This window comes from Dipodomys merriami, unplaced genomic scaffold, assembly GCF_024711535.1.
Source record: "Dipodomys merriami isolate MVZ:Mamm:240054 unplaced genomic scaffold, mDipMer1.0.p SCAF_511, whole genome shotgun sequence".
NCBI lineage: Eukaryota > Metazoa > Chordata > Mammalia > Rodentia > Heteromyidae > Dipodomys > Dipodomys merriami.
Genome location: NW_027206082.1, coordinates 559,479 through 631,567, shown reverse-complemented (window position 1 = coordinate 631,567; position 72,089 = coordinate 559,479). Strand labels below are relative to the sequence as shown.

Below are 72,089 nucleotides of genomic sequence, written 5' to 3'. Positions count from 1 at the left end.
GGCTTTCATTAGTTTCATGAAGGATAACACCTGGTATCCTTTTTAAGGGTCTCTCATTCCAAATCCATAAGATTATTCAAATTATGGTACAATAATATACAGCCTGATTAACTGCACACAGAGAAAGGCAAAAGTGTCATGTCTCAGTTTGTTTAACTCCTGATCCAGGGAGTTGTAGCGCTCATACTTCCTTCATTCACTCTTTTTTTTTTTTTTTTTGCCGGTCATGGGGCCTGAACTCTGGGTCTGGGCGCTGTCCCTCAGCTCTTCAGCTCAAGGCTAGTGCTCTACCACTGGAGCCACAGCGCCACTTCCGGCTTTTTCTGTTTATGTAGTGCTGAGGAATCGCGAACCCAGGGCCTCATGCTTGCAAGGCATGCACTCTACCACTGAGCTACCTTCTCAGCCCCCTTCATTCACTCTTTAACCACCATGTAGAACATAAGCCAAGCCACTGGCATGCCAGGCATGAAGTGGGGGTGCTTACTGGGCTACTGTGCAGCTTGACAGTCTGGTGTTTATACATATGGAAGTCCATGCCTGGGCCCTAACTGTCCATTCATTCCTCCTTTTCATTATAGTTAGGATGTTTTTTGAAGTGTTGATATATACTCTGGTATATTCACACATGCAGTGGACTTTCTGGGGTCTCTGACATAAAAAGGGGCTGTTTGACTACAATATTGTCCTTTCATTCTTTCATTTTAGTTAGGAAGCTGTACTTCCTGCAAATTGATACTCATTCTGGCCATGCCTAAAATGGGCATTCTAAGGAATGCCATATAAAAAAGGATTTGGAAGTCAGAGGTGTGAAAAACTGTGCAGCACCAGTATGCTGGCTGAGCTGTGTCTACTTGCCTGACATTGGATTTGGCAATCTGTCCTTCAGTCAGACACAGGCATGTGTTTTCCTTCACAGGCATGACAACATCTGTCCTCATTCCCTCTGGATCCCATAAATATTCGTGTGGCAAAAAGAGCCAACGCTGTTATGGAGCTTCACATGCTACAGCTTTTCCTCACCATTTTCACTTAATCCTGAGGCCCAGAGTCTTCTGGGGTAAAGGAAACAAAAAGGCAATGGGTGTCCTTCCTAGAGCCTCTGTGAAGTGAGCAACATATCCAGCCTTATATCACAACACTTCTTCAGGTTAAGAGAAGACAGAGGCTGTTTATACATAGGCTCACCTCCTCCCAGGCAGAATAGGGTAGGTACAGGTGGCTGCAGGTCCATCTGTTCCTCTCTTGCTGTCTGGCTGGTAGGCTGAGATCCCTTCATCTCTGTCTGTACATAAGTAAGTGGCTGACCTAGAATCAGGAAGCACACTTTCTGGAACCCTGGAGCCATCTCCATTCTCCAGCCTCACTCCAAACTCATCCATGCCTACCTTCATGGGAAGATCTGAGAAGACAATGATAAAGTTGGTTCTAGAAATGAATTAAAAAACTGCATTTGATGGGGAGCTGGACTGGAGATGACCTCTTGTGGCCACACTAATGTTAGTCCTTTGCTTGAGAACATTCAGGTGGTTTAAACACCACAGAGGTTTTTACCAGGATCTTCTGGGATCCTAGTGTGGTTGCTCAGACATGAGGCCAGGTGGGAAGGAGGGATGCAGGTGCTTCCTGAACAGAACAGAATGGGACAGGAAGTCTAACTACAAACCCCTTCCACATAAGGAGAAACTCAGCTCCCAAGTCTGTTCTGGGAAAAGAGGCTTGTGAAGTGGCACTGTGGCTCCAGATGGTACAGAGTTAGACTTCAGCCAAAGAGCTCAGGAACAGCATCTAGGTCCTGGGTTCAAGCCCCACGACCAGAAAAAGAAAAAAGAAAGAAAACTGCGACCTGAGGCTTGTGTGCTTTCTGAGCACCATGGAAGGTTCTCGGTGACCTTAAACATGTTTTATCTTCTCAACAGTGTCCCAACTCCAGGGCAGACTGACCCAGGGGAAAGGCAGTCAGGAGAAGAGAGAACCTATTAGCTGATAGGATTTGAATATTTATGACTTTTAGTTTCCAGTGTAGTTTGTAGTAGTTTTGCACCCCCTCCTTATCATCCAACCCAATAATATCCATCTTGAATAATGAGGACTTCCTTTATGAGATGTAACTTTGATCTAATCTGAGTTCTCATGTGGATGACACTTTTATGAATGCCAAGGCTGCACCTTGGTGAGATACACTTATCTGACTTCCTTGGCATAAGGCTCTTCCAATTTCCCCATCTCCAGCACACAGTAATTCCAATAGGAAGACTAATGGATATTTAACATGTACTTAAAGCAGGAACTATTACATCTTTTCTTCAAGTGCTTAGCATTAGCTGTTTCAAAATGGAAGCCATTATAAAAAATTATCACAACCAAATTGTGTGAAGCAGATGCTTAATTAAGACCTTCATGAACTATTATGAGATTCAACCAGGAGAATTCCATGTTGGCTTGAATTAGTATTACCATATTACAAGCTAGAATGACTTTGAATGAATTTGACATTGTATTTCAAATGCACTAATTAAATAAAGGAAAAAGTTAGAATATTTTCTCCTACCTGCAACAAACCTATTTATTCAGTTACTCTAACACAGAGTTAAAAAAAAAAAAGTATCTATCTTATCAAGACTTATAAGGAGGTGGGCGCCAGTGGCTCACACCAGCAATCCTAGCTACTCAGGAGGCTAAGATCTGAGGAACGCAGGTCAAAGCCAGCAGAGACTCTTATCTCCAAGTAACCACCAGAAACCTGGAAGTGGCGTTGTGGCTCAAGTGGTAGAGCGTTTGCCTTGAGCTGAGGAGCTGAGGAGCTGAGGGACAGCGCCCCGACCCAGAGTTCAAGCCCCACAACTGACAAAAAAAAAAAAAACTTACAAGGAAAGCCCTAAAAACCTTCAGATTTCAATATAAAATTTGCCTAAATCAACATTTAAGGAAATATGATGTAAATAGTTTTTGGATGTTGTTTTTTCATTCTGAGGTAGGAATACAGTGAGGGAGGGATGTGTGGTACCCTGTCAAGAACACACAGACTGGTAGCATAGCATAGCATGTCTGGGTCTGATGGAGGTCCCAGGGTACTGGATAGAAGAGGCAGTTTAAACCCTAGTTTTCACTTAGGACAAAACTCATCAGAAAAGAAAACATGGCCCCCAAGTTTCTCTTTTTCTCTATGACCACTCAGAGACTTAAGACAGCAGATGCTTAGAGAAAACATCAGGTAGGAAAAGTAGGTTTTTAGTGCTACTAATAGCAGTAAAGGCAACATATTAACTCAGCAGATCACCTCATAAGAGCTCACTGTCAGCACTGACTAGACTATATTCCCCCAAAGCTATGAAGCTGAGCCTGGTTCCAAACACTGCTTTGCTGGGAGGACACCCCTATAGAATAGTAAAAGCCTTTCTTTTCCCAGAATCTGAGATGATTGCAGATCACCTAAATCAACAGTTATGAAAGACATTTATGGAGCCATCTTGACTAGATCCCCTTGGTATAGAGACCCTTCATCACTGCATGGGGAACTATGACTAATCTGTGACCAGAATCAAGCAACTCTCATCCTTTCAAAGAGAAACTGATGGTCAAAGGTCACCTGCCTTGGTGATGATTTAGCTCAAGGCCTCAGACACAGTAGTCCAAGTTGGACACAACATAACGCTGGCTCCACAGAGTGAGAGTCCTCTAAGATATGTGTACATATGACATGGCCACAAAAGCCGTATGGCACTGCTTCTTCCATGTTCTTTGCTTAAAGAGTATCTTCTTAGATGGAAAGAGAACTCACTTCTCTGTGGAAGATGGTCAAACAAATTGTGACCATTTTCCTTAAGCTACTGTAATACCTGGAGGATTAAAGGAGAATAAAATTATGAAAATAGAATAACAAGCGTAGGGCTGAGAAGGTAGAGTGCTTGTTTGCATGCACGAGGCCCTGGGTTTGATTCCTCAGCACCACATAAGCAGAAAAAGCCAGAAGTGGCACTGTGGCTCAAGTGGTAGAGCCCTAGCCTTGAGCTGAAGAGCTGAGGGACAGTGCCTAGGCCCAGTTCAGGCCCCATGACCAGCCAAAAAAAAAAGTGTCAAGATTGAAAGGAAGAAAATTTTGTTATTGATGGTTGGTAAGAACCTATGCATAAAGTTTTCCCTCAATCAAATGGCTGTATTTTAGAACTAATAGAAAAATCAGCAAGCCTATCAGATTTAATATGAGCCAATAAAAACCATGATTATTCATTCCCATACTCTAGCAATAATCTTATATAATAAAATTTTATTAATAAACTTATTATTTAGGCTAGGTGCCAGTGGCTCACACCTGTAATTCTAGTCACTCAAAAGGCTGAGATCTGAGGATAACAATTGGAAGCCAGCCCAAGCAGTAAAGTCAGAGAGACTCTTACTTACAATTAACCACCCTCTAAAGCCAGAAGTAGAGCTATTGCTAAAGTGGTAGAGTGGCAGCCTTGAGCCAAAAAACTTAGAAACAATGCTCAGTCCCTGACTTTAAGCCCCAGGACTGGCATGCACATGTACAAACACAGACACAAAATTAAAAATAATATATAATTAACAATGCCAACACTAAAATATCACCTCATGTTCTATACAATTATATACTAAAGTACAATCTGTTCAAAGTTACAAAATACTCTGTATTACATTCACATAGAACCCCCTGTCCATGAGAGATAGGATGTACTTTTAGCACTGAATCCCAGTACTTGTAATTGTGAATACTCAATAAATGTGTTAAAGACTTACAAATGAAGATTCAAGAACAAGCCTGAGAATGAACACAACAGATATTTTTGAAAAAACATCTTAAATACTACTGGAAGACAAAAAAGAAGACTGGGGACACACATACTTAAATGGGATCATTTGACATTATAACATGGCAGTTCTGCTGTTTGTACAGTGTCATGGCATGAGAAGTAAAGGTACAAGGTTAGGGGTAGCTGTGTCCATGGGTTAGAGCTAGTGCTTCACAATTTTGTCCATTTCTGTCCAAAAGCTGAAGTGGCTCCCCACAGGGAGAACGACGTCACAGCCTCTGGTCATGGGGACAGCGGTGGGAGGGTGGAGAAGGGCCTGGCCTGGAAGTTGAAGTGTGCACTTCCTGTAAGAACTTCACTGGCTATGGCCAAGTATAAATTAAAAATCATCACACTGATTACTAAGAGGAGAAAGGAGGCTGGATGTTGGGAGAAAGCATTAGAACTTTTGCACAGGTATCATCAAAATATCTGAGAAAAAAACTTTAAAAGGAGGAAAAATTTATTTTATTCAGAGGGTTCCACCCATGGATGCCTGTCCTATGTGCTATGGCTGTACATCATGGCAAGAGGAATCCATGGCAGAAACCTGTTCAGCTCATCTCATGGTGGACCAAGGGGAGAGAGAGAAGAGGAGAGGAGACAGAAACCAGACAAAGTCCCAAGAACCCATCCCCACTGAGCTACTTCGTCTAGTCAGGCCCTCCCTCCTAAACTTCCTACAACCTCCCCAAGTGGCACCATCAGCTGGGGACCAAACTTACAACACATAAGCATGTGGTGGGCATTTTATATTTAAATCATAATAAGTTGATTTCTGCTACAGAGAAAAATGTGGTTAGTCCAAACTGAAATGTAAGTGGTTAGAACCACAGAAGATGACAAGCAGCAACATGTATGAAGTGGGCTGTACTAAGACTATATAGCTAAGTGCAAACAGACACATTCAAACACACATCAAACCATGTAGTGGTCAGGTGCTCGAGGGCCAAGGTCCATAGGGCGTAGGGTCACACAGGGGCCTGCTGAGACATGTGACTGTTCTTATCACAAACCAAGAAACAGCCACAGTTCCCTGTAGCTAAGGTTAGAAAAGAAAAGCAGTACAGAAAAAAGCAGAGAAAACACCTGGATCCAAAGGCTTTTAATCAGGTTCAAACATGCAGTTAGGACATTATCTGATAGATTTCCTTTTTCTGTTCTATGCAGAATTTGTGTCGTGTGATTGGGATCCACAATTGCCAGTATGGTACTGCACCATCAAAATTTATTGTAAACACAGGACTGCAAGAGATCATGCTTTTGTTGCCTTTTAAAAACATTAGACAAAAGAAGCTCCTGCGCAAGTGACAAAGAACCATTATTTTATATTTTGGTGAATGGGAAAAGCTGCAGTTCAAAAATGAAATGAAAAGGGTAATTTAGCAATCGCATAATGATAATAATAATAATAATAATAAAGTAACCAAAATTATAAAATAGCAGAAGCTAATTCTCTGAGGGGCAAAATAGGAAATAGTTCTGTCCTTCTACACATACATAAAGAGCATTTGTTGTCTACAATCGCTCTACTGTTTTTGTAATGAGTTCCAAGGAATGTGTTCAGGTGCATACTGGTAGAAATATTCAGAGCTCTGCAAGATGATTTACTCAATTATTCAAAGATCCTGTTTAATGCAGTGTGTGTGTGTGTGTGTGTGTGTGTGTGTGTGTGAGAATTTTGCCCACACTAAACTGTGTGCCTGAGTTGTTACTCACATGAGTTTAGACACCAGAACTAAAAACCCCAATCATCTTTCTTCCTCTTTACTTAGAGATTGTACTTTAGTTTGTGATCGTGGAATTCTTTCTACAATAGCTAAATATTCACCTTAAATATCAGATGTAATACATGGTCTCTGATTTTTACCCTGAGTAGGGCTAATAGTAGCTGGTGGAAATTTTAATAATTCAAATGGTTATGTTCATTGTGTATCAAATATCTGCTCAAGAAATAACTTGTCTCTTATTAGTACTCCCCTTACAGCTAGAGGATTTCCAAATGGGTCCTGGTGTAAGTGGAGGTGCTTAGAGCCACTAGGCCTATGGCACCCACCTCTTTGTAAGGTCAAGATGTTTTTCTTGGCCCCTGGGAACTAGAAAAATATTCCTCCCTGGGTCCTCATCACAAGAAAAAGAGTCAGATAATTACCCTTCATTTCTGGAACAAGGGAGAAAAGACTGAGATGGAAGTACCCTCACCCTGAGCTAGGCCTTCACAGTTGCAGCCATAGGGCCCAGCATCCTGTGGGTGCCAAGAAATAGAGAGGACGTTTATCAAATGTGGTTAATGGCAGAGCAGTGAGGCAGGACAGAGTCTGGATTTAAAATAATACCAATATGCTAGGCTTGGTCAGGAAGACATTTCTGTATACTCTTGGGACCTAGGAACTGCTTCAGGAAGCAGGGCCACTCACAGTAACCATGCAGCTGAGCCATCAGGTATCAGGGCTGTGAAACTTGACTGATCTAGACTGCAGAAGGAATAGCTTGCTCTTTTGTGAGCACGCTGTATGCCTGGCATAGTTACAAAGAGCAGATGCACTTGGACATCATTTTCAGAGGAAGGCATCATTACAAACTAAAGTGAGTGAACTGTGTCTGGTCAAGTTAGGCATAAAGTCTGTTCAAACCTCCCTACAGTATCAACAGTTTCCTGAGGTACATATCTGACAGGTCCTTCTTTGTTTCCCTTCCTTTCTCACTCCTCCTGCTCCCTCCCCTCTCTTCTTCTTCTTCCCCTCATTTCTCCTTCCCCTTCCCTTATAATTCCTAGTAAGTATAGTCCATAGTCACATCAGGACCCATTTAGAACTTTACTACCTTTAAGAGGAGTACAGAATAAGAGACAAGTTCTTGGTTGAGCAGATAGTTTGATATACAATGAACATAAAACCATTTTTAATTATTAAAATTTCCACCAGCTACTATAAGCCCTGCTCAGGGTAAACAAAACCGATCTGCTTTTACTTGTGCAAAGATGAAGCCAAGGTTTACAACAGAATAAAAAGAAAGATGTCCTGGGTAGCCAAATGGCTCGTCCTATCTCCAAGGAAAGCATGCTATTTCAGACCAGGTGGAATTAATCTGAGTAAGTGGAACACTGCTAGAAGCTGGGTCTGAACTCTGTTAGAAACCAGATGACAAATATGTATTTTAATGTTTTCGTTTCTTTCATGCATGTGTTTCTAACGCATTTATAAGATTATTTCTTTGTTACTTTGTATGTCCCTCCCCCACAGTGTAACCCCCGCTTTCACTATATTTGATGTCAGTATAACATGTGGAGGAGATGGGGACAAACAAGTCGTTTAAGGATTCAGATGGACCTGTTGCAACAATGAGAAGTACAAAATGTCATGTCAAAACCAGCTTTACAATGTCGGTGTGGGGGGGGAGGGGGGTATGATTGGGTGGGGGGGAGGGGGGAGGCTAGGAAGGGAGGTGAAGGGTAAACAAAGGGGGAGGCTGCAATGCTTGGTAAGAAATGTATGCATTATCCTGCCCATGTAATTGTAACCCCTCTGTACAGTATGTTCTCAAATAAAAAAAAAAAAAAAGAAACCAGATGACAACATACCTACACACATATTATTTTCCACAGGTATCATGACTGCAAGTGGCCTCAAGCACTGGGAGGCCTGGTAAAAGTCAGATAAATAGTGTATAGTAGGTCATATGGTCCAGTGACGATCATATGGCAGGCACAAAACTAGAAGTCTAGAGTAAAATGCTGTCTAGGTAGGCGCTCAGCCAGGGGCTGTGAAGGAGGCAATTTAGAAGATTAATAACAACACCACTTAGTGGCCTCAGCTGGACAATAGATACAGGCCCAACAAGTAGCTCAGCTGGAGGCCTCCAAGGGGACTGCAGGCCTTAGAGAGGGTAGAGAAGGAAGGAAAGTGAGAAAGGCAAATAACATCACTCAGAGTAGAGGCTTGAGGGAAAGGGCCAAGGAAGAGGTGGAATGGAAATGAAGAGAAGGGTGTGTTCTGGCAATAAAAGGAGAGGATACCTCAAGAGCAGTCTGTGCTACCAACTGGTAAAATACTTGGAGGTAGGTGAGGGGGGTCCTGGAAGGAAGGGACCCTGAAGGTGACAGAGCTCTAGAGGTGAGCCCCTAGGCTTGAGGAGATAGGAGATGAGAGGACTGTGGATAAAGGGATCTTGGGAGTGAAGACAGCTCTGGGGGTGAGGGCAAAGAAACAAAGCCTTACAGGATATCTTCTGAGCTTAACTAGGGGCTCACTCAGGAAATGTGAAAATCCTACAGGTCTGCCAGGGTTTTCATGACCAGGATCTTTACTACCCACCTGGAAAATGTAAACATGTCTTGACTTTCAAGGAAATAGGTCAAGAATCACACATTTTCTATTTATTTTATACCTCATATCAGTCTAATTTTCATCTTTCCTGCATTTTTTCTCTCCATTGATGAAAATATTACAAAGAAACAAAGTTGTAAACACCATAAATCAGAAACATGGTAGCCTTGGGCCTGGGCATAGCCAAAGATGCTTTCATTCTTGCTCTCTCACCACTTTAAATTGTGCAAACATAGCTCTAAGAATGCAGGACTGAGTGGAAGGTAGATATGCTTAGAAAATACTGGTATATTTTTTCTTTGAGGCACAATGATCATCGTTAACAATCTAATAAAAATTCCTCAAATTGTTTAAGAGCTTCCTACTCTTTGACTTGATTGATAAGGGTTACAGTGAATAAATTACATTGGACTGTATGCATATTTTGCAACATTGTAGAAGATAAATTGATTTAAGTATTACTGATTTCAATTACAGTGGGATAAGCAGATTACCATGTTTATGCCCAAATATTAGAAAAGATTTATTTTCTTTGTTTTTTGGAAGATGCATTTTTCTTTTTGGAATTAGAATAATATACAAAAGTAATGGAGCCTTGATTGTCCTGCCTGTCCCCTGCTTTCTGCTTTTCTCTATATTTTTAGGGCCAAGAGAATGGAGATAAAAGTGTCACAAAATAAAATCCAACTCTTCTCCCCATAAGACAAATGACAGTCCATAGGGATTCTGTGAATTCAAGTAAAAGGTCCATGAATTAGAACCCTACTCTATCAACAGTGCATTAACTGCTTGGGTAAGAAAAGACAGAAAATTTTCATAATAAATAGATACAAACAGGAAAATGGAGGTAGGGGGAGGAGAACAAGATGGCAGAGTAGAGGCTTTCTTCCTCAATTCTTTAAATGAGACTAGTCTGATAAAGGAGAAGCTATACTTGGAAATGACATTGCCCCATTTGTAGGAAATGGAAAGATTTGGAAAAAAATTGTATTAAGTGAAGTAAGCCAGGCCCAAAGAAACAAAGGTCCCATGGTTTCCCTTATTTGCAATAACCAGTGTATATCTGAGTCAAGCAGTAAAAGGTCAGATAAGTTGATGTTAGGGAAATGAACCCCAAGATAAGTATTCAAATGTTTTTTATTCTTTCATGCAATTGTTTCTAACATATTTACAAGATGATTTCTTTGTTGCTTTGTATGTCCCTCCCCCACGGTATAACCCCTGCTTTCACTGTATTTGATGTTCTATAATTTGTGGAGGGGACAGGAAAAAACAAATCATTTAAATAAATAGGAAAAGCATAATTGAAGTGGAGTACTGAGAAGCACAAGAAAGGAACAAGACAACTGTGAGACAGAAAGGTGACAGAAAACTAGCAAAATTTGGAGCTCCATCTGTGTATCTCTCAGTGCGGGGAGGAGGCTACAGGTAAGACAGGCAACCTCTGTAACAGGCAGCACACTTCACTGTGGGGAGCTCCCACGAAACCCTGCAAGCATCAGACCCTGGTCTGGGGATATGGCGAGTCAGTGACTTCCCCAGTGTAATACAGCAACCAAGGAGGCGACCTTTCACTACACATATCTCCAAGGGCCAGGCAGGAGCCATCTTGTGGGAGAGCCTCTTGTTTGAGACTGAACTACCAGTCATCAGATTTCATCAGCAGCCCCATGTCTATGGCCAACCAGGATCTGAAACATAGCTGGGGGCTTGGAAACAAGAAAAAAAAAATTCAGTGATGAGTGAGATCTGTAGCACATTGCCAGTTTCCTGACAGCTGACAGCCTTCTAAGACATAGGGGGAGTCACTGCCCTCCTCAATGACAAGTTCATGGTCCTAAACCAACTATTCTTCCATCCAGATTTACAGAAGACTTAGCCTCTGCTTGTAGGGAGATAATTTACATGGATTTCTGGAAGTAAGTTCAATCCTCCACAGATGGCAGCCTCATTCATCAACTTCATTCCCTGTGGATGTTTCAGAAAACATGTTAGGCACCCCAGGTAAACAGCCCAGAATACAGACAGTTCAGCTTACTCGGACTGGTTGTAGCCAGACAAGCTTTGGGACTGAACCATAACCAGGGGCCTTGGAGGCTGGAAAATAGTTACGGCTTTTAAGGACTTCTAAATCACTAGCCACCAATCTTGCCAGTAGAGGTGGCTCAGAAGCCAAAGACTGTAATATCTACCTACCTACCTAATCATACTACAAAACTAAAAAAAAATTTCTGCACAGCCAAAGAAACAATTACTACATAGAGACAACCTGTGGAATATGAGAAAATCTTTATCAACAGATAAAGTATTAATATTCAGAATATACAAGGAGCTCAAAAAAATTAAATAGCAAAATAAAATCCAATTAATAAACAGGCAAACAATTCTCAGAAGAAATACAAATGGCTAATAAATATATTAAGAAATGTTCAACATCCTTAGCCATAAGGGAAATGTAAATCAAAACTACACTAAAATACCATCTCATTGTAGCATTCATCAAGAAAGCCAACAAAACAAATGCTGTCAAAGGTGTGATATGCTGTTGGAGAGAATGTAGATTAGTGTACTACTATGGAAATTAGTATGGAGATTCCTCAAAAATTTAAAAATAGACATACCTTATAACTCTGCTATAGCATACTGAATATATCTGAAGGAGAGCAAACAAACATACAAGAAAAATACTTGCATACATATATTTATTAAGCACTGCTCATAATAGCCAAATAGTGGAAGCAGCTGAGGTACTCAAGATGAATGGATACTGATATATAAAACATAGCCAAAAAATAAAAATAAAATCATGCCATTTGCGGAAAAATAGATGGAACTGGAGAAGATCTTCTTGAAGAAGATAAGCCAAGCTCAAAAAGCCAAATAGTTTATATCTTTGCTCCTATGTTGAAACTAAACCTAAAGATATGCATGGACATGTATACATACACACATACGCAGTATTCACTGAAGAGGGTCAGTCCTTTTAACCATGGTATTGAGAAACTGGACATCCACAAGCAAAACTACTTTTAGCTCAAACAACAGAATTAAAACCATAAAACTCTTAGACTGAAACACAAGATAAAATCTTTATGACAACAGTTTGGCAGTAGTTTCTGAGAAACCTGAAGCACAAGCAAAATAGGACAAAAACTGAGTTGATAAGAATTAAAAATTTCAAGCTGGGCGCCAGTGGTTTATGCCTGTAATCCTAGCTACTCAGGAGGCTGAGATCTGAGGATCATGGTTCAAAGCCAGCCCAGGCAGAAAAGTCCATTATACTCTGATTTCCAATAAAAACAACTAGAAAACTAGAAGTGCCACCATTGTGGCTCAAGAGGGAGAAAGCTTACCTTGAGCTGAAAAGCACAGGGATAGCGCCCAGGCCCAGAGTTCAAGCCCCACGATTGACAAAAAAAAAAAAAAAATCAGTACATCATCAAGGGATAGTACCAAGAGAATGAAAAAGCAAGCCTCAGAATTGGGAGGGAATATTTTCAGATCACATATCTGATAATCTAATTCTGATATATTCAGAGTATATATAAGGCCAATGTTCTCTAAGAATACAGTACCAACACTGATTAATACTTTAAAAATTTGACTACTTCCATGACCAAAAGAAAGATAAAACAGGGAAAACTGGATATTGACATTATTCTCAATGTAGAGAAGAAAAAAATGAATTTAGCTATTTTCAAACTATGTAAACTAGACTTTTTAATGCCAATAAGGTGTGTGTGTGTGTGTGTGTGTGTGTGTGTGTGTGTGTGTGTGTGTGTGTGTGTGTGTGTGTGTGTGTGTGTGTGTGTGTGTGTGTGTGTGTGTGTGTGTGTGTGTGTGTGTGTGTGTGTGTGTGTGTGTGTGTGTGTGTGTGTGTGTTCCTGGGGCTTGAACTCAGGGCCTGGGTGCTGTCACTGAGCTTTTTTTTTGTTTAAAGTTAGTGCTCTACCTCTTGAATCAAAAGTCCACTTCCAGCATTTCGTTTTGTTTAATTGGACATAAGAATCTCATGGATTTTCCTGCTAACACTGGCTTTGGACAGCTAACCTCAGATCTCAGCCTCCTGAACATCTAGGATTACAGGCATAAACCACGTGCCTGGTTTCTATTAAGGCATTCTTAAACATTTTTTTTAGCCACAAGGTGATTTACAATGTTATAAAAAATATAGAACAACTTCAAGTTAGTTGAACAGAATGTCAATTTCAGATTTTTACAAGAATAAAAAAAAATCATTTTCTGTTGTAATTCAAGACAAATACAATTGAAAGTAAGTGAAAAGTTTTAAATTCTACCCCAAATTCTCATTTAAATATTCAAAAGACATTTTATCCATTATATACAAACACAGGAATAAACAATGTATTTAATTCTCCAAGATTTAAGCTTCAAAACATGTTGGGAACTTAATTTTTTTTGTACATAGAATAAGTGTCAGTCCAATTCATATCTTTCTCTTACATCTTCATGTTAAATATAGATCTTCTTAAAGAGATATACTAATTTTATTCACTCTTTTTCTCAGGAAAGACTTGTGTGATCCAGTAATTAAAGAAAGCTGAAATCACTTTAGTATGTTCTGGAGTGTAAAAACAAAAACAAAGCAAACAAAAGATAAAATAAAACAATGGTTACAAAGATAAATCATAGATGGTTATTTTATAGATACGATCCTCTGGGTCTACAGTAAGTCTTGCAATAATCTAATGAAATGAACCCTTGGCCTAAAAGTGGTATGATAGTGATGTAATTACAGCCTCCTCATCACATATGATGTCACAAATAGGACAAGAAGGTGGATACATTCTGACTCTCTGTGTTCCCCATGTGGATCCTTAAGTCCTACTGGGTTCATATCTCACACAATCCCCACATTATTTATAAATCTGACCTGAAAAACAAGCACATGCAAATTGGCTTAAAAGGCTTAAAAGGTAGAATCCTAAGCAATGTGATCTATAAGCCACACAGCAGCCAGCTCTCATGAGGCCAACGCCGTGCCCGGATAGCCAGAGCAAATGACCAAGGAGAAGGATATGTCCCCCAAATCACCTGTCAATTCCCATGGCTTCCTGAGGAAGTGTAGCTGTAAGCCAAGAGTCTCCTCAAATGTCTGGCTTTAGAACATCTGGAGACTTCCAGATCTAGTTTAGGATGGATCTACTGTTTCTAAAGTTCTCAGCCATAGGGTGCACAAACTGACCTGCAGGGCCCTATTCCCAGATCTGGGCAGACCCAGCACTGTTCCTAGAGTTGATCCACTACTGCTGATACTGATGCTTCACTTCCAGACTGGATCAGATCCAGAGGGGGCAAGGTGTGCCAAGGGGGCAGGGTGTGCCCTCCTGCCAACTCTACAGAAGCCCTTGGATACCCTCCTGAAGCTGACACTTTCCTGCAAGACCCAGGTGCTCCTAGAAACTGCCTTTCCTCACAGGGTAATGACAGTAACTTCTACAGAGGCCTATCAGAGAGCTAGACACAGAAATTCCTACAGCACTCCTCAGTGTCTGAGTGTGAGTGGGTCTGGTGGATGGCAGCCCTGACTAAGTAGCACAGGTTTGTGTCACGATGTGACATCCAAGTGTGAGGTCCACATATTTCAAAGCACCAGCTTGATCCTAACACTGTGAAAGCAGTGAATGTGTGCAAGGGGTCTACACCTACTCAAGTGAAATGTCTTAAGATTTAGAGGAATTACTGAGCCAGTAGGAAAGAACAAACAAGGAAGACAACACTATACCTTCCTTAAACCAAATATGATTAGACAGATATTATATTTGAAAATAAAGCTTCATTATTAATAATTTTGTTCATAAAATAGCTTGATACTTAAAAACTTTAAGAACATACTCCACCGTATGTTCAAGGGAATCAATTTTACAAGACGTGTTTGTATCTCTCTCAATTCCTTACACTAAATGTGCTTGTTGATAAACCTTGTCTAGCCACCTTAGTGCAAAGCTAGCAACTTTCCCAATGCAGATCCTGCTGGCAGCACTGCCCATGCCTTTATACATGGCCGAGCACAACAAGAAGACTTTTGAGTATGGAAAAAAAACCTCATATACTAAAAAAAAACAAATCTCATCTTCCAAATTCTTAAGTCTCATGTCAATTTAACTTAATTGGCTTTGTGCAGTTTGCAATACAACGACCATGAAATCTAAATTTGTCAAATACTGGAGCCTCACAAACATCTAAAAATATAGAACGCCTGGCTGTGAGACAGCTGACCCATTCTCACAGGCATGCAAAGCCAGGTTCCTTCCTGGTGCTGACTGCTGCTCTGGAGGTACATGCCTTCCTGGCCTTCCTTCCCTTCCATGGGCTCTCCACCCCACTGCCTCCTCTAGCCTCTTTTCCCAACTTCCCTCACAGCTGACCCTCTCTCTTCCCTCTGTTCATAGTTTCTTCTAATTCCCTCATTACCCCACATTATCGAAGCCTCTATCCCTGGGCTCTCAGCTGTCTATGTAGCCACTTGCCCTTATAGTCTTCCATTTCCTACCTGCCCAAGCTGGGGATATGAAAGGCCTTTATGTCCAGCCTAATGCTTCTGGTAGTCTTTCTTCCTCTGATTGGCTACTTGTCTTTTTCATGGGCTCAAGCCAAAACACCAGTTTGTTCCTTAGATTTCAAACCCAATCAGCCAGAAAATCCCACTACATAGACTGCCTAGAACTTAGCCACACTTGTCTTTCGGGTTACCAGACTCTGGTCCATACTGTGGTCACTTGTACTGGGGCCCTTTACATATGATTTCAACCCCCTGATCTCCATTCTACAGCTTTACTCCAAACGAAGCATCCCAGGGACCCTTCTGAGGATGGTCAAACCTGCTCTCTAAAGAAGCCAACACATCATTGTGTTGTGCTGCCTCCTCAGCTGTGTCCTCTCCTCCTGTACACCTACCTCCTTGTTGCTCCACATCTGCTTTTTTGTTGTTGTTTTTTTCTCCAACCTATAAGCCATTTCTGTCAGGACACCTGCCATCTGCTCCAAATTCTCCTCCAACGCCATTCCTCTGAATACCTACTCTCTGCTCTATGTTCTCCTCTACAACTATACCTCTTAGATGTGCTTTTTACCATCTCACCTGGCTAATTTTCTCCCACACTAGGACACACACTACCAAGGGCAAGAACTTCATATCTTTCTTCATCAAGGAGGACAGGACCCAAGCAGATCCTGGAGTAGGTAGATATGAGACACACCTTCCCTCCACAAGGAAGGAAATATACATTCACAAGTGGTGGGTCCTCTAGGCTACCCCAATCATAATGACCGTTCCTACTTACTATCAAATTCACTTGCTTTCTACAGAAGTGCCACAATGTGACTTTCTTCTTTCTTGGCTTGCTTATCTGGTTGTTTTTGTGAAGGGTGGTACTGGGTTAAACTGGAGCCTCATACTTTTTTGGTAGGCACTCCACCGATAGAGCCACACCTCCAACCTTTTATATGCTTTAGTTTTTTGGGGAATAGGGGCTCATAGTTATTCCCTGGTGGTCTTGGATTATGATCCTGGATTATGTAGTTGAAACACTAAAGTTGAAAATGTACATCATCCTGCCTTAGAACCCCTCACAGCCCTTTGAGTTTCCTCTTGTCACTAGCTCAACTAAAACTTGCTCAGGTCCTTTCCTTGTGTTCCACTTTGTGTCTGCAGGATTTATATCCTCCCTGGCCCATGATTAGGGCTTAGCATAGCTGACCCTGCAAATTACAGTCTGTATAGAATGGGTATCCAATAAAGATTGGGAAAGTGTGCAAAAGAATGATCACTATAAAAATCCAATGCTCTGTCCTTACAGTGATATTTCAATGAGGTATCAAAAGATCTCTGAAGGGCAGAAATACTTTTCCTTGTGTTAATCCAGCAAAGGAAAGGAAAAGGAAAAAATAAATTTTTGGACTCATTTTTTTTTTTTAATTCTGGTCCTGAGCTTGAATTTAGGGTCTGGGTCCTATTCCTGAACCTGTTTTTTGCTCAAGGCTAGTACTTTACCACTGAGTGACAGCTCCACTTCCGGTCTTTTAGGGATTAACTGGAAATAATAGTCTCATGGACTTTCCTGCCCGGGATGGCTCTGAACTGTGATCCTCAGATCTTAGCCTCCTGAGTAGCTAGGACTACAGGCATGAGTACCAGTGCCCAGCAGGTACTTGTACTTTAATTTTGAAAAGCTAAGAGTTGATAGTCTATAGGCCTAGAAAACTACATGATGTGTAGTTTGCTTATGTCAGTAGTATTTTTTTTTTATATCAAGCAGATGTGTAAAGACCCTATTTCTCTGTGGGACTCTATACTCTTTTAGGCCATGTATGCATTGTTTTCTAATCCATTGGTGTTTGGAAGGATTTTCAAAGTACTGTACTTACCAGAGGGCATCATGCAATGTTCTGGGAACATCTCTAGTGCCCTTTTCAGTCTTTCAGTGTCTTGCAGAAGAAGCAGTGTTTTCATATGGTCCAGAATGAATATATCTGAGGGAGGCATGCTATGAGACTCAAGGCAGTGTAGCAGTTCTTTGATGGTTTCCATGCACACAGCTGAATCTGAGTCTTTGGAGATACCTAAAAAAAGTCAGCATCACATGGAGGTTTAGTTTCACTTTTGTAAGCCAAAGGTAAGTTTTTGTCTCTTAAAGAGGCTTCAAACATACAACTTAGATTGAGATGTCTGGGATATAAAAAGCACTAGGAGGGCTGGGAAGGTGGCTCAGTGGTAGAGCGCTTGCCTTGCATGCTCGAGGCCCTGGGTTTGATTCCTCAGCACCACATAAGCAAAAATAGAAAAAAGCCAGAAGTGGCGCTCTGGCTCAAGTGGTAGAGCACTAGCCTTGAGCTGAAGAGCTGAGGGACAGCGCCCAGGCCCAGAGTTCAGGCCCCACGACCAGGACCCCCCCTCCCCCCCCAAAAAAAGCACTAGGAGAGAAAATGACAGTAGAACTCTAAAAAGTAAACCTAGGATGGGGTGCCATTGTTTGAGCAACATGGAAACCTGGCCACTGTTTACATATCTGATATTTGAACACCTAAGTGTGACATAGGATTTGAAGTAAGGACAGCAGCAGAAAAACCAGACAATGAAACCAAATTCTTCATACAGGCTGTGTATCCTTGTAAACAGAGTAGGGTGGCTGGATACTAAGGACAAATCAAGGAATACCATACAAAAGCATGATTCTGGGTTTTCTTGGGTATACTGAAGTTTACCATTAGTTGAGGAGTTGTCTTCTCAAGACCAGCAACTCAACCACAGGCTGCTTTTTAAGATTTGTTTTCTGTATCTCTGGTTTTCAGCAGCTTGACTGTAATGTGCTTGGGAATGATGTTATCTGTATTAATCCTGTTTGGGTCCACGGAAGTTGAAATTACGATTGTGTGCCATTTATCAGAGGAAATAAAATGTAATCAGGGTAGTACAGTGGTAGAGGCCGTAGGCCCTTATCACTTCAGAAGCCTATCTCCTAAGATAAAGCTCAAGCTCTGTTCCCTCCTCTGTCTTAGATTCCAAACAAAAGAGTATGAGACTCTTTCTCTGGGTCCATATTGGCTAGGCTCTTTTATTTATTTTTCACTCTTTAAAAAGGTTTTTAGAATACTCTCCTGGTCTTGGAGGACTGAAGTTGAAGTCAAGATGTTGGCAGGACCATTCGCATTCTGAAGCCTCTATAGGTGGCCCCTTCTTCAACTTTCATCTTCTCATTCTTTTTCTTTTACCCTTCATCTGGGAACTTTACTTTGATCTGTCTTCCTAGTTGCAAGCTCTCTTCTATACTGAATGTAATCTGATCTTTAGATTCATCTTTTGAGCTCTAAGTTTCAGTTATATTTCTCAGGTCTAAATGTGATTATTATAATAGATTGTCATTGTTTTCATCTTTTTTTGAACATCTTAAATGTAGTTAGTATAAAAATCCCTGTCTAGCAGCAGCATTGTCTTCTGCTTCTATTGCTCTCTTTGTAGGATTTCTTGTTATATGTTCCTGTCTCTTGGAGTGCATGAGCAGTATTTATTAAATGTGTACCAAAACCCTCCAAAAGTCTTGGATGATGCTACTTTGCTCCAAAGAGGGCTGGCCCTCTGCCTTGCCAGCAGAACTGGGGAAGTTGACTTGACTTTCATGGGCAAAGTCTAATGCAGGGTGGGCTGCATGACTGACTGGCAAAGGGTATGCTCTACCTTAGCTTGTTTTCAAGGCACTTAAGATGGACCCCTGCCTGCTCAGCTCCTAAGACTGCCCAAGGCTTCAATGTCATAAGAGACCTTTTACTTGACTACTGTTCTTCCAACTTGAGTTTCAGATTCTGGCCACCTTTCTATTAGCACCTGGACTCTACTGGGACAAATACATTGCAGATCTGTTTGCCTCCTTTAGTTCATCCTCAGATATTCATGTAAGGCTCTACTTAGTAAACACCTGGAAGAAACAAGTGGCCACAGAATGTTGACTGCCCTGCCTAAGGGATTCTAGAATTCTGTCTTAAAGATAGTCTCCTCATTAGCTCTTTTTTTTTTTTTTGGTGACAGTCCTGGGACTTGAACTCTGGGCCTGGCCACTGTCCCTGAGCTTCTTTTGCTCAAGGTGAGCCACAATGCCAGTTCTAGCCTTTTCTATTTATGTGGTACTGAGGAATCGAACCCAGGGCTTCATGCATGCAAGGTACACACTCTACCACTAAGCCACATTCCCAGCCCAGTAGGTCTTACATTTATTTTATTTATTCTACAGTCTTTTATCATATACAGATTGGAAAATCTACTAAAGTTTCTTGAATCCTACTACTACTCTGCAGAGTATCAGCTATATCTCCCATCTGTGGCATTTGATTATTGCCATTATGTTTCAATGTGTCAATGAGACATGCTAATAAACATGCTAATGAGGAAAAGGTGATTGCGTGTCACTTGTAACCATCTTGTTGGTTAAACTGACAGATTAATGGTATCTTTGTATCAGTGTTAAAATCAGTTTAAATCATTTGCATTCTCCAATATCATGGAGCCAATGCTTCTCAGTTATATCAATAAGGATGTAAATAGGAAGGTGTCTGGCTGACATCTGAATCTACCCCTCTACTCTGGATCTCCAGTGGTATCCTCTCAATGGGAATGCATCCTGCTTGCTGGGAGTAACTTGTGCTGTGATCATGTGATCATGCTGGCTCCTGATGGGTACTTGCTTTTTTCTAGTTATCAGGTCAGTTGCTAAAAAGCAAATGATGGAAGGATAAAGCTACTTTTATTTTAATATTCTGTATCAATACAAAGTTACCAAAAAGCCTGCTTTATTGTAAATTTAAATCAGTAAGTTATAAGTGGGAGAGCAAAGTAAATGTCTCACAAAAACAGCACTGTGGTTCTTTTATATTTCTAGTAGATTAAAAACATGTAGAGTGTCAAATTTCTAGCAGAATTTATCTTTATTTAGACATATAACTCAGAACACTAGTACACTCCCTCCAAAGTCTGACTTTAGGGAAATAAGGAACATGAGCCCAAACTATGCAACAGGAGAGCACTGTCCACTGATTCCTCTCAAAGGTCAAAGATACACCACGCACAAGGAGCCATGCACCAGTCCAGCTCGGTAACAGTAGAATTTACACAGTTTGATTTTTTGCCTTGAAATGATTTACTTGAAATATTTTAAACATTTATATATTTTACTGTATTTGGAGATTTTCCATACATTAACAAAGCACCATTATTCAAAGGGCAAACTTACCATCATAAAAATATATTTCTTGTGTTGACTTCAGAAAGTTTAGGACACTGTCTGCCTTGCTGGTGATGTCAGCATATTCTTGGGAGAGGTCTGTGGCTGTACCCTCCTCGCTGAGGTCCTCCTCACCCTCCTCAAGGGGGTCTTGAGAGCCTTCTCCTACAGCACCTCTCAGTTCTTCCTGATCACTGCTGCTCTCCTCGGGCTGGTACAAGAAACTGACACCAGAAGCCTTCTTTACCAAGCCAGCTTCTTTCTTCCTCCTCATTTGCTGTTTCTTTTTCAGCTTCCGTTTTTTATTTCTGCTCATTGTGGGCCCATCTGTGTGCTGTGGCTGTATTTTTTCTTGTAAAAGACTCTGCTGTTTTTTAAATTCTGATTGATCTTCTAATTCTGCTTGTTCTAAAGGAACTTCATTAGGATTTTTAAGTTTTTTCTTTGGCTTATGCTTTCTAATTCTTCTTCTTTTTGGTTGATCAAGAGGATCCAGATCAGCTTTAAAAAAATTCAAATACAACAATTTGTAGTACAATAGGACTGTAACAGCACAAGCTAACTAAATTTTCCATCAGAATCACTTTGTTGATTATTCACTTTACCTTAAGCAAACATATGATCAAAGACTCTAGAACTAACTATCATTATGGTTGTACATTTGCTTATCCTTCTTCGCTCCATTCATGTATTCTTCCTCTCACTGCTCTGCCCCCATCAACAGGTTTCAGCTTCCTGGTATTCATTTTGTTAAATGGTTTATTACTTGTTCAAAGGAGTTGCACTGTTACTCCTCCTCTAAGTATACTATTCTTTAATCAATCTATTTCTGTGTATATGCAAATAACCCTGTATATACATTTATGTGTGTTTGTATTTTAGATCTAACTTTTACAAATGAGAGAAAACATGTGCCATGTCTATGAGCATGACTAATTTCATTTAATGTAATTTTTCTAGGTCCATCCATTTCCCTGCAAATGACAACATTATTATTCTTTCTGATGAGTAAAATTCCATTGTTCATATGTACCACATTTTTTTGATCCACTCATCTCTTTAGGGCATCTGGGCTGTTTTTCTATCATAGCTAGTATGTTTTTGAAGGAGAGTTTGCAGCTTTCTCTGGATACACTTAGTGACTGTATCTATAAAACCTACTGTTCCTTGAACTTGGCACAAATCCAAAACTCCTCCTCATAAAATCGTGATATAAGATTATAGTGTAGCCTATAATTAGTAGGGTTTTTTTTTTTTAATGAGTTTCCCCAGTCACTGGTGGATTTCTTTTTTTTTTCTTTTTTTCCATCGTGGGGCTTGAACTCTGGGCTTGGGGGTGCTGTCCCTGCACCATTCAGCTCAAGGCTAGCGCTCTACCGCTTGAACCACAGCACCACTTTCTCACTGGTGGATTTTTTTTGTCAGTTGTGGGGCTTGAACTCTGGGCCTGGGCGCTGTCCATTAGTTCTGAAGAACTAGCGCTCTACCACTTGAGCGCCACTTCTGTTTTTTTTTTTCTTTTTGCTTATGTGGTGCTGAGGACTCGAACCCAGGGCCTCAGGCATGCAAGGCAAGCGCTCTACCACTGAGCCACCTTCCCAGCCCTCACTGGTGGATTTCTGAATACAGTATAGTTCTATTTCATTTCAAGTGTGAATAGCAAGGATTTGCTGAGTGTGGATAACAAATCAATGATGATTCCCAATATCTGAGTAGCTGATTGTGAAGTAATCTGTAAAATATTAATATTAAAAATGGCCTATGTTTATGAAACTTTATTTTTTAAGTTGTTTTGAAAAATTATACTCATTGGTGTCTTTAAAGTACATATGTATGTGCTTCACTTCATTAATTTTTTTGTTTTTTTTTTTTTTGCCAGTCCTGGGGCTTGAATTCGGAGCCTGGGCACTGTCCCTGAGCTTCTTTTGCTCAAGACTAGCACTCTATCACTTGAACCACAGCACCACCTCGGCCTTTTCTGTTTATGTGGTACTGAGGAATGGAACCCAGGGATTCATGCATGCTGGGCAAGCACTGTACCACTAGGCCACCTTCCCAGCCCCATCACTTCATTAATTTGCAGGAAAGAATCCATAGGTATTTTATCATCCCAGATGGGATGCTAGTCTAACAGGTCATAGGGAGGGTGGGGACCTTACCACCTATTCAATAAAGCAAAAGCAGAATTCCTCATCTTCTTTCCAGGCTCCTTGTGGGTACCTCCCCCTGTAGGTAGCCTCCACTAAGCCATCCATCTAATGGCCAACTTAATTCTCAGGAGTTTATTTCTCTTTCTCTCTCTTTTTTTTTGGGTGAGTCCTGGGACTTGAACTCAAGAGCTAGTTTTCTACTACTGAGTCATAGCTCTATTTCTGGCTTTCTTTTTCTTATGGTTAATTGGAGATAAGAGTCTCATGGACTTGCCTGGATGAGCTGGATTTGAACTGCAATTCTCAGATCTCAGCCTCCTAGATAGCTAGGATTACAGGCCTGAGCCTTTAGCAGTCCCCAACCCCCTCTCTGTTGCTGGTCCTGGAGCTCAAACTCTGGGCCTAGGCACAGTCCCTGAACTTTTTGCTCAAGGCTAGCACTCTTACTACTTGCACCACAACACCACTTCTGGCTTTTTCTGTGATTAATTAGTGGTAAGAGTCTCATCAACTTTCCTGCCCAGGCTTGCTTCAATCACAATCCTCAGATCTCAGCCTCCTGAGTAGCTAGGATTACAGGTGTGAACCACTGCTGCCAGGTAGCAATTTCTCTTTTTAAGTGGTCATATTACAAAACAAATGTCTCTGGTGAGTATACTTACAACTATTATTTTGCTATTTTTAAAAGACTATAGAATGGCAAAGAGCTCTAAAATGATATCTTTATCATGCTTTCAGATAACTGTGTATGTAATTTTTTTTTGCCAGTCCTTGGGCTTGAACTCAGGGCCTGGGCACTGTCCCTGAGCCTCTCTGTGCTCAAGGCTAGTGCTCTACCACTTGAGCCACAGCGCCACTTCTGGCTTTGTCTGTTTATATGGTACTGAGGAATGGAACCCAGGGCTTCATACATGCTAGGCAAGCACTCTACCACTTATGCACTTTTGAAAGGGAACCTTTAATATATATTTGAAAAGAGCCACTGTTAGTCCACATCCAGGATGTCTACTGTGGTTCAAAAGAGGTAAGGGCAAACTGCTCCTTTTTCTGCTACAATGCATGTTTAGGATATATACTACTTTATCATGAGGAAAACATTTTAAATATAAGGTGATTACAGCATCTCAAAATTCATAGGCTACCACTATGTCCTGCTGAAAGGGAAATTTATAGCTTAGATCTATCAGGAAAGAAGAAAGGCTGAAAAGCAATGACATATGCGTCTTAAAAAGCTAGAAGGCTGGGGATGCAGCGCAGTGGGATGTACTAGATTGGTGGTACAGCGAGTGACACTTTTATTTGTAGAGAAAAACCAAGACCATTGGCAAATTCTTACCAGATGAGGGCATAAGCTAGGGTGAGAGGCTCTGCTCAGGAGTAGTAAGTTCCCTGAAGGCCTCAAGATGGATCCCAAATCAAGGTTCTACAAGTGGATGTCCCAGGCCACATTTATTAAGTCCCAGGACTTGCAAGCAATTCATAGGAGTAGAGCAGTGTAAGGATTCTAGGGGGCAGAGCCAAGATGAAACCTGATGATGTGAAAGAAGACTTGAAGTGAGGGACATGTTGGTTATTCAGACTATGATGGTGACCAGGACTCACTCTAATGTATCAAATTGTACTTTGGCCTATAAATCATCTCCTGGTATCCCAGGGCTTCTGAGCAGACTGCATGAGTCAATACATATTCAGAGCAGCCAAAGAAGCAAGTAAGCATTCAAGATCAGCTTGGCAAGCTATCCTGGTGTTTGGTACCCACGGGGCTACTCTCCAATAGGTCCTAAAGTTTTTAAAGCTTGCAGAACATGAAGCATTGCATAAAGCCCTGCATATGAGCTCATATAGAAAGATAGCACCCTCTATCTTATTAAAATCACATACCTCCAGCCACTACAGGTTACATGGCAAGTGAGAAAATAAGATACTTGTGAATAACTTGCACAGTTAAGTGAAATAAGAAATTTATTTTGAAGAATTATTCTTAGAAAGACTGAGGATAATTATAACATGGAAGAAAATGTAAATCTAGTGACAAAACCATTTGTAAACTTCAGATTAAGTGGACTTTGTGTCACTAGATCACAAAACTCAAGTATCTTATAGGTACTGATTTTATGTACTTTTGGACCTAGGTATTTATTTTTAGTTTGTTTTTTTTTGGGGGGGGGTGGTGGTTATGGGACCTGAACTCTGGGCCTGGGCTCTGTCCCTCAACTCTTCAACTCAAGGCTAGCACCATTCCACTTGAGCCACAGCACCACTTCTGGCTTTTTTCTGCTTATGTGGTGCTGAGGAATTGAACACAGGGCCTCATGCATAAGAGGCAAGCACTCTACCACTGAGCCAACTTCTCAGCACCATGGACCTACGTATTTCTTATAATTATGCTTTTCATTATGTTGCTGTTACCTGCTGAACCAGAAAACATTCCTTAAACATTAGTCACATGCAAATCTAGATGGAAAGATGTCCACTGACTAAGATTCTTACCTTGACCAAACTGCAGTCAGGACCCTGAACACACATTAATGCACGTAGTCCTAAAATCCAGTCTTAGCAAGAACTCTGCTAAGCCAGTTTAGACACAACTCTTCCCTTCATGACTGATTATCCTGGATAGCTGTCTTATTTCCTCATCCTCCATACTCTGCAGGGGACGTCTGTTCGCTTGCCCTTGCCCTGCCTAAATCAAGAATCCTATCAGGTCACTTTAGCCAGAATCCCCTCCCTTCCCTTAATGTGTTTGTTTCTGGTGCCAGTCTTGGAGGTTTGAAATTTGGGTGGGGCCCTGTCCCTGAGCTCTTTTGCTCAAAGCTAGCACCTTACCACTGGAGCCACAGCTTCACTTCCAACTTTTTTGACGGTTAATTGGAGATAAGAGTATCTTGGATTTTCCTACCTGGGCTAGCTTCTAACCATGATCCTCAGATCTCAGCCTCCTTAGCAGCTAGGATTATAGGCATGAGCCACTGGTTCTCAGCTCTAATGTATCTTTTTATAGATTCATCCACCAGTGCACCTTCTCCTGGCTCTAAATCCCCACCTACCTTTACTGCGTTTAGACTGAGTCCCCTCTGCCTTCCCCTGTGAAGATCCATTGCGGTAGTTCTTGTACCTATTGAAACAATCCTGAATAAAGCATGTCAGGACATCGTAACCAGTGTTACACCCTGATGTAACTCACAGTTACAACCCTATGGTATCTTCAAAGCCGCAGCAGAGGATAATGCTAGGAAAATGACCAGAATCATAATTATCACCAATATAAGATGTTGAAGGATTGTAGTAAAGTTAACTTTTTAAAATGTCTGCAATATAATTTTCACTTCTAAACTGTAAGTTTCTTAAACAAAGATGTAATGCATATGTTACAGGCAAAACCCTAGTGTCTACTTGTTTCAGATTTCTGAGAATATGTAAATAATTATGGACAAAATAATTACACATGGTAAAGTCACTGGTTAACCAGGGAAAGTATTAATCTAGTTCTTCCTTATGTCACAGTCTAATGAGATTCTTTTTTCTTTCTGTTTTGGAAGTAAGATTTGAATTCAGAACTTTGTGATTGCTAGACAGATGCTGTACCACTTGAACAAGACACTAGTCCTGAGAATGTTTTATTCATAATTTTAAAATATTTTTCACGCTGGTCACTGGTGGCTCACACCTGTAATCCTAGCTACTCAGGAGGCTGAGATCTGAGGATCCTGGTTCAAAGCTGTCCTAGGCAGGAAAGACTCATGAGACTCTTATCTCCAATTAATCACCAGAAGACCAGAAATGGCACTGTGGCGCAAGTGGTAGAGTGCTCACCTTGAGCTGAAGGCCCAGATTTCAAGCCCCATGACCAATAACAACAAAAGTATTTTCCACAATCCTTTTCTGTTTCCTTAAAAACAGAGTGACTAGGTCACACAGGCTTGCCTCCTGGGTAGCCAGTGTCCTATAAAAGTAAAACAGTACCAAGTACTCTTTGCAATAGGCACTGAAGCTCAGCAATCAGTTTTCAAAGCACAGATGCTGTAGGTGAGAGGACATGATAAATATCTGACAATGAAGGAAATGATGCATGCTGACATCATGGCTGATGTCTGTATGACTTGCCAGACCCAAGCATGGCTGGATTTAGCAGCCTTCCCTGCCTCCCCAGGAAGCACTCCTGCAAAGAATAGTAATGGTCCTGTAGTCCTCAGGCCCAGTGCAAGCATTCAACTGCTGTCACTGGCTCTGTGTGGCCTATGCGGAGCATTTCTCTGATTACCATGCTAACTTCTGTTCCCTACATGCCTTAGTGACAGTCCCTCCTTGGGAGTTAACCCAATAGTCCTGCCCATCACATTTACATCGATGCATCTGCTGCACTTTGTTGCCACACTTCAATGCAGCTCTGTCTTCCTCTGTCCTGAAACCAACAAGTCAGTGCTGTCCTTTTTCATTGTTGTAGTCACTGGGACAGATATATATGTGTGTGGTTCCAGTGACATAGAGACCAAATGTTAGATCTTACTTTATTCAACTAAAATACAGGTGTAAGAGCCATATGTGCCCAGAGTCTGCTGTGCTGGGCATTGTTGGCAGGATTGGGAGAAGGCCATAGGAGGATCATCCCTGTATGATGCCAGTGGAAAACTCAGGACCAGGTCAAATGGTAAGGTTTAGAAAGATATCAGTTCCATCCATCAAGAAATACATCCTACCACATAGTTAAATACTGTATCATTTTGGAAGCATATCCAAAGCCAAGTAAAGTCTGCTCAGTCAAAAGCTATAACAAACTTCCAGTCCTTTGTCCCAGCTCTGGGCAATGCATATGGCCAATTCAGACCAACTGGGACAGAAGGTACCCAGAGGGCCTGGGATGTGGGTCAGCAGGACTCTAATCTTAGACAAAAAGAAATTATAATACATTATATAATATATAATACATTATATTTGTTTTCACTACAGGCCTTGAAGGCAAAGTCAGTATTACATTTCTTTTTTTAAAAGTAATGACAGACTGGAAATGTCTGCTAATTGTGGATCAGCATTGTCAGTTGTAGCTACAGTGAGAAGAGACCTTGGCTTTGTCCCAGGAAGACCAACTGTTGTCTTCTCAGCAGTCTCAGAGAATAGATTTTGTTCCTGTTTTTTTATTTTTTATTTGTAAAAAAAAAACACCAAAACTATTTTGTAAAAATAGTATACAGGGGGGTTACAGTTCCATGAGTAAGCTAATGAGTACATTTCCTCCTTTTCCGTTTGTGTTTATCCAGAGCTGGTCCCCCTGCCATTTGATTCTTTCACATCTTCTAGTAAAACAACATGCTGAACATACAGTTGGACTTACTCTAGTGTCTCTACTTACTCTAGTGTCATAGGATAACTGTGCAAAGTACTGCCCATCTCCCTTTATGGTGACTGCTGCCTGAGGACTCATTCCTGAGCTCTTCTCAGTTGCTATCGAGATATGGTCTGCTGTCAAAAGAAATTACTCTCTATCCAGTCTACACAAGGTGATAAGTTCATCTCTCAAGCCTCTGTTAAAGCTGGATTCACCAATGTACCCTTTTCCTGTCCCTTAGAAATGACTGAGGATTGTTCTCCAAGTCTGAGCCCGTCCTTTGAATTGTAACCATGAAGGATGGGCCCATCTCCCAGTACCATGGTAGGGTAAGGGCCTAACTTCTATTTCAGAAGGCCTGTCAGGCAGAGGGAGTTTCCACACCGATACAGCCCCATACCTTCCCATTCCTCATCTCCCACTCTGAGTACCTTGGTCAGTCCCTCCTCCATCTTCTTGTAAAACCCTAGTCACTTGGGTAAAATCAGAGATTTTAGCTCTTTCCCCGACTCTGAGCATCTACAGAATAAAATCTATTTTTACTATTTTTAACTAAGACCTACCTGTAGTCTGTCTACAATATAAAACTTTAGTCACCTAATAGAATTTCACCAATCAAGTAGAAGCACATATAATGAATGCCCTCTATAAACCCCTTGTCCTGAGATCTCCACACTGCTCTGCATAGAGAAAACTGATGGCCTCCACAGGACCACACTGGTCACTGTCCCTGATGTCTGCAAACCATGCCATGCCATGCCTCTGACTGCAAATATACTTAGCTATAAACTGTCCTTCCCTAAGGTTTTGTTGTAGTTGATGGATCTATTTGTATGTTTATACTTCATAGATAGAACCTGTGAAGTTAATCATACACTAAAATATGTAATTTGTTTGACAGCATAAAAATCTACTAGAAAATCTTTACTATCTTGAAGGAAATACTATTTCATAGAATTTAAAATTTTTGCATGAGAGTTTTCAAGAGTGATACTTTTCTCCATTTTAAATATAAAAAGTTTTAGAAACTTTTATAAATCCTAACTAAAACTGCTCAATGTTCAAACCACAAAATTTACTCACACACACATAAATGGCAAATTACACTTACTCATTACACATGTTTCCTAGTTGCATTTTTCATCTTGCAAGATGAGTATTTCTGAGATATTCTTTGTTAATGAGTAAGTGAAATTTGTTGAAAATAATCAAATATACAAATACACAAAATCTGTTTTAAGTCAGAGCAGTAAAGAGGATAAAATAAACTGAAACAAGTCTTCATTTTGTAGATTACATTGTAGATTACAGATTCAATTTCCATTCTTCAAGAAAGGCTTGCCTCAGTGATATAATGATAGTTAGTTCTTGATGAGTAAATATTGACTTGGAGTCCACAACCATAGCCTAGAGGATGACAAGAACTACCAGGCTGCCTAGAACCAAAAAGCATGGCCTTGTACAGCAAGAGCGACCCACCGTGTCACCCAAGACCAGAACTAACAAGGATATGACCTACACATCAAGAATAATCCACCATGCTACCTAGGCCCAGGACACATGAGGAAATGGCTCTGTGCAGTGAGTGACCCACTGTACCACCTAAGACCAGGGCAAATGATGACATGGCTTATACAACAAGAGTGACCCACCATACCACCAGGACCAGGATAAGGGACATGAGTGCCTACCATACCAACTAGGGCTAGGACAGAGCACCTAGCCCCTCAACAGTGAGAATGATCTACTTAGTACTGGAACAGGGAACACATCCATGCACAATGAGAGTGACACTGAATGCTACCCAGGACCAGGACAAACAAGGGTATCTCCTATACAGTGATGGGGACCAACAATGCTCCATGTCCTTGACTGGGGCTCTGTTGGGTATCTATGAATTACTCCTCTTGAACTTACAGTGGTGGAGGGATGATACATAGTCAACACTGTTTAAGGGTCTGGCAATAGCTCCAGAGGGGCTATAGGAGTGTAACAAGAACCTTGACTAGGATATCTAAATGCTCCTTAACCATAGTAGACAGCAATGATAAGATGTCTCAGAAAGAATTCATTTAGCCCTGCAGCTTTCTCTGGCTTTGGCTAGCATGGGGACAGTATGGGGGACACTGATACCCAACAACTGCCATGATGGGCAACCTTTTTTTAATTTTTGGTCAGTAGTGGGGCTTGAACTCTGGGCTTGGGTGCTGTCCCTCAGCTCTTCAGCTCAAGGTGAGTGCTCTACCACTTGAGTCACAGTGCCACTTCTGGTTTTCCAGTGGTTTATTGGAGATAAGAGTCTCACGGACTTTCCTGCCCGGGCTGGCTTTGAACCGTGATCCTCAGATCTCAGCCTCCTGAGTAGCTAGGATTACAGCGTGAGCCACTGGCATCTGGCTAATGGGCAACCATTTTAATCTAGCCCTTCTCACATTATCCTTTCCCAGCTGCACCCAGATGTGGACTCCTGAGAGGGTGGGCATTATTCCTGGGCCAGAAGCTCCTTCCACCCCCTCCAAAGTTCTGGATAGGACATTGCTGACTGGGGTCCGTATGTGTGTTGAGTCTTACCACTTTACTTGGTTGGTCACGCTTATTACTGTAAGGAAAACAAAACCTCTATCCAATAACCTTGGTGTGCTACACACAGGAATGGTTATTGTCAGTAAAGAGTTTAATAACTAGGTAGTGATCACTGTGGACCTTTCCCCCACCCCCAACAGGGTCCTGGGGCTTGAACTCAGGCACTCTTCCTAAGCTTTTTCAAACGCAAGGCCAGCACTCCACCACTTGAGCCACAGTGCCACTTCTGGTTTTCTGAAAGTTAATTGTAGACAAGAGTCTCTGGCTGGCTCTGAACTGTAATCTGCGGCTCTCAGTCTCCTGAGTAGCTAGGATTATAGGTGTGAGCCACCAGTGCCTGGCAGTGGACTTGTTTTGTGATTCTAGAGATCTAGCACTTTTCTTCTAAGAGGCAATTATGCACCCAGATTCCACTGAAGAAATATGGAAGTCAAGAAAAGATTAATTTCCTTTGTCCTTTTCAATCACTCTGCTGTTACCACCAATGCCCCCCTTGCTGAGGCCTCAGAGAAGGAAACCAGGAAGTCTTATTCACTCGGCCTCATCTCCTATGGTGAGTATGGCCACACAAAGCTACTGCTGTGTCCTGAAGCCAGAACACCAAAAGAATCCAGAGAAGCTCAAGCTTCTTAATAGAAGTAATGTGTCATATGGTTCAGGCTTCTGATGCCTGCAAACCTGGCTGGCCTCAATTGGTAGAACCTGAACCTACTGGCAGGCCTCCCAAGATGTAGCTTGTTTCCTATTCTTCTCTCCCTTTGTCCTTTTATTTTTTTTTCTATTTCCCCCCCCCCACTCTCTCTCCCTCTCCCTGTCTCTGTCTGTCTGTCTGTCTGTCTCTCTCTCTCTCTCTATATATATATATAAACTGTCTCCATCTCTTTGTCTCTGTATCTATCTGTCTCTGGTATCCTACCTTTCCCTCTTCACTATCATTCGCCCCTCTATTCTAACATGATTCCTTAGCTCACCAGCCTCAAAGTACTTCAGCGACTATTTCTTCCTTGTTAGGCTTCTAATGATTTTCACCATTCTGTGAGGTTAAGTTCCCAATTGGGTTTTGAAGGATGGATGACTGGCTATACAGGAAGGAGGAAAAGAAACAGAAGCAGAAAGAAAAAATAAAACCTTTTTCTCAGTGACTTAGAGAAAAACTCAAATGGTTGTTATATGGTCTCCACCTCCTCTTTCTTGTCAGGATTTCAGCTTTGTCTCTTCTTAGCCTGGCTAGTACACTAAATGTCTACAATTCCCTTCTAAACCTTTCCCCGCAGTGCTTAGTCATCTACCTTCTAACTCCTAATAGCACTGTCCCACCAGCCCATACCACCCCACCCCTTAACTCTAAGCTCTACTCATTTATAATCACCCAAGGTTAATTACTGTCAGATACTTCCTTATCTGCCTGGCCATAGGGAGAGACACAGGGTGACCAGGTAATTTAATGTTCAAAGTGGACAGTGTCAAAAGTGTGAAAAACAGGGAGAAAGAAGGGTTCACATGCAGACCAGAACAAGTGACACTGAGTTGCAGTAAGGTCCCAAGGTTCCAATACCAGCTTTAGTTCCCCAACCAAGAAGTGGGAAGAGCCACTGTAGGCAGTGATCTTGAGAGGTTCAGTCATGCAGTGCTCTTGGCCTGAGGCCAAGGCTTACTGATTCATTGGGCAATACCTGACACAGGCTGGTTTGAAGTATCCACCAAGTCAGCAGTCTTGATTGGGATGAAAGGTGGAGGCACTTTCCCTCCTACTCCCTAGGGCAGACATTCCTGAGTCCTTCCAGCAGCTGAATGATTTGCCAATGATCCAATTAGTCAAGAAGAAAAACAGGTAAGGTTTAGTTTTTCCAGTGCTTCGGGGGCCACAGCAGACACAAGGATAAAGTGTATCCTAGCATGTTCCTTATACTAGATGTTAGACTAACAAGCTGAATTTTTTTGTCTTGTTCTTGGGAATATACATAGGCAAATAATTATTAATGTGAAATAAGCCAAAAAAGCTTACTACTTGACTATTATGTCCCATTGTCTAATTTTTGTGTAATGTCTGATACTAGTTACTATCCTACATATTTGGCTGCTGACTATATTATCTATGGGAGCCAGGCGCTTAGAAATTATTTCTACAAGGAGAAAATTCAATTTGTTTCCTAACTATATCTTAATGCTATTTGGTTTGAGGACTTTTTAATTAATCTACTCAGACACGATTGAATATTTCTTTCAAAAAACAATACATTAGCCTGGCGCCCGTGGCTCATGCCTGTCATCCTAGCTACTCAGGAGGCTGAGAGCTGAGGCTCATGGTTCAAAGCCAGCCCAGGCAGGAAAGTCCATGAGACTCTTATCTCCAATAAACCACTCGAAAACCAGAAGTGGTGCTGTGGCTCAAGTGGTAGAGAGCTTGTCTTGAGCTGAAGAGCACAGGGATAGCGCCCAAGCCCAGAGTTCAAGCCCCATGACTGACCAAAAAACAACAACAAAAAAACCCAGTACATTAATACTAATGTATAGTATTCAGACCATATCGAGATCCCTAGTTTCTTCTTTCATATTATATAATATGTCCAGCAAAACCCTGTAGTCCATGTCTCTTATGCAATGTCTATACATATATGCACATTATTATTATTATTGTGATTATTACTTTTGTCAGTCATGGGGCCTGGGCACTGTCCCTCAGCTCTTCAGCTCAAGGCTAGCGCTCTACCACTTGAGCCACAGCACCACTTCTGGCTTTTTCTGCTTATGTGGTACTGAGGAATCGAACCCATGGTCTCATGCATGCAAGGCAAGCACTCTACCACTAAGCCACCTTCTCAGCCACAGATTATTATTTTTTGGGGGGGGGTCCGGTCGTGGGGCCTGAACTCTGGGCCTGGGCACTGTCCCTCAGCTCTTCAGCTCAAGGCTAGTGCTCTACCACTTGAGCCACAACGCTACTTCCGGCTTTTTTTTTTTTTTGCTTATGTGGTGCTGAGGAATAGAACCCAGGGCCTCAGGCATGCAAGGCAAGCGCTCTACCACTGAGCCACCTTCCCAGTCCAGATTATTTTTTTTGTAAATGTGCAGAATACAGCTCTTTACTTGGGCTCCATAGCTAATGAACAAGAAAATTTACAGTCATGAGTACACAAAAGTTTAACCCCAAACACATCAGACCTTTTTTTGTTCTCTCTTATAACCAAGTCATTCCTCCTGTTCACTAGCCACTTGTTTCTTTACCTGTTGGGCATCACATCAAATTTCAAGCCCAAACTCTTCAAAGTCCATTCTTCATACTCCCATTACCCATATACTTAATCATAGTTTTTCCTAAGTGCTGATCTGCTAGCTCTTCTGGAGTAAGGAATTTATTATAAACAGTTTGTGTTTCCAACATCTGACATACAAGGCTCTCAATAAAGAGCCTGGGTTTTACATGTAGCAAAGACGACAACTTCTTGCACTCTGTCAGAAACAAAAGTTTGTATATTTTCTCTTTGGAGCCCAAAGTGGCAGTAATATATGGTCCATATAAGCCTACTGGTTTAAATGTATTTTCAGTTACATGCTGATAATCTCAAAACTGAAAGTTATACTCTTTAACAATTAAATTTATTAGTGAGACTTTGGATAGGAATATTAGGTCCCTTTGAGTCTAACTGGTATTCCTTGAGCTGTCAGTGAGTTAATCTAGGCCTCACAGTCAGTCCTTTTACACCAACAGGACAAAGTGAGTCCCAAGATTATTAGAAACCAACAACCCTAAACCAAGGTAGGCAAGGGAGACATCTGGTGGAAGTAGACTGTAAGGTCCTCAGAACACAGTGAGTGAGTGAAAAATCCTTTCCACTGTAAACTGGTTCCCTTTCCCTCTCCCTTTTTCCTTTTCCTTCTTTTGCCAGGCTTGACGCTTGAATGCAAGACTTTCACACTGGCTCTGAGCTTTTATTTTTTTGTCCAAGGATAGTGATCTACCACTTGAGTCACAGCTCCACTTCTGGCTTTTGGTGGTTATTGAAGAGTCTCACAGACTTTTCTTCGGGGGCTGGCTTCTAACCACAACCCTCAGATCTTAGCCTCCTGAGTAGCAAGGATTACCGGCGTGAGCCACTGGCACTGGGCTAACAGTAGTATTTCCTGATAGAGTATGAATACTTTAAAAACTGAAAACTAATGCAGTGGAGTTTACATTTGAAGCTCTCAAACTTCCATTTTCCTATTTCAGAGTACATGAGTCCTCATAAACAAGTCCTGTTTCAGTACTGTGTCCACATAGATCATAAATGCACATATTTCCCCCATATCAGTGTTTTTTCCTTCCAATATTTCATGGGTAATTTATAAGAATAAAGCACAGATAGTGTTAAAAAATTTTGTACACATTTCATGAAAATCAAAATTCAGTAACTAAATTAATGTCCTTGTATTCTCAGAGAATGGACGGGCCTGGGAACAAACACATAAATCTTTCTGTTTCACCAAATGTTAGTCTCAGGAGTAGGCTCTTCCTCAACAGCTGAGGTCAGATGACACTCCTGGAGCACAAGAGGCCACTCACTCTAAGCCTTTAGAATTCTAGGTGTGCCAAGAGGCACTCATCATTACTGAGTGTCTTCTTGCTTCTGGTATCTGCTAGGAGACAGACAACACATAAGGAGGCCTGTGGATCCTGTCTTCTGAGGCTCATAACTTCTTGAATCTTCTGTCATCCAGATTGCTACCAACAGCACCTGCAGGATGAAGGTCTGAGCCTATCATCTACTCCTCCAGTCTGCTTTGGTTACAGGCTTCTGTTCAGCTCCTCACTCTCATTTATTCTAATCTCCCTAGGAAGATATTCTACTGAGAAAATAATTATCATCATCATCATCATCATCATCATCATCATCATCATCATCTAATCTGGTTGTAAGCATGTGACTTCTGGCCTTGAGTCAGTTATTTTAACATCACAGCATCATTGCTGAGAAAGATTCAATATGGTCTTCCAGCTAACATTATCTTTCATAAACAGATAGATACACGAAGACACAAAGACACACACACACTCAAGCTTAAACTGTCAACCCTCTTGCCTCAAGCTCCCAGGTACTGGGATTATAGGCAAATGAACACTACCACCAGCTTTCCTGGTTTTGTTTAGTTTGATTATGATACTGGGAGGAGAACCAGTGAAGCAAATGTTCTACCACTGAGAAACATCCCTATGTCCAGTTGAAACTATAGTAGTCTTCTTTCCTAGTATTATTTTATAGTACAATTAATTAAAATAAATCTAAATTTACCACATCTTAAAATTAGAAGGGAATTTAGCAAATTTTCCAGCTCTCAAACTTCATTATGTAGATGACAAACCCAGAAGGTATACAAGATGCACCTTTTTCTCATTTTCCCCACACCTTTCCACAGGATGAATCTTGACTTAAATCACTAGCAATTCTGTAAACCGAGAAGCATGATGACCCCAGATCCAAGGGAGGTCATATGTGTGGAAGGTTCTGAAATTGAGAAGTACTATATTCCTTTTTGACCTGAAAGCATAACTTTCATATTGAAATGTTGACTCAAAATCTACTCAGTCCCAGGGTTGTCAAATGGTGGCTCAGAGAAGGCCAGGGGTTTTGAGTCACCCAGCATTGCTGTTATTCTTCCCTCATGATGTCTGTTCTCCCTGTGCTTCCTTAGCATCTGCTGGCCTCCAATGGGTCTGTCTTCTATGATGTCAGTTTCTACAACAATCTTTCCATACCTGTGTCTCTCTTTAGCTTTAGGAAATCTGTGTATTATTTTTTTAACTTACCCTTCTTTACCCAGTTCTGGAAGTTCTGTTAGTTGAATAAATATTAATAAGTTAGTTGAATAAACAACCAAGATCTAGTAAAAGTACTCATAAAACATTCTACTATTGTAACACTCAATGAAAACTAAACATAGTGTAAAGGTTTATTAGCATATAGTTCTCAAATACACTATCTTATGAATATTTGCCAGCAATGCTTTGGAATAAGTAACTATAATTTAGGAAAATAGGTGGCAATCATAACAAATTGTCCTTTCCCCCCTCCTCCCTTTCCATTCCCCATTCTTTTCTAGATAGAATAAGAACTATAGCATCCACAGGCAAGTTATTTAAAAATAAGCATTTGAATTTCGGGATCCACTGTCTTTCATCAAACAATGTTGTGCTTGCAGCAGTAAGCATCCTGCAGTAAGCATCCTGGTATCAGATGTGAATGTCAACAAGATGCCAAGATACAACTACAAAAGGTAGACCTAGCATTTATTTCACTTTGGAGATAGATGAGAAACTGCAGGATGAGTTATCTAAGGGTTTGTCTTCCTCTGCAGCCTCCCTCACAGCTACCTCCCTGTGGGAAAAGACAGGCTTTATGCAAATTCAGCGTTCTGCCACACACCAATACATCAGCACAATTAAGAACCACAGTAAGAACAAATCACTGCCAGACCCTGAGCAAGTGTGATGTATAAAAGTGTGGCCCAGCCAGGCACCGGTGGCTGATGCCTGTAATCCTAGCTACTCAGGAGGCTGAGGATCACAGTTCAAAGCCAGCCTGGGTAGGAAAGTCCATGAAACTCTATATAAAACTCCATAAAACCGGAAGTGGCGCTGTAGTTTGAGTGGTAGAGCACTAGCCTTGAGCTGAAGAGCTGAGGGACAGTACTCAGGCCCAGAGTTCAAGCCCCAGACTGACCAAAAAAAAAAAAAAAAAGTGTGGCCCAGGCCAGCTCAGCCTCCACTGGACTTGACTGTACTTGGTAAAAGAAACCTGTCTTCTTAATAGTTCAATAGTTGGGGTACTGAGCTGTCCATGTGCAGCAGCCTCTAAGATCACTTTAGCCATGGCTCAGGCTGTCTTCAGCAAAGCTAAAAAGCTCAACAGTGACCAAGACAGTGTCAAGAAGATCTAAAACACTGTCTGCATTATAATGAAACCTGATTCTGTCAAAGAACACAAAGGTTGGGTGAATCTTAGCAAAAACATACAAGAACACTGCATTTAGTTCATGCTTCCCAAACCCAAATGTCAACATCCGCTTCCACTGGTGCTGACTACTGGAAGCATAACACAACAGTTTCCATACAAATAACTTCAAGTCAGTGACTCTGCTGGTAATCTGGACACAAAGACAAAGCAATGCAGTCAATATCCTTGTGATTATGAGCTGAGAGAGAACTAACACCTGCTTTAGAGGCCATTTATATTAATAATCATTTAAGTCAGTTTTCCACATGTTGAACAAGGATGTAGTACCAGCAGGCCCTAGGCCAGAGCACCTCAGAGATGAAGAGTTGCCTATGCTCACATTTGCACATTTGACTGGCACCAAAAATGTGCAACTCTGTTAGCTCAGGATTATTGCTCCATTAGGTAGACAAGGACACTAAGGCCTGGAGAAGAGAAACAAACAACACAGGAGAAGGAGTATCCTTGTTGCAGGGAGGTTGGGTGAAGAGAGCTGACTTGGGAAAATGATAGTTCCACCGGGGAGCTGGAGGGGAGCCAAACTAGATAAGGTTGGTGCCCAAGGAGAGGCCCTGGAAGCAGAAAGTGCAGAGTGGGATTGGCAGGAGTGAAGGAGGCAAGTCTACCAAGAAGGGTACAGATGATGCACTGAGTCTTAAAAAGCCAAAATGAGCTCTCAGCTGAGGTCACAGGGCCTAGTGGAAAAGAACCACTAAGCCTTTATTAAGCAGCAACAGCGCTAGGTTGAAGGGCTAATTCAGCAGCAATTGTGAATGGCAGGAGGGAGCATAGGGGTCTGAGGGAGACACAGGGGCCTGAGGGATATGGAGTAACAGAAGCAGAGATAATGAATCCTAACCACTGACCAGATGGCCTCACAGGAAAGGGACACAGGCCTGGAAGCTATTCAGAGGCCAAGAAAGTCACAAGCAGTCCTATCTCAGTGTCTGGACATTCTTTGAGGCTGGAGGGGGTGTAGGTCAATTCTCTTTGCCCCGATCCCAGAGGGCCTGTTGTGCTCACTGCTGAAGGTTAGTGTGGGTGAGGGGATACTGTCTCCTATGCTACCACAGTTCCAGGTTGCTGTATGGGGTTACTCCATCACAAGTGGTTACACTGTTGGGAGCAGAATGGCCAGAACCAGAACAATATGTATGTAGTTATGGATAGATGCTGTATTAAAATGTTTTGACATTAGGTATAATTTATAACTGCAAAAATCAAGGAAACAGAATGGAAGGAGGGATGTATATTCCCTGGGAAGGAAAGCTTGATGGGCATGAGGGTGAACACGGAATACATTGGAGTGTCCAGAGAGTCTGACCAGGACCCTTGTGATATGCTCAAAAGTAGAATTTTAAAAAAGGGAATGGCTTACTTATAGCTTTCCCAATTCTCCAAGAGCAGTGACCACCATGAAGGGAAGTGGCTGGTTTGTGCATCCACATTCGTGTCAGGCTCACCCCTCAGCACGATACATACAGGCAGGCACCCTACAGACATAGTGATGTTGGAGCCAGAGGGCCTTCTCAACTACAAAACCCATACAGGAGGAGCGCCCTGCTTCTGCCCAAGTGTCTACTGCAACAGTAAAGAACTAGTGGTACCTCTTGGAGTTATTTTGTTGCTGCTGAAATTGCAGACATGGAGACAGGAGACTCAAGATGACCAAGATACTTGGTATCTACAAATGGCTCAAAAATATGTCACAATAGTAAAAAAGGTCAGCACCATCCAGAAATACTCAAGAGATTAGCACTGAAAAAAATCATATGGAAATATAGTTAGTTAAGATACTAATTACAAGGTGCTGCCAATTTATAGACTGGCAACACTGTTATTACTAAAGATAATGGAGCCTTTCTTACAAAGTGAATGAGGGAACGGTAGGAATGAGATTCCTACACTCTGGCCAGGCCTTGTTCCCTGAGGGCAGATGCTGGGCCTGGCACAATCCTCTCTCTGTGGTAACTCAGCATTGTGTGTCATCAACTGGAAAGTGATTCTGCATCAACTGAATGAGAAGTAAAGTCCTGCTGGACAGACTGTCTAGCCCCAAATACTAAGAGCACAGCTGTGGAAAAGCTTGTTCTAGAAAGAAGGAAGCGTGGAGAAAAAGATACAGGAAAAAGCAAACAAATCTGTAAAGATAATTTCTAAATACAATGAGATAATAGGTGACTTAAAACAATAAGTGATTTTTTTAAAAAAAGGATCAATATTTACTTCTTTTTTCTATCAAAATATATTCAATTTTCATGTGAAATACATAAAAATAAAGCACTATAGAAGGATGTCTTATACATTTAATATCACAGTGGCTCCTACTTGATCCTACTTTAGTCTGGCTCATTCTAATGGTTAACAGGTTTTTTTCCTTATTGACTTATAATATCATGTACTGTGCAAATATTTACTGTTTGATTCCACTGTTTTTCAAATTTGTTTATAGTTTCCTTTGTCATAGAGATTTTAAGTTTCCTCAGAGTTAAATCTGTCAATCGCAGATGCCAGGCTTCTATAGACTTTTCTTTTCTTTTTTTTTTAATAGACTTTTCTTGATGAACAATTTTCTCATATAAAAATTAAGAGATATGTATCCAAACAATTCACTAAAATAAAAAAAGGCTAAACTTGCTTAGGCATATGAATTGGGATAGCTATCTGAAAGACCCTATCTTGAAATCTGGGAACCGATGTCTACCTCTATGAAATTACATTCAGAAGCTGATCAGACATACATCAGCTGGTATGAATGAAGTTGTTCTTGACAGCGTGTTTGGAGGTTCTAGCAGGGGAGCACAGCTACTTGTATACCCTTGACTGAAGACTGATCGTCTTCTCTTTGACTAAGCATGCAGCTTCAGTGAGAAAGGAAGGAGACACCTGCCTAGCCAGCCAGATCAGCCACATCAACCCGGGCTATCAAGGCGGCGACAGATGTCACAGCCAGATCGCCCTCATATCCCGAAGTTGTGCTTTAAACAGACTTTATTCTCTCCTCTCCTCTCTCTCTCTCTCTAATTCTTATTACTAGGCAGGCACTCTACAGCTCATGCCACATCTCCAGGCCTCTTTGCTTTAGTTATTTTTCAGATACAGTCTTGTGCTTTTTGCTCAAACCAGTGGAGACCACAGGTCTCCTACCTTTGCCTCTGAATGGCTGGGATTACAAGTGTGATGCCTGGCCAGACTTTATTATTATGCTTAGTGTAGTCGTCATTGTCATCATCATCATCATCGTGTGTGTGTGTGTGTGTGTGTGTGTGCACGCGCACACACGCGCACATGTGCTGGTCCTGGGACCTGAATTCAGGGCCTGGGTTCGATCCCTGAACTTTTCATTCAAAGCTAGTGTTCTACACTTGAGCTACATCATCAATTCCAGCTTTTTTGGTGTTTAATTGTAGATAAGAGTCTCACAGACTTTCCTGCCTAGGCTGCCTTCAAACATCAATCCTTACATATCAGCTTCTTGAACAGCTAGGATGACAGGTGTGAGTTACCAGTGCCTGGTGACCCAATTATTTTTGAGAAATGATATACTGACATATACTGCAAAGAAAAACTTGCACAAAAGAGCCCAATGTAATGTATAAGACAACCAATATGTGCAGTTTTCACAAATGCTGTATGTGAATACATAATAGGCACAGGGAGAGATTTTCATAGATGTCTCCTCCAAAGTTTCACTTGGACTGGAAGTATGACTCAAATGGTAGAGTGCTGTGTAACAAGTGCAATGCCCTGAGTTTAAGCCATAGTCCCACCCCCATCCCCACTCCCCAAAAAGGAAACAATTGTGATCTAGTGTCCTGAGGTGATGTTTCACTTCCTATGCATCTTCTACAATGCTTGACTTCCTTTAATTAGCACTTTTGTGATCCAGAAGAACAAAAATGCTTTTCATGTTAGGGAAAAAAGTACCAAAGATCAGAGAGCATGTAGAAAAGGAAGAGTCTCTTTCCTAAAGACTTGATTATTTTGGAGTTTAAAACAATGGAGATTCCAGTTTAAAACAACAGATTCCAGTTTGGGTGTAATTTGTAAAATGTAGGATTTCTTTGTAGAGGGTTTAGGACTTAGTCTGGCCCCACCACAAATAGGGCTTGTGCCCTTTTTCTTAGCTGACTGAAGCCACTGCTATGATGGAGACCCACCACCTGACAAATATGCCTCACTTCACTTTCTTTCAAATGACATGTGCCTGCTAATAAGAGAGAAAGATATTTGAAATAAGAAAAGGGAAAGAGAAGAGGTAGCTAAAAGAATATTTACTTTAATTGGGAAAAGGAGATTAAAGTGCAGAAAGTGGTACCCTGATAGGTGCATTGCAAACCAGGTGAATATAGTCTAAACCTTAGAATCAAGATGACTAGTGTTTTCAATAACTCACATGCAAGACATCAGGTTCTACAGTTGCCTGAGGTTCACTGGAGAGCTAGAATGAAAATCAAAGACCATAGTTACAACTCTGTTTCTAAGGAGACAGAGGGAGCATCAAGGCTTGTTGCTATCTGTTGCAAGCTGAATTTTTGGTTTGGCTATTCATGTGTTTAACAAATGCAAGGCAGAGGAACTGGCATGAGGAAAAGAAACTGACCTCCAAAAATACACACATGAAAGATAAATTCAAATACTGTCACCTCCCATGAGGACTTCTGCCTCAAGGTTAGAGCCATCTGCCTGCCCATTCACACAGGGAAACGCATAGCAGCTTTTGGCATCTTTCCTAAAAACCTGGGGCTACCAAACCTCTCCTCCCCTCACCCTGGCAGGATATTGTCAGGCCTGACAGCTTCTATCTGGAAAACATCTGCATCTCCTCATCCACTGCCTCTTCTGATCACATCTGGACCACATCTGATCCTCCAATCTCCATCTCCATCTCCACTGCCTCACCTGATCATGTCTGGACCACACATAAGATCCTGCTGTTCTTGGACTAGCAAGCATATTGAGCAGGGCTCCTCATAACACACAACAAGTCCAGGCTTCTGACCAAAGATCTTGAAACTGCCTTGAAATTACCTTGACTACCTGCTCATCCATCCTACCAACTAACCCATTCTCTACCATGGGAACAAATATTGCTTGCCATTCTCAAACGCATGTTCTATTTCTGCCTGTTAGCTGATTAGTATTGTAGATCACTTTCTTCTATGCCCTGTCATTTCTCTAGCATACAGGCATGCCCAGTCTCCCTCCTCAGGCCTAAAACACTTCTTCCTCTCTAGATACCTCCTCATCCCACCACAGTAGTCTGCACATGAATCATCCTAATCAGGATAAGGAAAGGATCTATTTGTCATCCTCCTACCATAGAGCCTAAGCAAACTGCCTAACACAAACCTCAAAAGGCCTTTAATATAGGGACTAGTTGTTGAACCATGATTACTATGTTTACTTCCCCAAATGGTTATGATGTAGTCCAGAAAACATGTTTTAAGGATTTATTCTAAAAGGAATGAGAGGTATGAAAAACCTAATAAAAAGAACTGCAATTGAATGAAAACAATAAGAAACAAAGCTGAGCTTTCCGGCAGCTAAAGCACAAAGTCATCAAGAATAAGACCTCTTCACTAATGTATACTAATAAAAAGAGTAACACATATCTTACTCAAGAAAAGCAGTATACAGTTCATAAGATCCAAATGTTTTTCTAGCACTAAAACTCCATAGGGATATTTCACCTGAATTTTATGTAAACACCAGTGACTGTACAGTGTGTGAAGAGTAAGATTGTATGTATATATGTATGTGTAGGTATATGTGCACATGTGTGCATGTGCATGTGTACCGGGAACTGGGACTTGAACTCCACGCCTGGGCACTGTACCTTACCTAGTGTTCTACCTTTTCAGCCACAGCTCTACTTCTGGATTTTTGTTGTTGTTGCTATTTTTTTTTGGAGGGGGAAAGGTTATTTGGAAATAAGGGTCTCACAGACTCTTCTGTCTAGGCTGGCTTCAAACCATAATTCTCAGATCTCAGCCTTCTGAGTAGGTAGCATTTCAGATGTGAGCCACAGTGCCAGAATTAAGATTTTAACAGACAGTTCTGGCAAAGAAAAACAAGCAAATCAAAACACTAAACATTCTCTATGTCTTTACTTAATCTGCAAAAAAACCCCATAAACATAGAAATAACATTTCAGACAATATTTTTAGGAGACATAATGATGTAGACATATGTCTGGCATGATATAAAGCAAGCACCTATAAAAGCTAATGAACTAAGGGATTTGTGTTTTCCTTGAACCAGTTACCATCTCAGGTAGACTGTAATAGGAAACAGACATCTCAAAGACATATAAATTGGCAGAAACCTAGAGAAAGGGCATGTTGGAGCCCTGGATGGGTATCTTCTTCTAGAAACTAACTAGGTAGACCTGTGTCTTGTCCAGCTGTTGAAGGACTAGCTTTCCAGCCCCAGGAAGGATGTGTATCCTCTAGTCAGTAGCCCTTACCTGTTGTGTGTCTCTTCCAGACATCACCTGAAGTCCTACAATTTTGTACTCTGTTCATCTCAGAAACGACTGTGATTCAGTACATTCTGAGAATAAACATTATGATCCCAGCTGCACCAGAGGAATTTTAATATCACTGAAATAGATTATATAAATTCACACCCGGCATCCTATGGATCTGCTAAGACAGAACAAGGAAGTACCTCTGCCGGATAACACACAACCCAACGACAAGAGGAGGGTGGTGCCTAGTGGGGAGGAAGAACCTCTTCTTACCCAGTATTCTACCATAATTTTACCCCTAGCCCGGTGAGGAGAGCCTGGAACAAATCCCACATGCCTTTTTTTGGTTGTTGTTGGTCGTGAGGCTTGAACTCTGGGCCTGGGCGCTGTCCTTCAGCTCTTCAGCTCAAGGCGAGAACTCTACCACTTGAGCCAAAGTGCCACTTTCGGTTTTATGGTGGTTTTTTGTAGATAAGAGTCTCACGGACTTTCCTGCCCGAGCTGGCTTTGAACCATAATCCTCAGATCTCGGCCTCCTGAGTAGCTGGGATTACAGGTGTGAGCCACCAGCACCCAGCTTAATGATGCCTTTTTTATAGAGAAATTTACGTTTAACAACACCATTCCCTTTTCCTACTATTCCTAAAAGAAACTGTAATCTGGTTTGTGTCAATTATATCTAAATATTCCCCCCCCCCCAAAGTGAAACAGGATGCAGAGTGGGTTGGATGACTACTTATGGTTTCTACTTGGAGCTCCTGAGTATAGAACTGTCTTTATCACAAGTAGACACAGGCCCTGTAACACATTACTTGATTCAGTTAATAAGCATTGAATCCTAACTTCTCATAAGGTGCTGGGCCAGGCACAAAGGGAAATGGGTAAATGACACAGTCTCAAACTAATGACCTCGGGACTGACGGAGCTGAAGAGAGTGCTAGTGGCCCAGCCCAGGGACTCACAGATGGCTTCCTTAGGCATAAAGGAGCTGAAGGATCAGCATCGTGAGCACCATAAGGCATCCAAACATAAACATAAATGCTACACCTGTTGCCTTGCCAGATGGTGGAGGCCAAGTAGTTGGTATGAGCCACCAACATTACTGGTGCTTGCAGAATAGTACTGAGCAGAGCCCTGAGAACAACCTTGTGTGGCAGAGGAGTGCATGGGGCAACAAAAGCAGGAATGAGCCAGACTTTGCCTCTTACAGCCTTCCAGAAGCTACTGTCCCATAGTTAGTTGGTCCTGAAATTTAAAATCAAAGTCCAGGACTTTAAGTGTTGCTTTGAAAAGGTGAGGCAACATGACCTTTTCTTTTTTTTCCATTTTTAGGCTTCATGTCCTTTACCTAAAATTGCAACTGAAAATATTCAGAAATTCCTTCTTTCCCTCAAATGTGTCTATGCCTTGCTCTGATTCCCATCTGACTCTTGGAGGTGGTTAGAAAGAACTGGATGTCTGGGCCTGCCTCATCCTTTCATGGACTTCTATAGACTCCTTGAGACCCTGTGACCCCCCAGACACGAGGAGTAGGAGTCACTGCAGCATACCGTTCCTCTCCAGCCTCACGTTTGCAGCTGAGGAATCTGAATGCTCCTTCACTTTGAAAAATAGATACAAGCAACTGGAGTAAAGAGAAGCAATTCTATCTTTTTCACAACTGCATTTTAAATGCCCTTAAATGACCGGCTACCTAGGATTTAAATTAAAAGATAACTTTAAAATAAAAATATAAATATAAATAGATATAAATATAATATAAATATAAATAATAAATAAATATAAATATAAATAAAAAGATAACTTTAAAAAAAGCAAATCAAAACATTTAGAGATACATTCAAAGCAGACATATAAAGTTCCCAGCCCAAATGTGAGGTTCTAGGGACACATAATCCTCAAGAAACAAGCTTTGTAGGACAAATATTGGTCTACTTGGTACCAATCCCTTAAGAATTTCGCTCAACTATAATCTCAAAAATTGTTAGCTTGGGAAGAGCTGTTTGTTCACAACCAAGTAAAGTTTTCATACAGGTTGTCATGAGGACAACAGGGCAAGACCAAATACCAACTATGTACAGATAACAAAACTGTGTACAATGGCAAGGAAAAAAATTGCATACCAGTGAATGCCAGCTAACATGAATCATTCTGAAGAGTCCCAGGGGCACAGAAAATATCTTCAAAATAAGCCACACACACACACACACACACACACACCATTGAGATTCCATCTCATTCCAGTAAGATTGGCCAGCATCAAGAATTTAAACAATAAATGCTGGCATGGACATGGGGTAACAGGAACCTATTAAATTTTGGTGGGAAAGTAAACTAGTACAAACACTCTGGAAGGTGGGTCGAGATTTCTCAAAGAACAAAACTTTGAACTAATTTGTGATCCAGTGATACCACTCATGGTTATCTACCAAGAAAATTACAAGCCAGGATATGGTAAAGACAGTTGTATGTCCATGTTCACTGCTGTATTATTCACAACAGCCAAGTGATGGAAACAGCTCAGATAAGTGGATCAAGAAAATATGATGCATGGACAAAATTTAATCATACTTATCAGAATAATTATGTCATTTGCAAGGGAACTGAATGGAACTAGAACAAATGTTAAATGAAGTAAACAAGACTCATAGACAAATAGCATGTTTTCTCTCATATGTAGAAGTTAGACCTAATTATGCATGATAACATATACAGGTCTCAATGCATTTACACACAAACTGACTAAAGGAGGGTGTACTTAATAGTGTATCAGAATCATTCATATAAGTTGGCACTCATTTGTATGCAATTGTTTTACATGCTATTGAACACAGTTGGTGCTTAGTTTTGTTCTCTGTACATAGTTGTGTCTTGTGTTGTACTCATAACAACCTGTGTGACAACCTGCATATAAAAATACAAGAATGAGGGGCTGGGAAGGTGGCTCAGTGGTAGAGTGCTTGCCTTGCATGCCTGAGGCCCTGGGTTCGATTCCCTAGCACCACATAAGCAAAAAGAAAAAAGCCAGAAGTGGCGCTGTGGCTCAAGTGGTAGAGCGCTAGCCTTGAGCTGAAGAGCTGAGGGACAGAACCCAGGCCTAGAGTTCAGGCCCCATGACTGGACCCCCCCAAAAAACAAAAAAAAACCCAACAAGAATGATTCTGGAGAGAGTTCCAAGGACACAGCAAATAGGAGAGAAATTAAAAGGCTTAGCTCCTCTAAACAACTAACATATTGTCTATCAAAACAAATACCAAGAAGAAGAAACATGTTTTATAGGAGAGGACAAAAAGGAAGAACAAGAATGAAGGGAAGAGGGGTAAGCAAATATAGCCATTATATAAAAAAATAAACTATAAAAAAAAATAAACTTGACAGTAGGGATGGCAGAGAGAAAATGAAGGGTGACATTGGCTGAAAAGCACTATACTTATAACCTGACTTATGAACTTGTAATCCCTTTGTACAGCTACTTAATAACAATAACAATAATGATAATAAATATAAAAAGTTTAAAAAATTATACATGACAGCTATAATAAATATTCAGTTTCTATTTTTTAAAAAGTACATGAATGAGAACCAACCATATGTAACATCATATGAATAACTGTGCACAAGAGCAAGAGAATGATTTAAATGTACATAGTGACATGTGAGAGCCAACTGTGTATCACAGCACCTGAATGAAGGTCAGCTGTGCATAACAGCATGTACATCAGTTAAGTGTGTGAAATGATACATGAAAGCTACCTACACAACAGCTTATGAATGATAGGCAACTTGCATACAATGGCATATGAATGAAAGTCAACTAAGTATAACAGCACAGGGAGCCAGTTACACAACAGTACCTAAGTCAAATGCATACTTATTTCTAGGTGAGTAAACTGGCTATATACAAAGGCCCATGAGTTCAATAATCATATACACGGATGCATCAAAGATAGCCAACTTTGTAACTGTGTAAACAAACCCAACCCATTTTCTCAAGTCCATAAATACACAATAAAGTCTATGCACCGAAGTGTCTTCATAAGTATACACTTAAACTTTTCAGTTATCTATGCTCTTTAATGATCATATGAATACATTATTCCTTTGCTATCTCACTAAGTGGGATAACTAAATTAAAACCATTGGTTTTATGGTTTGTGGTCCTTTAATGAGCAAGCCAGAAAGACCTGTAGATTAGAAAAAAAAAAAAACAACACATTTTCATGATATTCAAATGCATTTAAGGCTTACAGTATGAACTTTGTTAGTTTATACTTACCTAAAACTCACCCAAGGAAAATCTTTAGTAAATTCCACTAAAAGAAGTTTCAAATGGCAAATTTAAAGGAAAAAATAGCATTTTGCTTTTAAGGTAAAAATATTACATGCAACAGGAGCACTTCTATCTCAACACTTAACTGCGGGGCTAGGAAGGTGGCTCAGTGGTAGAGCACTTGCCTTGCATGACTGAGGCCCTGGGTTTGATTCCTCAGCACCACATAAGCAAAAAGAAAAAAGCCGGAAGTGGCGCTGTGGCTCAAGTGGTAGAACGCTAGCCTTGAGCTGAAGAGCTGAGAGACAGCACCCAGGCCCAGAGTTCAGGCCCCACGACCGGACCCAAAAAAAAAACCCAAACAAACAAACACTTAACTGTACTGAGTAATTTGACCAGTCATGGTCCTCTATTAGGTGCATAACAACAAACAATTACAATAGATCAATATTTTCCCATGAGATAGAAAATAAGTTATTTCTTGATTATGAACTTTTCAAAAATTTTGGAAAACTTAAAATCCAACAAAAAACTACTAAACAAAAAGAAATTATACTTATATATATATATATTTGTGTGTATGTGTGTGTGTGTGTCGGTCATGGGGCCTGAACTCTGGGTCTGGGCGCTGTCCCTCAGCTCTTCAGCTCAAAGCTAGTACTCTACCACTTGAGCAACAGTGCCACTTCCGGCTTTTATTGCTTATGTGCTGCTGAGGATTCGAACCCAGGGCCTCATGCATGCCAGGCAAGCACTCTTACCACTGAGCTACCTTTCCAGCCCACTATTAATATTTTGATATATTTATTTAATTCTAGACTTCTTTTAATGCACTAACAAATGTGGCTATTATTATATTCCAATGTTAAGTTCCCCTATCTTAAGTATTATTTATTATAAGATTTTATAATAATTTTAAGTTGTAAAATATGTAACAGTATACCATGTGTGAATTATATAATATATACTTACCTATACCTCTCATCATAAATTTAAATGTTAATTTGTAATGTAGAAAATAATAATTTATCTGTAAAGACAGTCGCCTTCCCTCCCACTAGATTTTCTACCTTCTGTGTCATCAGCACTGGCAATGTTCTCAGAACTTGTACAGTTGGGTTCTGGCTCACTGGGAACATAACCTTCAGGAGGCAAACTCACAGTATAGAGCCGTTGTTTAGGATAGATTTTAATGTCACCATCTATGAAGAAAAATGGGAGATAACATGCATTGGTAAATAGTTCACAATGTAACTAGACATATACTAGCCCTGATTATGCCAGTATCATTTTTCTAATGAAATTTCATAAAGACAGAAAAATTTAAAAACCCAATAAAACCAAACTACTATCATAAATATTTATTTTAATATTTTTTGGCAGAACAGTGAGTCAGCCATATGCTCAATCAGAAAAAAGTAAACATATATGATTATTTAATTTCACATTAGGTTACTTATAAACTTCTGGGTTTTCATAATGTAATATAAAAACATAAGTAATTCATGAGTATAATAATAAAATTTAAGTAGCTCACACAGCATACCCTTTATTATCACACCATAAATCATTCAACATTCAGTCCATTGTCTTTTTTTTTTTTTTTTTTGGCCTGGGCACTGTCCCTCAGCTCTTCAGCTCAAGGCAAGAATGTTCTACCACTTGAGCTACAGCAACACTTCCAGTTTTCTGATGGTTTATTGGAGGTAAGAAGAGTCTCACAGACTTTCCTTCCTAGGCTGGCTTTGAACCATAATCTTCAGATCTCAGCCACCTGAGTAGCTAGGATTATAGGCGTAAGCCACCAGCTCCCAGCTTCAGTCCATAATCTTTCTGAAACTTTTTTTCCATATAAACTAATATATATGTAGCGTATGTATATACCTACACACCTGCATGGAAATGTATAGCCACAGACACACAGATGCATGTACACACATACACACATGTATTCATACACAGACCTACATGGGTACAGATACAGTCATACTTACATATATGCATACATATATGTTCATGTAAATGAAAACACCTTCACAGATATACACCTGACTGCACACACAGACACACAAACACACAGAGATATATGCATGCACAGAGGCAGACACACATGGACACACACATGCAGATACACATAGACACGTGTTCATGTATATGCAAACACAGACATATACACATATATACACAGAAACATAAAAATATTTTAGTGGGATCATGCTATAAGTAATTTACTATTTACACAGATTGTACATTCTAGATGCCTATCACTTAAAATATGATAAAATAAATACTATACTAGAATATACAATATTTAATTCTTAATTCTCTTTTAATGATTGCTATGGGAACATTTTGATTTATAATTCAACTACTTTCTTAAGTTCTGCATGTGGACACTGGGTTTGAATAGTCACTATTACAAGCAGTTGACATGACCCTCCTTGCTGTATATTACTTTGTATAGTAGTATATTGGCCACTTTGTTCTTTCTGATAAATCCTTTTTCTTTCTTTCTTTTTTTTTTTTTTTTTTGCCAGTCCTGGGGCTTGAACTGTGGGCCTGGGTGCTGCCCTGATCTTTTGTGTTCAAGTCTAGTGCTCTACCACTTGAGCCACAACTCCACTTCTGGCTTTTTTTTTTTTTTTTTTGGTCAATTGGAGATAAGAGCCTCATAGGCATTCCTACCCAGGATGGCTTCCTACCATAATCCTCAGATCTCAGCCTCTTAAGTAGTTAGGATTATAGGTGTGAGCCACTGGCACCAGGCCTCCTTCAGATAAATCCCTAGAAATGTAATTGCTGTCTGAAGGGTATATCCTTCTGTTGGCTTTTTATAAAGGTAACAAAGTAGAATGCTTTCTCCTACACTCTTTAATATTGAGTTGTATCAATATTTTAATTACTAGTTTCATGTAAAATGACAAAATGATTCTTTTTTTTCTTTGCCAGTCCTGGGGTTTGAACTCGGCCTGGGCACTGTCCCTGCGCTTCTTTGGCTCATGGCTAACTCTACCACTTGAGCAACAGTGCCACTTCCAGCTTTTTCTGTGTATGTGGTTCTGAGGAATCAAAGCCAGGGCTTCATGCATGCTAGGCAAGCACTCTACCACAGACCCACATTCCTAGCCTGATAAAGTGATTCTTAAATGTGACAAACACACATGCATACATCTATTAGTTTGCTACAGAATAACGAGTATTTTATTTTAAACACATAATGACAAAGATTGAATAAAATCACTAGCAATATGAAAAATATGGTTTATATATTTAAGTGTAAAAATATTAAATGTGAAAATCTGAGCATTTTCAACTTCCTCTGCTATGAATATGTTTCACTTTCTCAAAGCTAACTTGCCAGAGTTCTAGTTCTTACATTAATTTTATTCATGACAATATTCATGATTAATTACTATGTCATTCCCTAGTAGAATCAATGGCAGATGGAGATAAGCTTCTAAGTATACTATCCTTATTGGGTAATATCAACATTTGATCATTTTTCACAGAATATTTTTGGAAGCGTCTAATTGGCTAAATCTTTCTTAATAAGAAAGTCAAATAGAACTTTAGAAATATCATTGTTCAGTTAATTATTGGGATGATGATAGGAGGGATCATAAAAGTGAAGAATGAGATAACTCACAAAATGGAAAACATCGACTCATCTAGGGAAAACATTTCCAAAAATGTGCTGGGCACCGGTGGCTCATGCCTGTAATCCTAGCTACTCAGGAGGCTGAGATCTGAGAATCTCAGTTCAAAGCCCAGGCAGGAAAGTCTGTAAGACTCTCATCTCCAATAAACCACTCAGAAAACTGGAATTCCCTCTGTAGCTCAAGTGGTAGAGCTTGAGCTGAAGAGCTGAGGGGCAGTGCCCAGGCCCAGAGTTCAAGCCCTATCACTGACCAAAAAAAAAATCAAAATGTAACATGCCAGAGATGATAGCCCTTACTGGTAAGAAATCACATGATGACTTTACCGGTGGGCTAGGCTCTCAAGATGCAAGGACAATACTGTCAGTCAGACATGGAGTCAAAAATGACACCCTGCATCTGTAAGTAAAGGTGACTAGATGGTGTGTAATAACTTCCAGTTCTGATTTTCTACATTCTTTTGGGTAAAATATGGTGTTAGGATGCCAAAAATACTGTTCAAGAAGAGCAATGGGCTATCTTCAGTCTTGAGACAAATCTCACAGAGGACCAAGTCACTCCGGCCCCAGGGTACACTGTATTGCCATAAGCCTTTCCAGTCTCTTGGAAGTTAACAAAACAGGTTCTCAGTGGAGAACTGATTTTGTCTTTCTTCATTGTCATCAGGCCTAAATGAACTTAATGAAACTCCAACTTCTCAGATCATGCAGGAGTACACACATACAAATATACAAGGACAATTGCACAGACCAGCCTATGCACACACATGAACATGAATATGTACAACATGCACGTGCACACATGTACATACATGTATGAAAGTATACATAGCATGCATGTACAACCTCATAATCATCTTCTGCCCAGTTTCTGTACAATTACAGTTATGTTATATATGTTTCACTGCTCTGTAGTCTTTTAATGTTATTTATAGACATGGAAATGCAAATTAAGGAAGATTTAAATCAATGATTAATACTCAGGGCTGTTGTGGTGCTGGCAGAAGACTGCTTTCTCAAAAATAACTGGACAGGAGAATCTGTAATTTGGATGATGCTTTTCTGTATTCCCCTACCCTTGTTTTGGAGAATGACTTTTGTGTAGTCTTTGAACAAGAAAGGTATCCTCAGAGACTATATCTTATATTTTTATATAGTTTTATTCTTTATTAGTGTAGACTGATAGTATTAGGGTTTCATGATATTTGCATACATGCATATAATGTACTTTGATCAAAATCACCCCTCTATTATACTTTCTTATCCCCTCTTCTTTTTTGTGCTGGTACAGGGACTTGAACTGAGGGCCTTTCAATCTCTCTTGGCTTTTTCACTTGTAGCTAGTGCTGTATCACTTGAGCCATGCCTCCAGTTCCAGCTTGTTCTTGGCTAATTGGAGATAAGATGCTCACGAATTTGTCTGCTGAGGCTGGATCCTAACCTCTACCCTCAGATCTCAGCCTTCTAAATAGTTAGGGTTGTAAGTATGAGCCACCAATGCTTCCTTTCTCCTTTTTGTGTACTGATACTAAAACTTGAAGTCGGGTCTGTCCCTTAGCATTTTCTTCAAAGCTAGTGCTTTATCACTTGAGCCACAGCTCTACCTTTAGCTTTTTAGTGGTTATTTGCAGATAAAATCTCACAGACTTGCCTGCCCAAGCTGGCTTCAAACCAAGATCCCCAGATCTCAGCCTCCTAAGCACCTAGGACTACAGGTGTGAGCTGGCACCCAATTCACCAATATTTCTTTTTTTTTGGTCCAGTTGTGGGGCTTGAACTCTAGGCCTGGGCACTGTCCCTCAGCTCTTCAGCTCAAGGCTAGCGCTCTACCACTTGAGCCACAGCGCCACTTCCAGCTTTTTTCTTTTTGCTATATGATGCTGAGGAATCGAACCCAGGGCCTCAGGCATGCAAGGCAAGTGCTCTACCACTGAGCCACCTTCCCAGCCCCTCACCAATATTTCTTATACAGCAGTTGTACCACTTTATATTCCATGAGCAATAAAGTTCCTGGTGTTCCATATCTTCAACCACATATGGTACTGTCAGTTATTTTTATGTTAGCAATTCTAATAGGTGTATCATGTTTTAATTTAATAATCACTAATGATTTACAATATGAATATCTTTTCATGTCTTTATTGCCATTTACATATCACTATTGGTGGGGTTCAGGTCTTAAAGTCAAGTTGCTCATTTCCTTGTTGCTGAATTTTAACTTCTTTGTACAGTTTAGTAATACATGACTTTTACAAGTATCTTTTATAAGCATGTACCTTGTCTTTTCATTTTCTTGACTGTCTTTTATAGATCAGAAAATTTTCATTTTAATAAAGTCCAACATCAATTTTTCTTTCATCAAGCATACTCATGTGCTGCAACTAAAATGTTACTAATATGTCCAGTGTTCCAAATATTTTCTTCTCATATATATATATATATATATATATATATATATATTTTTTTTTTTTTTTTTTTTTTTTTTTTTTTTACATATATATACACAACTGCACTTCCAGCCTTTTGGTGGTAATTGGAAATAAGAATCTCATGTACTGACCCAATGTATAATGAATGCCTATGGTGCTGTTCTGGTTTTGGATATCAGTTGATGTAAGATAAACAAGAAGGAAACCATATGTGTGTGTGTGTGTGTGTGTGTGTATATATACATATATAATATATATATACACATATATATATATGTATACTCATGTGCTGCAACTAAAATGTATATATATATACACACAGTGTGTATATATATATGTATATATATAAGATATATATATATATGAGAAGAAAATATTTGGAACACTGGACATATTAGTAACATTTTAGTTGCAGAACATGAGTATACATATATATGTACACACACACACACACACACACACACACACACACACACACACACACACACACACACACACACACACACACACACACACACGGTTTCCTTCTTGTTTATCTTACATCAACTGATATACAAAACCAGAACAGCACCATAGGCATTCATTATACATTGGGTCAGTACATGAGATTCTTATTTCCAATTACCACCAAAAGGCTGGAAGTGCAGTTATGGTAGAGTGCTAGCCTTGATAAACTAAAGGGCAGTGTCCAAACCCTGAATTTAAGCTCTAGTTCTAGCAATAAATTAATTAATTAAAAAATAGAAAATAAAGGTCATTCAACAAAGAGAAACAACAGGCCAAAAGGATAGATTCTCTAATGGCAGTGTAGATTACTGGGGAAAACCAGATCCTTATAATCTATCCTTATTTGCAAACAACCTTACCTGTCAGATGATGAACATGCTTATGTTTTGCTTTTCTAGAGGTCACTTTCTTAGGTGGTGTTTCTGAGGTCAGAATTTGGAGTGTGTCTTTTTCTTGCCCACTTGGAACATTAGGGAAAAGTTTCTTCAGCACTTTTTCAACAAACACTATAAAGAATTAACAAGAGAAAGAAGGAATACCTTACTGCATTTATTTAAAACATATATGGCTTTCATTTAAAACCTGATAGCAACTGGCCCTCATAATGGTCATCATTCTACAAAGAAACTCTAGACAGACTCTCTGGGCACCGCCCAAAAACTGCCCAGTAGACCTCCAGGAGCCTGGTCCTGATAACCTTTCTTATAGTCGTTACTCCACAGGAAACCCTCCAGGCCTAGCTCTTTCAAAGATGCATATACTTTGGTGCCTGCTGGCTTTCTCTGAACACTGCTTTATAGGTTAGGGAGGTGGCTAGGCCTGAGCTATAAAGTACATTCTAGGTTGCACCAGCACTGTACTGTCACCAAGGGTCTCTCCCTCAAATTTCTCCTACAGTGCAGTTCATAACCACTGCAGAGTAGAGATTAACCCTGGGTACAAGGACTAGGGAGGGTGGACAGCCTATGTGCAGGCCACACAGTTACTAGTTCCATGTGTGTAAGAAACAAGCAGTCTTTCTTCTTTAAACTGAGCGAGCTGACAACTGCAATCAAGAAGATGGCTTTGGCACGTACACGAGACACTACAGTTTACGTTAGTTTACATTCTGCTTTTACTAGAGGGTGAAAATTGTCTTAATGAGAAATATTTCCATCCTCCCTTAAATGTGGTTTATAAACAGGTATCATCTTAAAATAGCACACCAGAAAAGGAGGAGAAAGGTTAATAAAAGGGTGGGAATTTTTTAGCCTCATTAAATTAAAAAAGATAAATAGCTGCCAAGTTCTGCAGAGGAAATCTGAATGCCTAATACAGTACCCTAGTACTTTCAGGAAGATAGAAGAAGATGTAGACTTAGTTCAAGCCCCACAACCGACAAAAAGAAAAGAAAAAAAGAAAAAAAAAGAAAAGAGGACACCAGGAAATGGAAAGACCTTCCATGCTCTTGGATAGGCAGACTCAATATTGTGAAAATGGCCATACTGCCAAAAATAATATACAAATTTAATGCAATTCCCAATGATGTTCTTTACTGAAATAGGGAAAACAATCCAAAAATTTACCTAGAATAGCCAAAGCAATTATTGGCAAAAGAAACAACGCAGGAGGGATCACAATACCAGATTTCAAGCTCTACTATAGAGCCATAATAACAAAAACAGCTTGGTGCTGGCACAAAAACAGACCTGAAGACCAATGGAATAGATTAGAAGATAAAGAAATAAAATCATATACCTAAAGTCAGATGACATTTGACAAAGGAGCCAAAGACATACAGTGGAAGAAACATAGCCTCTTCAACTACTGGTGCTGGGAAAACTGGGCAGCCACATGCAGAAAACTAAAAGTGGACCCTAGCCTGTCACCATGCACTAACATCAACTCTAAATGGATTAAGACCTCAACATCAAAGCAGAAACTCTGAAACTACTGCAGGACAGAGTAGGAGAAACACTTGAACTTATAGGTACAGGCAGGAACTTCCTGAACAGAGTCCCAGGGTCACAACAAATTGAAGAGAGATTTGACAAATGGGACTACCTTAAAATAAAAAAGTTTCTGCACAGTTAAAGACATAGCTACCGCTGGGCGCTGGTGGCTCACGCCTGTAATCCTAGCTACTTAGGAGGCTGAAATCTGAGGATCACAGTTCAAATCCAGCCCAGGCAAGAAAGCCCGTGAGACTCTTTTCTCTAATATACCCCTAGAAAACCACAAGTGGTGCTGTGGCTCAAGTGGTAGAGTGCCCACCTTAAGCTGAAGAGCTGAGAGACAGTGCCCAGGCTCAGAATTCAAGCCCCATGAAAAAAAAAGGACATAGCTACCAAACTACAAAGACAGCTAAGCAATTTGGAAAAGACATTTACCAGCAATATATTAGACAAAAGGCCATATACAGGGAATTCAAGAAACTAATCCCTCCCAAATCTAACCAATCAATCATTAAATGGGCAAGGGAACTAGAGACTTCTCAGAAGAAGAGATAAAAATGGCATGAGGAAATATTTATTCATCATCCCTGGTTGTAAAGAAAATGCAAATAAAAACAACCCTGAGATGCCACCTTACCCCAGTCAGAATGGCCCACATCCTAAATTCAGCCAAGGACAAATGCTGGCGAGGATGTGGAGAAAGAACTCTATTGCACTAATACAACCACTTCGGAAAGCAGTCTGGAGGGTCCTCAGAAAGCTAAACTTAGACCTCCCCTATGACCCAGCCATATCATTTCTAGGCATCTACCATGAGCAACAGGAACCAGGATACAAGGACACATGCACCTCCATGTTCATTGCTGTACTGTTCACAATAGCCAAGATATGAAAACAATCCAAATGCCCCACTACAGATAAATGGACCCAAAAACTGTGGTACCTACATACAATGGAATATTATGCAGCCATTAGAAAGGACAAAATAATGGCATTTGCAGAGAAATGGATGGAACTAGAACAAATCATGTTGAGCAAGGTAAGCCAAGATCAGTGAGACAAACGGCACATGGTCTCCCTGATACATGGATGTTAGGAGATAATAACAACGCAAACAGGACTCAAGAATCTCAATTCAAAGCCAGCTCAGGCAAGAAAGTCTGTGAGACTTTTTTTAAAGAAAAAAAATTCTTGTTTCCATTTCCTGGAGTTCATTTTGATAAATATTATTCTATATAATAGGAGGCACAGAGGCAATGAGCCATTGTGTTTCTCCCCTAAGAGTATCCTCCTCTGGAGTTTCTAAAAGATGCTTATTTCCAATTATCACTAAATAGGCAAAAGTGGAGCTGTGGTTCAATAGAGCTCAGGAGCAGTGCCCAGGCCCTGAGTTCTAGCCCCTGGACTGGCATACAAATAAATAAATAAATAAAAATAGTGTTCAATGTCTTAGGTAAATATAAATAAAATTTAAGCATAAAAGTTTTAATTCTGGCTGGGAAGGTGGCTCAGTGGTAGAGTACTTGCCTTGCATGCATGAGGCCCTGGGTTTGATTCCTCAGCACCACATAAGCAGAAAAAAAAAGCCGGAAGTGGCGCTGTGGCTCAAGTGGTAGAGAGCTAGCCTTGAGCTGAAGAGCTGAGGGACAGCGCCCAGGCCCAGAGTTCAGGCCCCACAACTGGACCCAAAAAAAAAAAAAAAGGTTTTAATTCTTTAAAGTTTAAACCACAAGTTTTTATATGGAAGACGAAAGTGGGAAAATGCCATGTAATTTCAGATGTGCACAATTTAACATTTAATGACATGTAAACAGAATAGATGAGAAAACCTTTCACTATTCAATCTACATTGGTTTAAGCGTCTTGTAAACCCAAGTTCCATCTTCTAACGGTGGTTTACACCCTCACAAGCACTTTGCTGGCATCTGATCACTTCCCTGTAGCAGGAACAGGTTCCCTAAGTGGAATGCTCAAAAAGTTCAGCCCTACCCCTCCTACTGCTATATTAGTATATAAAAATAAACACTTAATCAACAGCTCCTCGTTGACAGGAGTCAAGGCATGACTTTGTTAATAAATATTGGCAGATGGTTTTATGTTATACTAACCATGGACGTGCATTATTTATAATGTAAGCTATGAACAGGCACAAGTGCAGATGGTATCAAGGAGATGTCAAAATGGGTATCTCATTAGAAAGCAGGAGTTTTGTCTTTAACAAGAATTTTCATAAATATTAATACAATTTAATCCCAGTACTTGCAGATCTAAAATAAATTTGCTGACAAATATATATGTCTAAATATTTTCAGCTACTACAATATGAAGTATGAAGTACTTTCAGAAAAAATTAATTTTTAAATTACCTTTTAAAAAGCAAGCTTAAAAGTAAAACAATGATCAATATCAGTTCTATCAACTGATATTGCTGAAATATTAATTGATAAATGCCACTTCATTCTTGCACTTGAGATCACAACTGTAGTAAGATTTGGGGGAATACTGTACCACTTGGACTAAACAAAATAAACATTTGATGCCCTGCCATCATCCATCTCTCCTTTCCTCTACAATAATTAAGAACCACAGCATGGTAAATAGTCACTATACTCATAAGGCAGATGTACATTTCCAAGGGTTAGGGACCACTGTAAACAGAAAGTCCTGGCATTTTCATAAGGGAGATTTTCATAACTTGCAATGGTTAAAGATAGCCTTTGCATATGTATAAGGGAGAATGCAACTATAGCACATCCATATAGGCACAAAGAGCCTGCTGATGTAAGATGAAAAGGACTACTTACCTATCACTAACAGTGTTCATGCTGTCAACTTAAGAAACAATACCAAAACATTGTATAGTCACTTTAACCCTCACTGCTAACTTCAAAGCTCTGATTCGAGTGAAATAATTAATCTTATAAGCTACTTGATCATTTCCTACTACAGAAGAACTCTGTATTTGTGTGTGTGTGTATATACTACTCCTAGGGTTTGAACTCAGGTTTGAACTCAGGTCTGAGCACTGTCCCTGAAGTTTTTTGATGAAGGCTAGCACTTTTTTTTAATTTTAAATTTTTAATTATTTTTTTGGTTGGTCATAGGGGCTGAACTCTGGGCTTGGGCGCTGTCCCTCAGCTCTTCAGCTCAAGGCTAGCACTCTACCACTTGAGCCACAGTGCCACTTCTGGCTTTTTTCTGCTTATGTGGTGCTGAGGAATCAAACCCAGGGCTTCATGCATGCGAGGCAAGCACTCAATCACTGAGCCAACTTCCCAGCCCCTGAAGGCTAGCACTTTATCACTTGAACCACTGCTTAGCAGTTTACCAGAGAGAAGAGTCTCATAGACTTTCCTGCCTGGGCTGGCTCTGAACCAAGAACCTTAGATCTCAGACTCCTTAATGGCTAGGATTATAGGCATGAGCAACCATTGTCCAGCAGAATTATTTTTAATTTTATTTTTTTAGCAAACAAAATACACCTTCTAACTGGCCAATTCACTTTATAATTAATTTTAAAAGAATGCAAATGAAGGCTGGCTTCCCCCCACCCCCAGGATACCAGGACACAGTACAGTAAGTGTAATTTTTTAAGCATCTGTGATTTGGCGGTTATTAAAATACTTTTTGACCTGGTATGTGTGCGCCCATCCTAGAATTGTAGGAGTAAAAACAAATTGAAAGTTAAGTATCTTTTCTCTTTAATTTCTAATGTGCTAAAAACTCAAAACTACAAAAACAGAGCTGGGTGATCTGATCCTGTCATAGTACCTAGCCTTTAAAGGACCAATAAAAACAGCACAGTGGTTATAGCAAAGATTCTGAGGCTAGCTGCCTTTTCATTTTTCTCACATCTCATCCGTGTACTCCTCTTCCAAAATGAGAACAAGTTTCAACTGGAACTCAATGTCTTACAAAAAGCAATCATGGGGAAATAAAATGGGTATCTCAAGTCCATGAAAGAGAAGGGGCTGCAGGAAAACAAATACAGTCACTAAGGAGATGAAGCAAACAACATCTGGAAATGGTGAAAAAAATCTGAAGAAAAATACCAGTTAAAATTAGTTTTAATATCAATGAAATTCCATAGGGAATTAAGTTATTTTGATGTAATTTTCAGAAACCACTGCCATCAGCAGAAGCCAAATAAAAATATAATCTTTCAGCTGGACACTGGTGGCTTACTCCTGAAATCCAAGCTACTCAGAAGGCTGAGATATGAGGACTGCAAGATTGAAGCCAGTCTGGGCAGGAAAGTCTGTGAGACTTACCTCCAATGAAATCATAGAAAAAACTGTAAGTGGTGCTATGGCTCAAGTGGTAGAGTGCTAGCCTTGAGCAAAAGGAGTTCAGAGTCAGTACCCAGGCCAAGTTCAAGCCTCAGGACTGGCAAAAAACAAAACAGAAAACAGTACTATCTTTCAGTAAAGCATTCTGAGGAAATTGTTTTTATTTCATTTGTTTAGTTACATTTTATTAGCATACATTAATTGTACAAGGGGGTTTGTTGTGACATTTGCATACATTGTATACAATGTATCCTGAGCAATCTACTCCCTTCTCTCTGCCTAATTAACTCCCCCTTCTTAAAAGTTTCCAGAGGTTTCAGTGATTTATTTTCAAATAAAGTGTGTTGACCATATTCATCCTCATTTACCTTTTATTTCATTGTATCCCTATAATGCAGCAGGTTATTTAATCTTTGCCTATAATCTAAGAATAAAGGAATAAACCGATATTAGTATTATCTGATTTCTCAAGAAATGATTAGTACAGTATGTTAATGAGTTTAATAACAATTAAAAATTTTAAAAATTAGTAAGATTTAAGCAAGAGTTGTCAAGCTTTCTGAAATATTAAAGGAAAAAGAGTTCACCAAATAAGATTCAAATAGAACATAATTAGAATCTTAAACCATACCTATGAAGAAACTACATATTCATTTTTTCTACTAAACTTTTTTTTTTGGGGGGGTGGTCCGGTTGTGGGGCCTGAACTCTGGGCCTGGGCGCTGTCCCTCAGCTCTTCAGCTCAAGGCTAGCGCTCTACCGCTTGAGCCACAGCGCCACTTCCGGCTTTTTTCGTTTTGCTTATGTGGTGCTGAGGAATCGAACCCAGGGCCTCAGGCATGCAAGACAAGCGCTCTACCACTGAGCCACCTTCCCAGCCCCTCTACTAAACTTTTGTACTTAAATATTTCAAGCATACTTTGTCATTTTACTCACAGCTTTTTTAGAGGTACTTACTATCTCTCTCTCTCTCTCTCCTCTCTGACTAACAAGGCTTTAGGAACACTAGAACTAGTACCACATAAAGTGCCAACAATTCCATTCTGTGACACTGGCCACAATTTACTCCCTCAGCTACACAGAAATAACAGAATACAAGGACATGGCATGCTAGAAGCTCAGGAAGAGCACTGGCAGTTAATTTCATCTGAAAGGAGTCCCAAAATAAAGGCTTGTGGCACCTGTGGCTGTAGTTGTCGCAATCTGCCTGCTACATATGTATCCTGGCCTATCCTCCAGACTCCCCAAAAGGCATATACACCTGGAAGGCCAAGCCTGGCTGTCCTGGAAGAAGTGGTCACAGAAATGAGGTCTTACCAACAGGCAATTAAGCTACCATGTTACAGCTGTGTTCTCCAACTTGGTCATCATCCTGGCCAGCCCACCAGCTTGAGTCCCAAAAAAGAGAAGAGTGGTTCCAAGCACAGGCTTTGGACTCTCTATTAGAGAAGAAGCAAGCGGATGTGAAGAGTAGCTTCAAACATTCATCCACTGTTCCTTATGACACCAGGAGGCTGGAATCACTGTTCCCACCTGAAGGTGGATGGAAGGGATGGCTCAGTGATCCTATTAGGCCTACAGCTACTTGCTGTACAGCTTACAGCACCAAGAATGGGTCTGTGTCCAATAATTAGTGAGTCTTGAGAGGCAGAAGTGGGGCAGGACCACTGGCATTCTTCCCACTGCAGCGCCCAGCTCAGGATAGCCTCACAGTCTGGCTCTGTGCTCTACACAGTAACACTACATTCAAGAGAAGTAAAAAGGTACATTTTCTACATTTCTTCATGACATACTCTGCTCCTTCTGGGAGTGCCTAAGCAGTGGGCTTGGAAACCATTTGGAAAGGAAGTGACAGGAGTGCTCAATGGAGCAGGCACTACATATAAACAAGTCACTCATTTCCACAGTTAACTGAACAGCTACCCAGGCCAGCACCACAGAGGCATGGTTAAGAATACCACGGAAACAGGGCTCCTTTCTCAAAGAATATATAGCCTCCAGGTGAGCTAAAGTCCCTAAAGTGTTTCCATCCCACTGTGGCAAATTGCTGCCATTCACAGCCCTGAGTTAGTATTTAGTTATATGTCAGACATGCACCAATCTCCCCAACTAGAACGGAAGCCACTTGAACTGCATTTGAGACCTGGCACCCTTCAATTCGCTTCAATCTGGAGGCAATTCATTGTCAGACTTTCATTGTGGCTCTTAGAGACCTAAAAGATTCTCAAACACAGTTCAGACATTTTTTCCTAGTATAAAATGGAACCCAAGTTTAAAAAAATGCTTTTTAAGTAGTATTACTGCTCAGAAGTAAAACATTCTTCTCCCCAACACTGGAGAGTTTTGCTACAAATTGTCACATAAATTGGTAGGTTAGTAGGCAACTTTCAGAAACAATCTACTTTCAGGGAAAAAAAAAAAGTAAAATTACCAAATCTTAGAGTCACTCCTTCATACTGCTCCCCTATTTCAAGCTTTCTGTGCAGATAGAGAGGATGGCTTGGTGTGATTCTCACTCGTCTCTTCTCTTACTGTGAGCTGCTCAAGGACACTGAGTCCCAGAGGTGGGAAGAGATGATGTGGCCGATGTCTTATTTATAAAGAATCTCAGCTCATAAGTGCTTCACATAAGAACTCTGAGTAACTGAAAACATTACAGGATGGAATAGGAGAAACCCTAGGTCTCCTTGGCTCAGGTCGAAATTTTCTGAATAGAGACCCGGAAGCACAACAAATCAAAGAAAGGTTGGACAAATGGGATTGCATAAGATTGCAGAGCTTCTGCAGGGCAAATGACATAGCTGGCAAGATCAATAGAAAGCCCACCGATTGGGAGAAGATCTTTACTAGCCATACAACGGACAAGGGTCTCATATCTAAAATATACTTGGAACTCAAAAAATTAAACCACCCAACAACAAATCCTCAAAGAAACAACTGCCCAATAAATAAGTGGGCGAAAGACTTAAAGAGAAGCTTCTCTGAAGAAGAAAGAAGGATGACCAATAGACACATGAAGAAATGTTCAACATCCCTAGCCATAAAAGAAATGCAAATCAAAACAACATTGAGATATCACCTCACTCCAGTTAGAACAGCAAAAATCAAGAACTCTAACAACAACAGATGCTGGAGGGGATGTGGACAGAAAGGAACCTTACTTCATTGTTGGTGGGAATGTAAACTTGTTCAACCACTTTGGAAAGCAGTATGGAGGTTCCTCAAAAGACTTCACATAGATCTCCCCTATGATCCAGCAATCCCACTTTTGGGCATTTACCCAAATGTTTACAAACAAGACCACACTAAAGCTACCAGCACAACTATGTTTATTGCAGCATTATTTACCATAGCTAAGATATGGAACCAACCCAGATGCCCCTCAGTAGATGAATGAATCAAGAAAATGTGGTATATATACACAATGGAATTCTATGCCTCCATCAGAAAGAATGACATTTCCCCATTTGTTAGGAAATGGAAAGGTTTGGAAAAAATTATATTAAGTGAAGTAAGCCAGGCCCAAAGAAGCATAGGTCCCATGGTTTCCCTTATTTACAATATCTAGTATAGGTATGAGTCAAGCGGAAAAGGTCAGATAATGTGATGTTAGGAAAATGAACCCTTAAATATGTATTTTAATGTTTTCGTTTCTTTCATGCATGTGTTTCTAACGCATTTATAAGATTATTTCTTTGTTGCTTTGTATGTCCCTCCCCCACAGTGTAACCCCCGCTTTCACTATATTTGATGTCAGTATAACATGTGGAGGAGATGGGGACAAACAAGTCGTTTAAGGATTCAGGTGGACCGGTTGCAACAATGAGAAGTACAAAATGTCATGTCAAAACCAGCTTTACAATGTCGGTGTGGGGGGGGAGGGGGGTATAATTGGGTGGGGGGAGGGGGGTAAAATTGGGTGGGGGGAGGGGGGAGGCGGGGAAGAGAAGTGAAGGGTAAACAAAGGAGGAGGCTGCAATGCTTGGTAAGAAATGTATGCATTATCCTGCCCATGTAATTGTAGCCCCTCTGTACAGTATGTTCTCAAATAAAATAAAATACAATTAAAAAAAAAAAAAAAAGAACTCTGAGTAAGGGCTGGGAAGGTGGCTCAGTGGTAGAGCGCTTGCCTTGCATGCCTGAGGCCCTGGGTTCGATTCCTCAGCACCACATAAGCAAAAAGAAAAAAGCCGGAAGTGGCGCTGTGGCTCAAGTGGTAGTGTGCTAGCCTTGACCTGAAGAGCTGAGGGACAGCACCCACGCCCAGAGTTCAGGCCCCACGACCAGACCCAAAAAACAACAACAAAAAAAAACCCTCTAAGTTCACTCAGTTAGCCAGTAAGGTTTTAGGGTGGTGGATATTATGTTTGGGGTTTTGTTGGTTATGGAGATTGGACCCAGGGCCTCAAACATGGAAGGAACATGAACATAGGAGGGAAAGCTGGAAGAGGAAGAGCAGATCGTAAATCAACCTTGAACAAAGGAGATGGGTTTCAGGTCAATTCTACAAACCATAACCAACAAAGAACCCACTCTTGTCTAGTAAGAGGTTATAAAGTTTGGGTATTAATTAAAAGATGCTAATATCCATTTTGAAGCCTAACAAAGGTCTGTTCAGTTAATGTTAAGTCATTTCTAAGGTGAGATGATCTGGTGTCTTTTTGTTTTCCAGCCAAGAAGGTGCAAGTCAGAACTCCCTGAGACTTAAGAGGCCAGTTCTTAGGACAGACTTACAGAGGGCAGTTCTTCTCAACAGGAAAAACACAATGGGGGACTACCGTAATTCTCCATTTACCGGCTAACTAAAATTTGTTCTTTTGTTTCCTTTTTGTCGGTCGTGGGGCCTGAACTCTGGGCCTGGGTGCTGTCCCTCAGCTCTTCAGTTCAAGGCGAGCGCTCTACCACTTGAGCCACAGCGCCACTTCCGGCTTTTTCTGTTTATGTGATGCTCCCCGCGTCCCTCAGACACCGGACCCCCGACCCCCGGGCTCCCCGCGTCCCTCGGACGCCGGACCCCCGACCCCCGGGCTCCCCGCGTCCCTCGGACTCTGGACCCCCGACCCCCGGGCTCCCCGCGTCCCTCAGACACCGGACCCCCGACCCCCGGGCTCCCCGCGTCCCTCGGACTCTGGACCCCCGACCCCCGGGCTCCCCACGTCCCTCGGACTCTGGACCCCCGACCCCCGGGCTCCCCACGTCCCTCGGACTCTGGACCCCCGACCCCCGGGCTCCCCGCGTCCCTCGGACTCTGGACCCCCGACCCCCGGGCTCCCCGCGTCCCTCGGACTCTGGACCCCCGACCCCCGGGCTCCCCGCGTCCCTCAGACACCGGACCCCCGACCCCCGGGCTCCCCGCGTCCCTCGGGCGCCGGACCCCCGACCCCATGGCTCTCCAGTCGCTCTCGGCCCTCAGGGCCGCTCAACTTCCCCTCAGGCCTCAGGAATGCCTCGTGGCCCCTTACGTCCCGGTGGCGGGACCACTCGCACCCCGCGTCCCCGGCTTACCGTCCTTCCGTGTGGACATACCGGCTTCGGCCGCGCTTCCGCGGCCCAGCGCGCCAGCTCACAGCGAAGTCGTTTCCTTGTTCCGCCTTCCGAGGCCCGCCCACAACGCAACAGTGTCCAATCCAGACTTGACCACCTAGACCCGCCCACTACAGCAGCCGCGTCCAATCCAGTTCTGGCGCCCCTGCCGTGGGTGTCAATTATCGTCGCTCTAGCTGTGGGTTGGCTGAAATCGAGTCTGGGCGGGTCCCAGCCTCTGTGACCTCGGTCTGGGTGAGCGACTGCGGATTGAGCCTGCGCGCAATTGGAGGTGGAGGTGGGGTGGCCGGCGGCTCCGGAAAGGCTGGTTTGGGGGACCCGGGTTGCGCACCAGACCCGGGGCGGGACAAGACCCGGGGCAGCACTTTCTCTGAACACCGTGGAGCTCCGCGTGCAGGCGCGAGAATGCCCGTTTGCGGGAAGGAGAGGGCGAGAAGGCTTGAGGGGGGCTGGGGTTCGGTCGCCGCCCGGGCCCAGGCTCCGCTCTCCGCTCTAGCTGCCCCCTCGCCCGAGGGAGCCGGGGACCGCCGCGAGCGTCCCAGGACGCCCTCCGCCAGCGCCCCCACCTCTCAGGCGCCCTCGGGCCTCCTTTCTTCCCAGAGCAGACTGCGTCCTGGCCCCGAGACCTCGCTGACCCCGGGTCTTACCCTCGGTTTTGCAAGCCTCGAAGTGCGAAGTACCTACTCGTCCGGCACTTTAAGGCCCGCTGGAGATGCCTGTGTGGTGCATTGTCCAGTGAGTGAGAAGCAAGACAAACAAAATTGCGAGGACGGTACGGTGCACAAGCCAATACCATGGACAGCGCTTTGGAGGAAGACACGTCAGGGAATCTGAGATGCTTTTGGTTAAGGAACTCAGTTTTATCCACCAGGTATAAGCAGGTGAGGGAATGGAGTGCAAATGGCACAAGGAAGACAGATTGCAATGCAAGGAGAATGCCTGCCTCAGTTCATTTGGAGATCTGTGACCAGCCTAAGTGCAGTGACAAAGTCAGAGGCCTGGCTGCTGGGGAAGAACGCAGAGAAAAGTTAACTTTCTAAGAAGAGATGGAAAAGCATTGGTCCATTTTGAGCAGAGAACTGAGATGATCTGTTTGTACAATTTAAAGAAGTGGTTTTAGCCTCTGGGCTGAGACTAGATTTGAAGGGAAGTTTGAAGACCACTTTGAATCACAAAGAGAAATGTTGGGGTAATGTTGAAGGTTGTGAAAAGAGGTAGACTGTGAGTCTGTTTGAAGCAATACAAAATGTTTTTCTGTCTGATCAAATTTGGTTACCACAAAAAAGAGGAAGTATAGAATGATTCCAAATTTTGTGTTTAGAAGTTGGAATGTTGGAGTTCTTAATTTAGGTGGAGATCCTTTGAGAGAGCTTTGCTGGGTGGTGCTGTGCAGGTTTAGAAAAGAAGTTTGGATACTCACAGATGCATAAGTTTAGGAGACTGAAAGGAGTAGTGCAGGTCAAAAGAGGTCCAAAGGCCTAACCTTGAGGGCTCTAATGTTTGGAAAGTGAGTATATGAGGCCTCTTGCTGTGGACCATAGAGGGAATGGCTACAGAGAAAGGGGAAGAACAGAAAGCCATCACAAAACCAAGTCACAAAATGGACCATCTATCTCAAATTTCATGGGTAGATCAGGATGCTGGCAAACCCTAACCCTGAATCTGCCAAGGGCAGTGACTTCGATTCCAGTTGTTTCTGCTGAATGGAGATGGAAATTGTGATGCACAATTGCAGGAAATAAGGATACTGAATGTAGACCAATAGGGTGAAAGCAGATAAATGAAGCAGTAGCTAGAGAATTTTTACATTTTTTTCTTTTTGGCAATTCTAGGGATTGAACTCAGGTACTAGTCAAGCACTGTTCTAAGCTGAAACTTGCCCCAACCTGGGCTTTTTTTTTAAACACACACACAATTTGTGTGGCAATTTGGGGTGATCAAATTGATATTAAAAATGAGTAGTACAAGCTAGGTGCTGGTGGCTGAGATCAGAGGATCTTGATTCAAAGTCATCCTCAGCAGAAAGTCCATGAGACTCATATTTATTAGTTACCTTAAAAAGGTTGGAAGTGGAGCTGTGGCTCAAGTGGTAGTGTGCCAGCCTTGTGCAAAGAAAGCTCAGGGATAGCGTCCAGGCCCTGAGTTCAAACCCCGGGACTTGGGGAGAGAGAGAGAGAAAGAAAAAGAGAGAGAGACAGAGACAGAAAGAGAAAGAGAAGGGAGAGGTAAGGGGGAGGAGAGGAGGGTTTGTGTGTTGGGACAAGGCCTTTGATTTGGTTACTTCTTGAACTTGTCATTCTCATCAGCATTCAAGCCTACCTGACACTTGTACAGTTCTTCCTACTGACAACATATTTTTCTCTAGCCCTGCTTCTTCCTTATCTCATACACAAAATTCTTGAGTTGACACATCGACATCTTCATTTGACTTTTCTTCCTTCACTATTCTATTTGCTGTCCTACAGTCTCCAAAGACCTCTGTGCCACTAATTCTAGCACACAGTCCTCAGTACTATGTCTCCTAGAGACACAATCCACTCAGTTAGGAGGCCAGCTTTAGGAGATATGATTACTTCCTCCCTTCTCTCTTCCCATATGACATATCTAGAAAAAAATACATCTAGCATTACTTCAGGCATTTGAAAATTAATCTCTCTAGTCCTATTACTATTTTCTCACTCTTACCCCACTACCATAACAGATTTATTGCTACCACCACATGTAACTCATTACAGTGCAAGAGTACACAAGAAAAAAATGTACAATCTTATGAATAAAGAGAAAGCACTTCACAAAATCCAACACCTGTTCATAACTTTAAAAAAAGTAACCAACCACAAATAGAAGGTAACTTATGCAGTTTGATAAAGAACATCTATGAAGACCTTATTGCTAATATCAAAGTGATTTTAAAAAATCTAGAAGCATTCATAGTAAGATCACGAACAAGACAATGTTTTCCCTTTCACTGCTGATGCTAAATGTCACACTAGAAAGCATAGCTAATGTAATACAGTAAGAAGAGGGAGAAATAGGGGCTGGGAAATTGACTCAGTGAGAGAGTGCTTGCCTTGCATGCATGAGGCCCTGGGTTCCATTCCTCAGCACCATATAAGCAGGAAAAAGCCAGAAGTGGCTCTGTGGCTCAAGTGGTCCCTACCACTAGCCTTGAGCTGAATTGCTGAGGACAGTGCCCAGGACCAAAGTTGAAGCCCCATGACCTACAAAAAAAAGAGGGAGAAATAAAATTGTCTGCAAATGACAATATAGAAAGATAATCTTATTACTGTGCTCAAAATTTTACATCGTTTGAAATTCTAAGTCCTTGAATGTCCTGTAAAAGCCCTCACAGCCAGATGCTGGTGGCTCACACTAAAATCCTAGTAACTGAGGAAGATTAGATGTGAGGATCATGGTTCAAACCCAAACCATGCTGGAAAATTCATGAGACTTTTCTCCAATGAAAACACACACCAAAAAAAAGCAGCAGTAGAGCTGTGGCTCAAGTGGTAGAGGGCTAGCCTGAAACACAAAAGCTCATGGACAGCGCCCTGTCCCCAAGTTCAAGTCCCAGGATGGGCACACACACAAACACACAAAACCCTATACACTGTCCATCCACATTAATGTTACACCCTCAATGATAGTTCTGTTATTCTATCTGGTTGTTTAGAAACTCAAAACCTGCTCTCTCTCCTACCAGGAACCCTTTCCCCATTTCCCTCTTTTTCAACCTAAAATAGATTCTGGTAGATGTCAACCTGACTTCACTCTACTTATCTCAAAGTTTTAGAGTGGCGTTCTTTGAAACTGTGGGAATTACTCAGCAGGGCTAAGTGGTGAGGAGGAGAAACTGTCCATTACTGGGAAACTGAAACGATCATATCCTAGGCATATTCCACACTGTTCCCCAGAGAATCCCCAACAAGTCTACAGGAATGACTGAGCTGCTAACACATCCTCTTATACGCTGTCCCAGTTCCAGAGATCAATCTCTCAAAGAAACCACCTGAAACCTGAATCTGAATCCCCGTCTCAGGACTTTCTTGGGGTAGAACCTAGAGGAAGACCTCGGGTTTGAATATGCAGTGTCCCCTATGGGCTCATATGTTAAAAAAAGTAGCATTAATTTGGAAGGAATATTCTGGAAACTTTTTTTTTGGGGGGGGGCCCAGTCGTGGGGCCTGAACTCTGGGCCTGGGTGCTGTCCCTCAGCTCTTCAGCTCAAGGCTAGTGCTTTACAACTTGAGCCACAGCCCCACTTCCGGCTTTTTTTTTGCTTATGTGGTGCTGAGGAATCGAACCCAGGGCCTCAGGCATGCAAGGCAAGTGCACTACCACTGAGCCAACTTCCCAGCCCCTCTGGAAACTTATTAGGTGGAGTCTAACAGGAGGAATTAAGTCAATAGGGGGAAGTTGTTGTGTGCATTTTGTCCCAGGCCTTTTCTAATCTGTCTCTCGATTTACTTATCTGCCACAGGTAAAGATATTTCTGTCCTTGCCATGATATTTTTTCCCATAGACTGGATGAAACATCCAAAATAAATCTATCACCCTTGAAGTTATTCTCTCAGGTATTTTGTCCCTGCAGTACAAAAATAACAAATACAGAAGTAGGATCATTGCTATAACTAACCCTGACCATGTAGTTATTAAACATTCAAAACGGCTGGTGAGAAGATAGTTGGGAAAGTCAGAGATAAAGTCTAGGGAAAGCCAAGAATGGCATAAACTGGTTAAGGAGTAGCTTTTTTTTTGTTTGTTTGTTGGTTGCCTGGGCGATGTCCCTGCACTCTTCAGCTCAAAGGTGAGTGCTCTACAGCTTGAGCCACAGCGCCACTTCCAGTTTTCTAGTGGTTTATTGGAGATAAGTCTCCCAGACTTTCCTGCCCAGGCTGGCTTTAAACCAAGATCCTCAGATCTCAGCCTCCTGAGTAGCTGGGATGACAGACACGAGCCAATGGCTCCCGAGTAAGGAGTAGCTTCTGTGGGAGCTTGAAGACAGAAAGCTACGAGAAGTGCAGGCAGTCAATACTGGGCTCATACAATTTTAGAATGGAAATAAAAATACTATTGGGAATTAGACTAGAAGGC

At 41.2% G+C, this 72,089-nt stretch overlaps 1 protein-coding gene across 2 annotated transcripts; it reads right to left on the bottom strand.

The window, feature by feature from the left end:
• Positions 1–11,821: 11,821 nt before the first annotated feature.
• Positions 11,822–67,049, bottom strand: LOC138810937 (glutamate-rich protein 1-like). 2 transcript variants are annotated; one of them, XM_069998339.1, is made up of 6 exons: positions 66,957–67,049; positions 55,588–55,734; positions 49,708–49,839; positions 20,878–21,369; positions 17,525–17,719; positions 11,822–13,718 (listed from the first exon to the last, which is right to left on the bottom strand). In XM_069998339.1, the coding sequence occupies exons 1-6, from the start codon at positions 66,973–66,975 to the stop codon at positions 13,645–13,647; spliced, it is 1,059 nt and encodes a 352-aa protein (XP_069854440.1). In that variant the 5' UTR covers positions 66,976–67,049; the 3' UTR covers positions 11,822–13,644. The 2 variants fall into 2 exon arrangements, with proteins under 2 accessions (XP_069854440.1, XP_069854442.1); XM_069998341.1 differs by lacking the exons at positions 55,588–55,734; positions 66,957–67,049 and adding an exon at positions 26,066–26,147 and having other exon boundaries at positions 49,708–49,743.
• Between the last annotated feature and the right edge of the window lie 5,040 nt (positions 67,050–72,089).

What these genes read in the sequence shown, in the direction of transcription:
- LOC138810937 (XM_069998339.1), bottom strand. An exon ending in CAGTGCTGATGACACAGAAG is followed by an intron (nt 21,370 to 49,707) that starts GTAGAAAATCTA and finishes ATTTTTTTAAAG; the next exon opens with CTGATCTGGATCCTCTTGAT. An exon ending in ACATTGCATGATGCCCTCTG is followed by an intron (nt 13,719 to 17,524) that starts GTAAGTACAGTA and finishes TTTACACTCCAG; the next exon opens with AACATACTAAAGTGATTTCA.